Raw genomic sequence first — 72,089 nt, forward strand, 5'->3', positions numbered from 1 at the left:
GGTGGGCTTAACATAATGATTGATGGCAGAGTTGCAACGGTTTGGCTTGAATTCCCTGCTACTTGAAAACAAATAAGATGGATGTTGCTGTTGTGAACAGTGTGACACGAGTTAATAAAAGCTTAAGTTGGCAAACGTTTGAACTAGCCAACTAGCTCCGCTGGTGGAAAACGCATGACTCATAGTGCTGCCGCTGTCCTATTGCGTGCAGAGGGAATTTGAAAGACAACTGATTATCCCGCCCCTCGGACTGAGCACTGCGAACGGTGAGAGCCCAGACCCTGCATTTTAATGTGGATCTGGCTCGTCAGGCTAGCCAAACTGCACATCAGCTGTAAACTCGGACCCGACTTTAAACATTGTGACTTCCAAACAAAGTGTGTTCATGAGATCAGCTCGAAACAAATAGGCTACAAGAAATGCATAAATAAGTTACAAGAACTGCTTAGCCTAGCCTACTATGGTTGAGCAAGAAATGTCTGGAGTGTTTCTATAATTTATGATTGCCTTGTCTATTTGTAATAAGATAAGATGGTATTAGATTTTTTTGTCTTGCATTACAGCTCATCAATCAGCACAGAAAGACATAAAAAACAATAACATGAAACTGAGGCCACCGTGGTTGGCGACGTCAAGTCGGGTAGCTTTAGCCTGGCGGGCCATCCTATATCATTGAAATGTATAGTCTGGAATCGAACGATTTACCTTGCTTAATCCAAGGGGCGGGCAGAGAATTGTCTTTCAAACTGCCTAGGCATGCAATAGGCCAGTGCTACGACCATATCCGTATCCGGTCGGCAAAACGGCAAATAAATCCTTCTTCGAAAGGAATTACTTAAGTGCATTGTGTTGCTCAACTTTCAAAGAAAAGCACAAGTCCAACTCCTCAAGTTGACGCCAACGCCGATTCAAACAACCGCTCTTCGTTAGCCATAGCCACCTTCCTTGTTGTTCACCGTCAGAGGACTGTCGTTATCCTGTTAAGCCCGCCTTAAGACTCTCTAACAAAATAGAGCGCTGTGATTGGATGAAGTCCACGGCGTCAGCCAATAGAAATTCCTATGGTTTGATACTAGACGTACAGTACAGGCTGAGCAAATTAATTTGCCGCTGCTAGGGTGCGTCTAGATTTCTAGGCTAGGGTAGCTTACCTCGAGGCACAAGACTTTCGCGTCACCGAGCAAAAAATCGGAACCGATTTTGTGTTTTTTGTCCTCTATCGGAGGCCCTAATATCCGATGTGGCATGAAGGCGGCAAGGCCTGCATAACATGAGCGCACAGAAAATGCAATATTTTGAAAAATATCTTCTCATATCTTGACATGGAAAAAAAAAACTCATCGCACTACAGGCTAGACCTACACCTAGACCTAGCCTACTGCACTTAAAATGCACTTTATGGTGCTGCAGAAATGCTGTAGGCTTATTCTGGGCACGGCTTCTGCATTGTAGACAAAAAAAAAACTGCAGTTTTGTTTTGATTTTTTTGTCCTATGACGGCAGTTATTTTTGTAAAGGGTATATGCCAGGACAAAAAGCAACGTAGCCTACGAAAGAAAGGGAAAGTGAAAGAAGATCGGTCTATTAGGCTTTTAGCTTAGTTTTCACATCTACTTTTCACATAGATGACTATTCACATCAGACTTTTGACTTTTCACATCTGATATATCTGTCTTTTTTAGGCTATGTGCCATTTATGTGATTATACATGTAGGCCTAAAGAAAAAGAAGGCTAACGTTAAAAGCTGGAGGGAACCTCAAATGCCGACTCACCTTGCTGGGACGATAATAAGGAGTAAAATCACTAAAATCACGTGAGTGAATATAGGCTATTGCTGACAACGGTGCACTTTTCCACTAGATGGCGATGCAGGCCTGTCTATGCTATGGACAGCCTCTATGCACGATTCAATTGGATTCGTTTGTACTAGCATCAACGTCCTCTTTACCTTAAAACATTGGCAAATTAAAATTAATTAATTTTTTTAAGATAGATAGATAGATAGATGGACTTTATTGATCCCCAAGGGGAAATTCAAGGTCTCAGTAGCATAGACATCACAACACAACATGCACTTAGGCCTACAGCAGAAAAAGTAATAAAAGTATATACATATAAAAAAAAACTCCACTGTAAAATAGAGACAGTAGAAGATAAACAAAAAAATACTAAAATAGTAAATACTAAATATACTAATTTCACCTCTCCGTTTCAAAATGTGTTGCTTAGTGTTGTCATGTAACCACCTGGAATTCCTCTTATCTCTCAAACATTGGATAGTGTGTTGATGGTAGAAGCATGTTAGCTTGCAGAACAGCCCATATCTGCTAGCCTGGAAAATCCAGACCCTGGTAACTTAGAAAGATTAAGGGTCTGGCCATGAACAATGTAATGGCCCAACTTGAGGGGCGGCACCAAGCATGCATTTGAAAATCTCACTGCACGCAATTGCATAACACTAGGCCCATGTTTACTCTGAATGATTTCAACGCAATTGGATAACCAACTGACCAATGTTTACTGACCTCCAAAGTTGCAGCGCTGTCGTCACCAGTTTAGCTCGCCTCTGGCACGCATATATCAGATACGCCGATTTGATTGGTTCCCCGGGATAGAGTTCTCAACGGGCCTAAAAATTACAACCCGACCCGGCGCGTGGCTTTTAAAGCCCGGAACCGATGTAACCCGACACATCAACATGAATTATCTGCCCGAACCCGGCCCGCGAAACTTAATTTCGTAAATTTTACCAAAGCAACTGGTTTTGCCTTGCAGGGTCACATATTCCATCAGCACCTTGCATTTTGAGCATTGCACATAACCTGTAGAATTTCCATTAGAATCCAGCACCACTCTCCACATTCAGCACACTTTCCAGACCTCTGATATTCCCACTCCTGTAGTAGCTAGCATAACTCGACAGAACACTGGTTTTGAAATTGCAACACATTTCCACATGGTCTCCAACTTTTGGCCGAAATGATAATCTAGGCCTATTCTAATGTAATGATCATGTAGGTGTAACCTGCGTTGTGTTGAACCTGCGCGATTCAGCCCTGCACACGCCCGGACTCGAACCCATGAACAGCAGCACCTCGGATCGGGAGGCGAGCGTGCTAACAATTGAGCCAATAGCCCAGGTAACTGGCTCGCATGCCAGCAGCACTCTTGAGGCGTCGGGGAGTGAGGTTTACCAACGTTCCACAAGCACAGCTAAGCTAGCTGGCATCCGTTACATAGGCCTATTCTAATATAATGATAATGATCATGTAGGCCTATTCTAATGTAATGATGATGTCGGCCTACATACACCGTTGTAAATTGCTTAGCCCGAGTATCCCACCATCATAGTTCTGATATTGCCAGACTCCAGACAATCCCACTTACACACATCCGTATGAATATTTCCACTGGCATGCTTCGTGACATAAATGCAAAAATATGAAGAAAAAAATGAGACGCAAATTATTTCTCTTGATATAAAGCCTGAGACATGTGAATATATGTTCCATCATACTTGCCCAGATATGGGTATCCCAGACTGTCCTGAAAATGAAATATATAGCATTTATAGCATTATACAGGTGACCACTTCTGCATCATTTCATGGAGTGCTGAAATGTACACTAATTTTTACCATTTCTGAAGAGAAACTGAAGCAGAAAAGCTTTGTGGTTGTGAACTTTTTGCAATATTATGAGCTTGAAGCAGCCTGTGACCTCTGTAACTAACCCACACATTCTTGCAGTCAGTGATTCCCTCTAATGATTAGGAACAGGAGCAGACACAGACACGCATCTGTAATGGTGTGTATGTGTGTGTTGTGTATGTGTGGTGTGTACTGTGTGTGTGTACTGTGTGTGTGTGTGGTGTGTATGTGTGGGAGTGTGTGTGGTGTATATGTGTGTGGGAGTGTGTGTGGTGTGTATGATGTGGGAGTGTGTGTGATTAGGAACAGGAGCATTCAGACATGTCACATTTATTGCCAGTGTCATACACACCAGAATCATAAAGTATGGCACCCACACACACACCCACAGACAGAATGCTGAAGCATGTGATGTGCTGGTGATGGATGAAATCATGAATAGAAACAAACTCTGCTCTGGTAAGCTGACCCTCTCAAACTCAAACACACACACACACACACACACACACACACACACACACACATTACATACATACATACATACATTACACCTGCTGTAATCTGACCAAAACCAAGCTTTCCCACCGCTGGCATTACGCACGATCCCGCCCCAACTCCCACTTTGCTCTGGTAAGCTGACCCTCTCTAACTCAAACATCTATTCGTAGCGTAGCGTAGATGATTGGGCGGATTGAAAGTTGTATCTACTCATACAGCAACACAAACAAGATACACACACACCCATCCACTTGCTCGCTCATGCGCAAACGCACACACACACAATTAATGGTCAAGTTCAGGATTCTGAAGTTTTGAACTCAGCTTGGAGTGAGATTTGTTCATGTGTGTGTGTGTGTGTGTGTGATATCAGTGATGAGTTAGAGTTGTACCCAGAGCCCTCATAGTCTCTGTAGCCCCCTCCCCCCTCCTCTTCCTCCCCCCTCTCCTCTTCCTCGTCCACAAGAGTCAGACACTCTGATTGGCTCAGGGTCGTAGTTCCAACTTCCTCTTCCTCCTTAAACTCCGCCTCCTCAATGCTGCTGATGAGGTCATGTGACTGCAGCTCTGCACTGGGATTGGCCAGCGTCTGGACAAACTCTCCTGAGAAGAACTGCAGAGGACAGAACACAGGAGTGAGGTGTGTGCGTGTGTTACCTCAGTAAAGTGGTCAGATAGTTGACTCTACAGGGTCTCATGTAGTCCTTGATGTGTGTGTGTGTGTTACCTCAGTAAAGTGGTCAGGTAGACTGCAGGGTCTCATGTGGTCCTTGATGTGTGTGTGCGTGTGTGTTACCTCAGTAAAGTGGTCAGGTAGACTGCAGGGTCTCATGTAGTCCTTGATGTGTGGGTGTGTGTGTGTTACCTCAGTAAAGTGGAAAGTGGTCAGGTAGACTGCAGGGTCTCATGTAGTCCTTGAATTTCCCCTTGGGGATCAATAAAGTATCTACTGTATCTATCTATCTGATGTGTGTGTGTGTGTGTTACTTCAAGAAAGTGCTCAGGCAGACTGCAGGGTCTCATGTAGTCCTTGATGTGTGTGTGTGTGTGTGTGTGTGTGTTACCTCAGTAAAGTGGTCAGGCAGACTGCAAGGTCTCATGTAGTCCTTGATGTGTGTGTAGTGGCAGTTGATGAAACAGTAGCAGCCGATGCTCAGGGCCACCAGCACGGAGAAAGCAGCAGCCAGAGACACCGCCAGGTACAGCTCCTTCTCCCGCTCTACACACACACACACACACACACACACACATGTGCACGCACACACGCACGCACAGGAGGGGAGAGTTACTTTTTATGTTTGTTTGTTTGACTTTTCTGTGTGTGTGTGTGTGTGTGTGTGTGTGTGTGTGTGCGCGTGCATTTGGGAGTGTGTGTGTTTGCGTGTGTGTATTTGTGAGTGTGCGTGTACAGTGCTGTTGCCACACCAGTCATTATTATTATTATTATTTATTTGTTATTATTTATTATGTGTTTCCTAACAACCATCAAGACCCTCAACCTGTAAAAACACGATAGACTGCTGAGCTCCGTTAACTCATGATGCACCCAATGACAGGTCATGTGACAGGTCAGTAGGGATGGGCATCGTTAAGAAATTATTGATATCGATGCCATTGTCGAGTCTGCTTATCGATGCGATTCCTTATTGATTCCCATATTGATTCCTGTATCATTTGCTGAACACTTTGTTGTTGGCTTTGAATGTCTAATTTAAAGTGGTTTTAGAGAATGAATACCAAGTGTGCAATATCAATACAGAAGTGGAATGCTTTAAAATTTCTAAAACAAAGCTTTGTATTGGAATCGTTAGTGGAATCGTTAATGTGTGGATGTGTATGATTCCGATGGATCGGAACACTTGGAACCGGTTCCTAACCGATACCTGGAACCAATTCCCAAGCCTACAGGTCAGAACTGCAGACAGGCCATTTTATGGAGTGAGATAGCAGTCAAAATATTCGTGTCCATAGATTTGATACACGTGCGTATTTGTCTGTAGTTGTGCATAAAATAAATATTTGTGAATTCTCGAATGAGTCCAGTCATGCATAAAATATATTGTGTGTATTTTTTTTTTTTTGTATATTTTTCGGCCTTTTATGCCTTTAATTGACAGGACAGTAGAGAATGACAGGAAGTGAGTGGGAGAGAGAGTCGGGGTGGGATCCGGAAAGGACCACGGAGCGGGAATCGAACCCGGGTTGCCGGCGTACGGTGCAGGTGCCCCAGCCAGTCGCGCCATGGCTGGGGCCTATTGTGTGTATTTTATCCATCAGAATAAGGATGAAAAAAAAAATATGAATTCAAAAATTACAAGTACGAAATCAAACTTTACAGTTGGCTTTCTTTGGTATGAGCACGACTTCGCACAAGTGACTCAACTGTCAAAATACGTCATTGCCGCATTCACAGGCATTACTTGTTGAGAAAAGAAACATAGATCGAGATCAAGACTGCGCATGCGCTGAGACGAATCCCGCTCTACACACACACACACACACGCACATAGGGAGAGGTGGGGAGAGAGTTACTTACATGCACACACAGAGAGAGATGGGGAGAGTTACTTTTTACTTTTGTTTGTTTGTTTTACTTTTTCTCTGTGTGTGTGTGTGTGTGTGTGCGCGAACAGTGCATTTTGAGTTTTTTTTTTTTTTTTTTTTTTTTTTTAAACTGTCATCATTGGGAGGTATGTTCAATAAATTCAAAATTATACTCTAACGCAGGGGTCTCCAACCTTTTTGGGAATGAGGGCTACCTGAAGACCCGAAATCATATGGAGGGCTACTCATTTAAAACAAACATACCCTCACCCCTTTTTTGCGAGGGTAGTCCTCCTAAATAATAGGCCTATGTGATTTTTACTTTTAAATTATCAATATTGTGCAGGCCTATAATGCCTTTATATATTAAGCAACTGTATTTTCAAATTTAATATCAATAACCTATGCAACACTACCAACATTTTTGTTCAGTTTGTTCATTTCAAAGTTTGCATGGGGAATCTAACCTATTTTTTTTCTTTTTGTGCAATTAATGATTTGGGTTACAATTTGTACCCAATTTATACCCACCCACCATTATGAATTCAGGGGTTGTTTAAGTTCTGATTTCAGTGGACAATTCGGTTTTAACATCAATAGTAATCGCCCACACCACCCTAACATATGAAAACTCCTTTTAAAGTTATTGCACACCTGAAACGATCCATGATCTGACAAAAAAGGGTAATGCACAGTCCTGCTCAGTCATGCATGCTATAACATTTTCAGCTATTATCACGGCAGTTGCCTCACGGAGGAGAAAAGGCCTGTGAGCTAAAGCAATTGTTTTTCAGTCCTTGAACAATCATGCAAGAACCGTATTTGACGAACATGGAATGGCCACAGAACTTTTGCAAAGATATGCTTCCATTGGCTACACCAGACAAGCAAGTTTTTTCCCCCTTTACTGTCTATGCGTGCGAGCAGCGTGTATGCGCTCGGGCTTCCGTTGTTGTTTAAAGATTGAATGGGAAACGGATTTGGAGCCAAAGGCTAAAATTTAACGCAGCTACAATTTGTAAGGTATCACCAATATCAATTTAATGTTACAGATGTATGGCTACATACATTCTTAAAATGGTTCTGGGCTAGACTTAAATATCTATTGAAAACTTCACAATGGAGCGTGTTTTTAGAGCGTGATCTGCAGGCGCCCTGTTGGCTATTTTTAGAAAGTGCGCTGGGGGCGCCTCATAGCCGTCCCGCGGGCACCGTGTTGGAGACCACTGCTCTAACAGTTGATGACTTGAAAATTATACTGACTGTCATTTGCATCAACAATTTGGAATGCAGCGTATGTGTGTGTGTTTGTATGTGTGTGTGTGGGAGAGAGTGAGTGTCTACAGTATGTTGTGTGGGGTGTGGATTAGGGCTGGGACAACGCTTTGACTTCATCGATGATGTTGACGCAAAAAATACGTCTGACCCAAAACAAACATGGCTGCGTCGGAGAGTAGTAGCAACGCAAGTGCCTCCTCAGACTTTCAGAAGTGCAAGGCAGCATGCACTGGGAATTCTTTATTTGAAAAGGAAACAATTCCGTGATATGTCGTCTTTGCAAAATGGAGATGGCCTTCAATTCTAGCACCACGGCAATGCACCAGCACCTGAAGAGGAGCTGCTGCAGATGACAGATCCTCAGACGACGCCATCTCCATCGCCCTCCACCCTGCCCTCAGCCACCTGGAAAGCCCGAACACATACATCAGGATGCTGTTTGTTTACTTCAGCTCAGCATTCAACTCCATCAGTCCCAGCTGACTGATCAACAAACTGCAGATATTGCATGTCAGGATGAAGACCCTCACATCCTCCCCCATAGTCCTCAACACTGGCATTCCTCAGGGCTGCGTCCTGAGTCCACTCCTGTTCACATTGTACACCCACGACTGTGTCGCCACCCACGGATCCAACACTCTTATCAAATTTGCAGACGACACAACCGTTGTAGGGCTGATCAGCAACAATGATGAGGCACCATACAGAGAGGAGGTCCAGACACTGGCCGCCTGCTGCAGTGATAACCACCTCAACACCAAGAAGACCAAAGAAATCATTATTGATTTCAGGAAATCAAGGACCACACAGCACTTAGGCCTGAGCATCATTGGGGAGGAGGTGGAGAGTGTCACCGATTTCAAGTTCCTTGGCCTGTACATCTCGAAGGACCTGAGCTGGACTGTGAACACCACCCACATTATCAAAAAAGCCCAGCAGTGTCTCTTCTTCCTGAAAACGCTGAGGAGAAGCAAACTCAGGGGCAGCCGTGACCTACTGGTTAGCACTTCGGACTTGTAACCGGAGGGTTGCTGGTTCGAACCCCTGACCAGTAGGCACGGCTGAAGTGCCCTTGAGCAAGGCACCTATCCCCTCACTGCTCCCCGAGCGCCGCTGTTGTTGCAGGCAGCTCACTGTGCAGGGATTAGTGTGTGCTTCACCTCACTGTGTGTTCACTGTGTGCTGAGTGTGTTTCACTAATTCACGGATTGGGATAAATGCAGACCAAATTTCCCTCACGGGATCAAGAATCTTGGAAGAGAGATTTGGGGTGAAATCCCATTGGTGTACTGGGCATACTCTACAACTGGTAGTCAACCATGCAATGGACAACCCTGTGATTAGCAAACATGCAATGAACAACCTTGTGATTAGCAACCATGCAATGGACAACCCTGTGATTAGCAAACATGCAATGGACAACCTTGTGATTAGCAACCATGCAATGGACAACCCTGTGATTAGCAAACATGCAATGGACAACCCTGTGATTAGCAACCATGCAATGAACAACCTTGTGATTAGCAACCATGCAATGGACAACCCTGTGATTAGCAACCATGCAATGGACAACCCTGTGATTAGCAAGGCTCTCAGCTACACGGTGCCTCGTAAAACACATAAAGAAAAGTGAGCCGGCTACCACTAAGCTGAAGCTAAAACAAAAACAGATGGGCACAGTTGAACATAAACTGATACAGGATGTAGCAGTCTGTTGGAACAGTTCATACTATGTGATTGAACGTCTTTTAGAGCAGCGATGGCCAGTGGTTGCAACGCTATCAGATCCAGAAATCCCACAGCGCGGAAAGCACTATCTTGATCTGAAAAACGATCAATGGATTCTTCTGGAGGAATTAAAAGAGGTGTTCAAGCCCTATGAGCAAGCCAAAGTTTTCCTTAGTGGTCAATCGTATGGCACAGCCTCATTCTGCTGCCATGACCTTTTTCCAGACCAAAGCAAAAGAGGAGATATCGTCGAGGTGTTTGTATTTCAAGTGGATGGGAAAAATGCCCGGAAAAATGAAGTTCCTTCCAGCAATTGATGCACTCAAACTACAAGTAAAAATACAGACTGTTGCCCTTGATATCAGAAGGAATTAGAGATTGTTACATGCAGCTGTAGGACAAGAAGCCTCAGCAAGCTCCCCACAAAAGAAGAGGTCCTGCTCTTTGTTGCCCTTGGTAATTACACCTCATCTCCAGCACCCTTGACGTCAGGTGTCCCCCAAGGGTCAATCCTGGGGGCACTTTTTTTTAATCTCTACATGCTTCCACTGGGTCAGATTATAAACACTCAGGTTTCGTATCACAGCCTCGCAGATGGCACACAACTTTATTTAGCCCGGTCACCCACTGATAAGGATCCCCTTGGCTCACTGTGTGACTGCCTTGACCAAATAAATAGGTGGATGTCCCAAAACTATTTGCAATTGAACAAAGAGAAGACTGAAGAGAAGACTGAAGTAATTTTATTTGGGAGGAAGGATGAGAGAGACAACATGGCTACACTTTTTATAGGGCAAAAGGGCTTGAAGTTAAGACTAAAGTCAGAAACCTTGGAGTTATAATTGATAATGACCTCAACTTCGATGATCATATGAGAGCTGTAACAAGGACATCTTTTTATCACCTGAAAAATATTGCCAAGCTGAGAGACCTTATCAGTCTGACCTGGAAAAGCTTGTCCATGCTTTTATTTCAAGCCGGCTAGACTATTGCAACGGGCTCTTCACATGACTTCCAAAAAAAAAAAAAACAATTAGACAACTTCAATTAGTTTAATAAGCTGCAGCACTATTCCTAACAAAGACAAGCAGAAGAGAACATATCACCCCTATACTTAAGTCCCTGCATTGGCTGCCAGTTTCTTTTAGGATTTTAAAGTACTGCTACTGGTTTTTAAAGCACTGCATGTGATGGGGCCAATATATATTTATATGTTACATCCCCCTCAGATCACAGAAAAAGCAGCTATTATGCATACCTTCTACTCACACCAAACAGGGTGAAGCTGCTTTTAGCTACCATGCAGTCCAGATATGGAACAAACTCCCTGAGCACATTAAGACTGCTCCAACCATTGCCATTTTAAAAACCCAATTGAAGACCACCCTCTTCTCTATGGTTTTTTTTCTGTGTTTAATTTATTTGTATTGCTTTTACTTATTCTACTACTTTATTGCTTTTATTGTTTTTACTTATTCTACTACTGTGATATATTTTATACTTGTGATATGTTTTATACCTGTTTACTTTTATCTGAGGTAATGCCTTAGCTATGTAAAGCACATTGTGTCTACCTGGGGTATGAAATGCACTATATAAATAAATGGCCTTGCCTTACTCTTTGTTGGACACTTTGTTGGGCACAGATTCTGAGGGGGAAGACGGCAATGAAGAAAACATGGACCAGGAGAATGGTGATGGGGCCGGGGACAGGAGAATGGTGATGGGGCCGGGGACAGTGAGACAGTCAGGAAAGAGGTGCTTATGTATTTTGGGGAAAACCCTATCCCAAGGGATAACAACCCCCTGACATGAAGGACAACACCATAAGGTTCCCCGCCCCGGCTGCAGCAGTCAACCGATATATGTCTATACCTGCCACATCTGAAAGGCTTTTCTCAGTTGCTGGGAACATTGTTACTAAAAAAAGGGCAAGCCTGACTCCTGAGCATGTTGAAATGCTCACATACCCCCACTCCAATATATGACTGTATTTTGTCTTGAATGACACACACACAGAGTATTCTTAAGGTGAAAGGAAAGTGTCAAGTTGTTATTTGCATGTGAATAAAGATACTTTTTTCAGTAAGCTAGGCCTATGTTCAACATAAATGTTGAATTCTGAATGTTTATTTTCATTATTTATTTTTGTTGGAAAAACACTTTCTGTATTTAGAGTAAAGCCCCCAAGTTTACAATAGTTACTGTATTCTTTCAGTAGCTCTAAGAAAGGGTGGCTGGGTGACCTTTTTATTTATTTGCTAGACATCAGAATGCATTATTTTCCTTTTGTACACTCTTACTTGAATTTTATTTTTTGAATTGTGAGTTTCAGAAAAAGGTGAGTGGCAGAGTGTTACTATACGTTGTTATTTTTATGAAGAATTAAAAGATGCACTTTTTTCAGTAAGCTAGGCCTATGCGTTTTCAACATAAATGTTCAATTCTGTGCCATGACAGGCTGCTGGCTCCCATTGTCGTTGTTACATTTTATTTATTTTTTGCTGGAAAAGCACTCTCTGTATAGCTTAAAGCCCTCAAGTTTACAATAGTTACTGTGTTCTTTCAGTTGCTCTAAACAAGTATTTTGGGTGACCTTTTTATTTTTTTATCGAATGCTAGACATCAAGTTGTTGTTATTTTCATCTGAAAGAAGAATTACAAGATGCACTTTTTTCAGTAAGATAGGCCTATGTGTTTTCAGTAAGATAGGCCTATGTGTTTTCAAGTAAGATAGGCCTACAGTATGTGTTTTCAGTAAGATAGGCCTATGTGTTTTCAGTAAGATACAGTGGGCATCGCTTTCAAATGACCACTTCAGTCGCGCATTACGAGGCGTGAAGCTGCGTGAAGCTTTAGTACCACTTTCAGCCACTGTGAGTCGCTCTGCCACTGTACATCGCTCTGCCTGCCGCCCCTACTGAAAAAGCAGGAGACTTGCCGAGAGTAATCCCAGCCTATGAAGTCAATAACAAAATAAATCATGCATAATTAAACATTACCTTGATTTAGGCTACTTGGGTATGTCTTAAGGCTTGACTACACGGTGGTAACGAAAAAAATCAAAATCGTCTAAATTTGCTGTCTACATTATTGTCAGTGTTGGGTAGCCTTGGGTAGGCTTCTGCAGAAAACAATGTTGTTGCCGATTTATTACTATCTGGCTTACGGCTCATAATCAAAACAGTGGTGTGATAATTGAGCCAGTCATTTTTAGAAATAACTGTTCAGAATTAATCTGTAGCCTTGCAGACGTGCCAGGCTTCTGCAGAAAACAATGTTGTTGCCGATTTAATACTATCTGGCGACGCTTTTAAATAAAACCCTGTTTCGCCATCTCTACACCATTAGGGGTTTTTATTTTAGCAGGCCTAAGTATTGTCATCAGATCTGGACAAATAAAACCCTGCCATATTGGAGATATCAGATCTGGACATCGCCATAGAAAGCATTAGGCACTGAAGTAAAAATCCTAACATCGTCAAGGAAAATGGTTAATTATTGCCGTGTTTTAGGTTGTACCAATAGGTCAGACTGAGAAAAACATCTGGTGTAGGTATCGACTTCCAAAAGTTATTAAAAACCAGGGAGAAGGGACAATAATGCCAGAAGTTATCAGAGGAAGGGGGCTTTGTGGTTGAACTTGGTACTTCGCCTCCCTCACCCAACTCATATGGATCTGGCGCTGCCAATAATCCGTAATTTCTCCGAATATCGCCTTTTTCTTGTGGTCCAAGTCCTGCCCTATATGCCTTTGCATCTTAGACGCATTTTGATGAGCTTTTCTGTTGTTTAGACAAGGCTACAATCACGTAAGATGTCCAAAGTGCATAATACTCCATTCACTGAGTATCGCCAATATGGCCGCGCGTGCTGGGTTACCATAGTTACCGGCCAGAACGTGACGTCGGTGCAAACCCCTAATTGGTTTACGCATGTCAAACTATGGCCTATACGCTTCGTTTCATTCACACAAACATCTCGACTCAACGCTTATTACTTGGCACGAAGCTCTGGAAGAACTGTGCCCAGAGTTTCACCAGCACATTTAAATGACTTGACTAAAACCGTGCATAACTGGAGGTACACCTGTTATCTGAGCAGTCTGTATGTCCTCATTTTGCGAATGCGAGGGACGATATATGAGTCTGTTGCATAGATGTCCGAGTCACGCATAATGTTTGAAAACCACTGGCTCGTAATCACAATAATTTAACACACGACAGTTGGATACTTCATCATGTTCCCATGCCTACATTTTGGTGAGTAGCATCAGAGACTTTCTAATGTGGAGACACAGCACTCAAAAAATACTCCATAGAAATGCATGGGGCTAGTTTTTCACGCCAATATGGCTGTTGTCTACACATATCCCACCCCTTCCTCGGCAAAACGTCGACATGTGAATACATTGAGCCAATCATGTGGTGTGATGTGAATACATTGAGCCAATCATATGGTGTGTTGTGAAGACATCGTGCCAATCATGTGTTGTGATCTCGCCGCTGGAGCAAGATTGGTCAAGTCAATTTCAAAGCAATAGCATTGCACCAAAGTGCTTTACATGAAATAATAATAATAATAATAAAAATAATAATAATAATAAAAATAATAATAACAATAATACATATACATACATATAAAAAAAAAAGGGAGAGGTGAGGGAGTCAGGGAGTGTTAAAAGCTAGGGAGAAGAGGTAGGTCTTTAGGTTGGATTTAAAACTACTAATAGTGGGGCAGGATTTCACAACATCAGGAAGGCTATTCCAAAGCTGGGGAGCATAGACAGAGAAAGCTCTGTCACCTTTGGATTTAAGAGAGGCAGAAGGAACACAAAAGAAGACACTGGGAAGATGATCAAGAGGGTCTAGGAGGACAGTAAGGAATTAAAAGATCACATAAATACTGAGGTGCTAAACCATGTAAAGCTTTGAAAACAAACAGAAGAATAAAAATTAATTCTTTGTTCCACAGGAAGCCAGTGCAGTTTAGCCAACACAGGTGAAATGTGGTCACATTTCTTAGATCCAGTCAGTAATCTGGCTGCAGCATTTTGGACCAGCTGGAGTCTGTTTAGAGTAGATTTAGTTACAGCTACATACAGTGAGTTGCAATAATCAAGCCTAGAGGAAATAAAGGCATGTATAAGGATTTCTAAATCACTGTAGGAGAGAGAAGACTTGAGCTTTGCTATTGTCCTAAGTTGGTAAAAACTTCCCTTGACAACGCTGTTGACTTGCTTATTAAAAGTCAGAGAAGAGTCTAGGAAAACACCTAGGTTCTTGACAGAGGGCCAAGAGACTTGCTTACATTGTTGACAGAATTTGGTGGTCCAAAAATGATTACTTCAGTTTTGCAGTCATTTAGCTGTAAAAAGTTGTTAGCCATCCAATTCTTAATGTCATTAAGACAAAGAAAAAGGTTTGTCAATGAGCAGGAATTTTCAGGGGCCACCGGTATATAAAATTGGGTATCATCTGCGTAGCAGTGATAACGAATATTGAATTGACTGAAAATGGAGCCCAGGGGAAGCATGTATAAAGAAAATAATAGAGGCCCTAAAAAAAGAACCCTGGGGGACACCACACTTAATGGGAGCAGATGACGAAGAAGCATTGCCTAAATGCACTGAAAAAGATCTATCAGTTAAGTAAGATCTGAACCAATTTAATACAGTGCCTTGCAGACCAACTTCAACACCCAGGCGTTTTAAAAGGATCTTGTGGTCAATGGTGTCAAAAGCAGCACTAAGATCTAACAGGACCAATAGGGCACAAGAGCCAGAGTCAACAGAGAGCAATAGATCATTATGGACCTTAAGTAAGGCAGACTCTGTACTATGAAGTGGTCTAAAACCAGATTGAAACTTGTCAAGGATATTAGAGGTGTTTAAATAGGAAGAGACTTGTGACAGAACAACTTTTTCTAAGATCTTAGAGAGAAAGGGCAGTTTAGAAATGGGCCTATAATTTTACAAATCAATGGGATCAAGGGAAGGTTTTTCAGGAGAGGTTGCACAATAAGCGTGTTTAAAGCCAGAGGGTACTACTCCATTAGCCAGGGAGCTATTAATGATGCTCAAGATAAAAGGGCAAATAGCATAAAAGCTTCTTTGAAAAGGTGAGATGGAAGAATATCAGAGTGGCAAGAAGAGGGCTTCATATGAGAGACCAAGTCTGACAACTGTGAGGAAGAGACTGGTTGGAATTGTTGGAGGACAAACTACAGACTGATACAAAGCAGGATCAGAAATTGAGGGTGTGATATGAGACTTTATGTTGTCAATTTTGTCAATAAAGAAAATTGAGAAACAACTTATAACTGTTGTAGCAGGAAGAGAGGACATTGTAGTAAGAGGATTTATGATTTTATTAATTGTGTTAAACAACACTTTTGGTCTGTGAGCATTTTTGTGAATAAGCTCAGCATAGAAAGCTGCCTTTGCTGCTTTGACAGTGATTTGATAAGCCTTAAGAGAATCTCTAAATATATCATAGGAGACCTGTAGTTTATCTTTTTTTTTCCATTTTAAGCTCTGCTTTCCTACAAGCCTTTCTGGAGCCGAACAGGTAGTGGAATTTAGCCAAGGAGTAGTTGACTTATTTGACTGGATTTACACCGCTTTTGTTTTAAAGGAGCTACAGAATCAAGAGTGGCAAGGCAAGATGTATTAAAAAGAGTAAGTAGATCCTCAGAGTCAGTGCAGGTGGAAAGAGAATCTAAGACAGCAGGTGAAAGAGAGAGCATAAAAGTATTAGTGAACTGTGAGGCTGTGGTGGAATTAATAGCTCTGACAAGGGAGTAGGATGAGGGGGGTGGAGGGGGGGCACAAAACAGTGAAGATTCAAATAAAATCATAAAATGGTCAGACACACCAGTATCAACTATTTTAACATTGGAAACTGAGAAACCAGAGGACAACACTAGGTCTAGTGTGTGACCCTTCTGATGTGTTGGGGCCATAACTGACTGCACAAGGTTAAAAGAGTCCACAAGGCCTAAAAACTCATTGACCAAAGGTTTAGATGGGCAGCATATGTGGATGTTAAAGTCCCCAAGATTAATAACTTATCAACCACGAGAGGCCATAAAAGATAGAAGTTCAGCAAATTCTTGAATGAAATTACAATTAATTTTTGGTGGACGGTAGACTAAGGCACAAAGTACAGATGCATTGATCTTAAACAGCTGTAGTTCAAAAGTAGAAAACGGATCAGTTGGTACAATTTTACATTTAAAACTGTTCTTAAACATTGTAATTAGACCACCACCACGACCAGAGACCCTAGGTGAGTTTAAAAAACTACAGTGAGCAGGGCAAAGGTCACCAAGTGCAATGATGTCATCACCAGAGAGCCAAGACTCGGTGATAAACAGAAAGTCTAGATGGTGGGACGTAAAACGGTCATTCAGAATAAATGCTTTGTTGGAAACAGAGTGAACATTTAAGACAGCAAACTTAACCAAAGAAGAAGGGGCCGCAGTTAGAGAGATTTACCCGGCAGAGATTAGCCTCTCCACCAGAGCCCGCACAGGTGGAATCAGTGGCAGCAGTGACGGGAGCAGTAGCAACAGCAGCAGCAGCATCAGTAGCGGTAACAGGCATAGTCCGTATGGTGATGAGGTGTTGATGGAAGACTTTCTTGCGGGGAGCAGAGTTGCCTACAGGAGTGGACCACACAGGAGAGCCACACCGGGACTGCAGAGTCGGGATAGCATCCTCCGTTGCTTGATGATAGATGGTAAAGGAGTGACGCGACCCTCTGTGCATGTAGCGCTTCCTCCGAAGGATCCCCGTAGCAAAGGTGGAGCACAGAAGTGCTGGCATTTGAGGAGGCAAGTTGTTGGAGCTGCTCAGCGGTGTAGAGAAATCCCATGTAGGCTAGTACAAATGTCCAAGAGACAGACAAGTCGTGAAGTGAAGCCTTGCGCACGCGCAGTTCGACCCAAAGACTGTGCCCGATGAGTGCCCATAAAACGTTGGTATATGGCCGCCGAGTGGAGGAACTTGCCTAAAAGGACTTTGGTAGCATAGAGATCGTTAAAACAATAAAGTATGGCTCTCCGTTTGGGACATCGAAAACTTATATTTTTAATAGGGTAGACTACCGTCGGAGATGCTGACTTGCAAAGGCCTCGGGATAACACGTTTTTTCCACCATCATCAGTCAATTCCTCCTTGATCAAAGTGGGGAATGAAAGAAAAAGTTTGAGAACCACTGGCTTAATAAGTTACCTGCAGTCCAGAACACACAGAATATTGCAACAGAAAGTTGCCTTTATAATCAACTACTTGTTCCAACAGCATTCAAACAAAGCCTTTATAAAAGTGAAAAAAAAAATATATTCCATAAGAAGTAAAATAAAATACTGTTACTGTAGTAACTGTATCCTAAGCTTCAGCTCCCCACGTCTGTGACAGGCAGACGTGACACCGCTAAATTCTCAGCTTGTTTATACCCCACACTGAACGCGTAAGACCACTAGGCCCATCACTGTGGAGTGCGGTAGCCTAGCCTACTCTCTGGGATTTAAGTCAAGCAATATAACCATACAAATGTTTCAAATTATGTAATTTCGGCTTTGTCTGAACTGGCCATTGTAGGCTACATAAAAAATAAACAAGTAGGCCTATTCCCTATCCAATGATATCGGCAAATGTTTGTTTTCCAAAGTAAGAATTTCACTTCACCATGCACCTTCGACAATGAATAGCTCATTACACTTATGTTACTGTTGAACGTAGGCCTAACTGGTATCAGCCTTTCAGACCTAGGCTACTCTTAGTAGGCTAGGCTAAGGGAAAATGACAACTCCTGAACAGATTCTGGAGCTGAGCGCTCTAGAATCTTTGACTAACAGTCGAAGAGTGAGTGAGTCTTCGTTGCTATGGATGACGTTATTACTCATGCACGAGCTTGACTGAAGTGACCACCTTGATTGGCTGATGATTGTAACGCAGGAATGATGTGTGCCAGGTGTGCACGTAGACATAAGGCCGAACATGCAAGCGCCAATGAATCGTGCTCTCACGACAATCACGCTGTTAAACTTAAATAGGTTAACATCACTCTAAGTTCGCCTTCAAGCAAGGAAAAACGATGATTTGAAGACATCTGTTTCGTTGGAAGGGGCAAGGGGTAGCAACAGGGCAACACAGAGACAGGCCCGATGGCAGGGCTGTTATGAGAGTATGAAAATATGGGATATTCTACAGGAAAACATTAAAACGGCAAGACAGCGGGAAAGTTAAAATCATGAGAAACACGGAAAAAGTTGGCATGCATTGTTTCGTCCCCGTGCACAGGGATTATTTGTCATATTATTAATCACATATGATTAGTTGTGAAATTGTGCAAACAGGCGCACCACATTTGAAAAGGAAGGACTGGTAGCATGCAAGCTCACGGAAAAGATTGATTTAAGAACGTTATCACAGTGTGTGGCTGTGGCGAAAGAAGCGTGGGGGAAGACAGCGACAATTGGCAGGGGAGGGTCATGTCTTTTTAACAATTCTGTCGGAGGGTCATTGAACAATTTCTAGCAGGCAAGGGAGGGTCATGCAACTTTTGACTGAAGCACTCAAAATTCCTCCGTGGCCCCTTCAATAAATAACGAACAGTCCCTAGATTGCTGCTGGGCTATACGTCTTGGTTCATGTCTGTTAACAACTCATTGCCGTCAAACGCCGTAGCCTATCTCTCATGGTTGCATCCATTACAAAACAAACATGCAAAGTGAACGTCTGGGATTGGGAAGAGCACTAAATGCTCTACTGAATAAGCACGCCAAACCTTTAAATGAAAAACATTCTTTAATAATCAAAAAATAAACCGCTAATGAAGTAAACTTGTGACCATCAAAATCGTTTATCGCCTGTAACTCCATTGATAACAGGATTTAACAGGAAGGCATTTGGCTGAGCAACGGAGGTTAATATGCTCTATATTTTGTCCAAATGATGTCTGTCTATCATCGTTGCACTCGAGAAAACCAGAATGTTTAATTTGTCCCATGCTTTTCTTCTAATGGCTGCAAACGGGATTCACTTTCGCAGTTAACCAAATATTTCTTTATTAGGGCAGAGCAGGCATATTTCTGGCTATTAAATTATTTCTAAACCAGTCTGCTAAAGTCTGTAGTGAAGTCTGTGTAGGGTTTTCCAGGCTCCATTTCTTTTTACGAGACACCCTGCTCACTTGAGCCATCTACCGGTTGTTTGGGTTGTTGCAGCGTCTCACTGGGAAAATACAAATTAAAGTCGCGTGATACCGCGTGATCCCCACACGCGGACCGCGAGTGAAGCTGGCCAAGTCGAAGCACTGCCCACTGTAGGCCTACAGTATGTGTTTTCAGTAAGCTAGGCCTACAGTATGTGTTTTCAAGGCTTCAAGGTTTTATTGAATGCTACCTCTGACTAAGAATGCATTACTTACTTGTATAGCCTTTTATTTAGAAATTTTAAGAACAATAAACATATATTCCAATGTTGAGGAGTTCATGTTTTTTTCATTCAGATATGTAAATCAACATGTATAAATTTCTATTAGGGACCGTTCGTTATTTATAAACGGGGCCACCGGAGGAAAATAGGGGAGGGGCATGTCTTTTTATTCTTTGTTGAGGGGAGGGTCACCTAACTTTTTTTGTCTAGGAGGGGGGGGGTCACCCATCTTTTGTATTAATGAAAACAGCAAAAAAATCAAAGTGGCTTGTTTGATTGTTGATTTCTGTCGCCATATAACGTTCTCTTTCGTTCCATAGCTCTGTCAACATTGAACAATGAAAATAAGAGAGATTTCCCGGGTTTCTCACGCAAAATACGGAAAATGTCAACATCCGTCCCATTTAACGTTGGAAGGGTTGGAGCAACAGTAGCCTACTTTATTCACGCCAACAGCCTATATCCATTTGGTCAACTTTATCCAGCCCTAAAAAAGCTAAATTTAACTTTGGTTTTACTTGTAGTTTACCGTTAGCCTAACTTTAAACAGTGTGCATGCTTATAAAGCATACTTGTGCTTCATTCATCCACACATCCAGCTCCTAACATTTTGACAAGCATTTCTACTAATTGACCTTGTTCCTGCCCATCTCTAGCTTTGCTGTCTCCATCCTTTCTGTTTTTGTTGTTTGCAAAAAAATATATAGTAGGCCCTATTTATTGGTAACCAGCAACAAGTGCAATTTGTTAATCGCTGTCATTCTCTCTCCTGCCAACAAAAATGTGTTACGTTCCAAGTAGTGCGTAATTCTGCTTCATAAAGTTGAACAAATACATTGGTCATATAAATAGCCAGTTTATGGTCTACAGTGTAGAGTTGGTAAGTTATGGTAGGCCAACTTGGAGTGAATATACAGGGGGATTTCTTTGGCTCTTAGCCTGGCAGGTGTGCACGTAGACATAGCCTACGGCCAAACACTGCAAGCGCCAATGAATCGTGCCCTCACGACAACCACGGTGTTAACTTAAATAGGCCTAGGAGGTTAACATCACTCTTGCATTCAAGCAAGCAAAACGATGATTTGAATACATCTGTTTCTCTGGAAGGGCAAGGGGTAACAACAGGACAACACAGAGACAGGCCAGAATGCAGGACTAATGTTATGAGAGTATTACAGTAATATGGGATATTCTACAGGAAAATATTAAAACGGGAAGACAGCGGGGAAAAGTTAAAATGATAGGCCTAAACCCGGAAAAAGTTGGCATGTTAGGTATTTTTCGGTCCCCTGTGATTATTTGTGAAATTGTGCAAACGGCCTTTTCAAGTCATTTGAGAAGGATGGAGTGTAGCAAGCTCCCAAATTGACGCTCGTCTGAGAAATTGAGTTTTGGATAATGTTCAGCTTCGGCAGCTTTACAATGACTGAGGAAGCCTAGAGACGAGTCCATAGCAACAAGTTCATGTGTTGAATTTGTTATTACCCAGTGTGCTTTGTTGAATGGTCTCAATGTTTTATTGTTTTATTTCATGTGAATACTTACTAGAGGAGTAACTTATTTCAAGTAGGCTAATGCAGTTGCAGGAAGTGTGCATTTAGTTTCCATGCTTATTGTGTTTCCACACAAATGTTAGTGAGTAAATCTACTGAAATGGCCACCATCTTGGTGAAGTGTGATGTGTAAGATCAGAAAGCAGAGGGTGAGTTTAGAACGATAGCTTATGTCGATGTGTTTCATAGCGCTTTATAGCGTGGGCGGAAAGTATCGATAATTAGCTGGGGAGGGTCATGTCTTTTTTGAAAAGACTGCTGGAGGGTCGTTGAAAAATTTCTTGCAGGCAGGGGAGGGTCATGCAACTTTTGATTGAAGCACTCAAAATCCCTCCGGTGACCCCGTTTATAAATAACGAACGGTCCCTTAGTCAATTAATATGGAGATAATAAATAATCAAATCGAAATTGAATCAGACTGAAAAAAATGAATCTTTAGAGTAATCGATGCATCGGAAAAATAATCGCTAGATTAATCGTTTAAAAAATAACCGTTTATCCCAGCCCTAGTGTGGCTGTCTCATCAAATATCGCCATTGACTGACTGTGGGATGGCAGGCTCACAGGAGTGGTGTTGTGTGTGTGTGTGTGTGTGCGTGCCTGTGTGTGTGTGTGCGTGCGTGCCTGTGTGTGTGTGTGCGTGCGTGCCTGTGTGTGTGTGTGTGCGTGCGTGCCTGTGTGTGTGTGTGTGTGTGTGTGTGTGTGTGCGGCGTGTGTGTGTGTGTGTGTGTGTGTGCGGGCGTGCCTGTGTGTGTGTGTGCATGTGTGTGGGCATGCCTGTGTGTGTGTGTGCACTAACCTGAGTGTGGGATGAGCCGGCACACAGGGTCGCTGGGTGAGCCGTATGGTTTGCTGTAGAGCAGGTAGCGCACCTGTACACAGTACCGCTCTCCAACAGCTAACGGCTCCACACGCACCGCTGACACACAGCCCTCACAAAACACCTGTTCCACGACACACACACACACACACACACACAAACAATTAGTTACACACACACACACACACACACACACACACACACACACATATACACACACACACACACACATATACACACACACACACACACACACACAATGAGTTACATACACACACGTTGAAAGGGTGGAAGTAGACAACCCACCAGGCCAGCACTAACCTCCGAGCACGGTAAACAAAATCGGATATTTCAGGCTACACACCTATGGCTACTGAAATGTAAGGTTCATTTATCAAATGTTATTTTGAAGTATTAAAAAACATCTTTGTTTTAGAATTTTTGGACGAAATGAGTGATAAATGGAGGTTATAAACATGTAAATATACACACACGTACACTAGGGATGCCCTGATGGTCACACACACACACACACACACACTCTCGGGATGCCCCGACACACACACACACTCGGGATGCCCCGACACACACACACACTCGGGATGCCCCGACGGACACACACACACACACACACACACACAGTCAGGACCACTTGTCAGCTGACATAGGGGAGACCACACTGAACGTAATATTTAAAGAACATGCTGGTTTATTAACGAACGTAATGTTTAAAGAATATGCTGCTTTATTAACGATCGTAATGTTTAAAGAATATGCTGCTTTATTAATGAATATAATGTTTAAAGAATATGCAGGTTTATTAACGATCGTAATGTTTAAAGGAAAATTCCGGTTTTTAGCACTTTAAGGCCCTTTTCTGGTTTGTTTTGGATGAACTAGAGTGGTGGACACCGAAATGTTGACGATTGGTCCCGTCTTGACTTTTTCTGACTTCGCTTTTGAATCGCCTTTTTCACTTCTCAGGGTGGCTGGCAATGGGCATACTGTAGTAGGCTACTCAAACATGTCCTAAAACAACCCTTAACGTTCGTTTTCAAAACTGTGCAACTCAGCGATTGGTTAGTGGAGTTCGTTGACTATTAAAAGCAAATATATCGGCGCAATGTATGATTCGTATTTGAACCTGAAGCATATACGGTGGCGCAGTAATATCAACGTGCACTGACAGAAATCAATTGGATTTTACAAAATGCCAAATAAAAGACGACAGAAACTGTATTTCGATACGCTACTTGTTTTGGAACATCAACGAACACCACTAACCACTCGGTGAGTTGCACAGTTTTGAAAATGAACGTTAAGGGTTGTTTTAGGACATGTTTGAGTAGCCTACTACAGTATGCCCATTGCCAGCCACCCTGAGAAGTGAAAAGGCGATTCAAAACGAGTCAGAAAAGTCGAGACAGGACCAATCGTCAGAATTTCGGTGTCCACCACAACAGTTCATCCAAAACAAACCAGAAAAGGGCCTTAAAGTGCTAAAAACCAGAATTTTCCTTTAAAGAATATGCAGCTTTATTAACGAACGTCATGTTTAAAGAATATGCTGGTTTATTAACAAACGTAATGTTTAAAGAATATGCTGGTTTATTAACGAACGTAATGTTTAAAGAATATGCTGGTTTATTAACGATCGTAATAAGAATATGCTGGTTTATTAACGATCGTAATGTTTAAAGAATATGCTGGTTTATTAACAATCGTAATAAGAATATGCTGGTTTATTAACGATCGTAATAAGAATATGCTGCTTTATTAACGAACGTAATAAGAATATGCTGCTTTATTAACAATCGTAATGTTTAAAGAATATGCTGGTTTATTAAAGATTGTAATGTTTAAAGAATATGCTGGTTTTTAACGAGCGTAATGTTTAAAGAATGTGCTGGTTTATTAACGAGCGTAATGTTTAAAGAATATGCGGTTTATTAAAGGAGAAGTTCGGTGTGATATTGACCTAAAGTGTGTTGAAACATGATACCGAGAATGAACTTTTGTCTCATTGCTCATCTCGGCTTGTCCCCTGCACTCCGAAATCTGGCGCTAGTTAGCCGATGCTACCAACAGGTTTTCAATGGGGGTGCCTCGGGCATCGGGCTAGCCATGCAAATAAATCACTGTTTTACACCATTTACGAGGCTCAAAGTAGCTCCACACTTCATTGGTAGACTTCCGAGGGCCCTGACATTTAAAACGAGACATTGAGAACTTTGAAAAAGCCCTGGTAGTTTATTTACAAGACGATTTATACAGACAGTACCTTCAGGAAGTTTACCGTTTACCGCCATCTTGAATTTAGTCACGATAAGTCGAGCGACGAGTACGAATGAAGAGGTAAGTGTGTGTTACCTTCATATCCTCTCTATCCTCTCTCTCCCTGCCGTAGAGCACTCTGTAGCTCAGGTGTCCCTCGTACTCGTCCTGAAGGCTCTGGTCACTGCGCTCACGATCCATCTGGACACTCAGGTAACCAGGAGACGCCATGGCAACCACCTCAGGAGAACAGGAACCAGCTACGGGAGGTTGGAGAGATGGAGAGAGAGAGAGAGGGAGAGAGAGGGGGAGAGAGAGAGTATAAGGAAATATGAAATACTCTTCCATGCACACACCTGTACTGACCATGTAGTCTTACTGTGAACACAACACACACACACACACACACACACACACACACACACACACACACACACCTGTACTGACCATGTAGTCTTACTGTGAACACAGCACACACACACCTGTACTGACCATGTAGTCTTACTGTGAACACAACACACACACACACACACTGTACTGACCATGTAGTCTTACTGTGAACACAACACACACACACACCTGTACTGACCATGTAGTCTTACTGTGAACACAACACACACACACCTGTACTGACCATGTAGTGTTACTGTGAACACAACACACACACACACACCTGTACTGACCATGTAGTCTTACTGTGAACACAACACACACACACACCTGTACTGACCATGTAGTCTTACTGTGAACACAACACACACACACACACACACACACACACACACAACTCTACTGATCATAGGGACTTACTATGAACACATCCCACTTCCTGCTTGCTCTGTTGCCATGGAGATGAGACGCTGTGTCGTTGGGTGCGCACTTGCAGTGTTGCTCCGTAGAGTTGCGTTGCAATGGCGCTGAAGTCACACTGCTTCTCCGGCGTGTTCACACAGCCCGGCAGGTCAAGCCACACTCCATCCTCTCTGCCGCTGCACACACACACACACACCTCAATATTCACAGTGGCTGTTGAAAGATGCCAGGATAACAGTGACCATGGAGTATGTCCCGTGTATGTGTGTGTGTGTGTGTGTTTATAGTAGGACTGGGCGATATGGCTGAAAACTGTATCACGATATAAGTACTTCATATCAGTAGATATCGATAATTATTGATTTTTTTTTTTTTTTTTTTTTTTTTATCTATTTCAGATAAGGACCAGAACAAAAAAAAAGTAAACACTTTTATTGTAAACTTAACCTTCCTCTGATTTTAAATCACCTCAGTTATCAATCAAAGCAAACAGGGAAAGAAATAACACAATCATGAAAAACACTCAAATAAATAAATGTGCACATAGCCTAAGTCTGAATGAAAAGCAACACTAGTTGAAGTCTGAAAATATTGTAAACATAGTAGCTTAATTTGCTAGTTTATCATAGTCTACTTAGACTGTTCAGTTTCCCCACGTGTGTTTATGATACTTTTTCTCCTTGGAACGGGCCCGTTTGAGTCTTGGAAAATACTTTTCCATTTGCATCGGGATTGAGATGAATTTAGCAGTCAATTTGAATGCAACAGTTTTGAACAAATTTGTGCAGCGTGCTAATGATGCTAACCGGATTTAATAGTAATTTAGCCAGTCGTCTTGCACGATTGTGAATGTTTGGATTAAATGTGCCTGTTGCGGGAGAGAGAGAGAGAGAGAGAGAGAGATGGCACGGGGCAAGGACTCATTGAGAGTCTGTGTTGAGGTGGGCCTACTATCGCCTACTCTGGTAGAGTTGCACATACTAGCTACAATGCAAGATATATGTAGCCTATTTATTTATGGACATCATAAGGCGGGAGGGGTGCGTTGCTTTTAATTATCGAATGTTCTATCGAACGTATTTTTTTATTGTATCGATTACATGTCTATTGCGATACATATCGCTATCGTTTTATCGCCCAGCCCTAGTTTATAGTGTGTATGTATGTCGTGCTGCTGTATATGATGAGTGACCATGGTGTGTTTGTGTGTGTGTGCTAGGGGTGGCATGGTTCATAAACAAAATCCAAACCGTTCAGTACGCTTGTCTCGGTTCGGGGCTTGTGTAAGATTATTGTTCATTTGTTGATAACATTTCAAATAGATGCCAGTTAGCGCAAAAACTTTTTTTGTGTGGCTGTTGGTGTTGTTTCATAGCCTTTGCTTGTGTGTAGTTATTTGCTAGATTTCGACAAGAGCTTGTGATATTGCTTTACAGTTACTTGGCAATAGCATGGGCTCACACAAGCTGTCAAACACAGTCCACTAGCCCTCTGCTTTAAGCTTATATCTGTTAACGTGCAAACTTTATAGAATGTGGTGCTATCAAAGCAAGATGTAACATGCAGTGATGCCTCCTATTTAAAAAAAAAAAAAAAAAAAAAAGATTTAAGGAGTTTTAAGTGGCAACGAAATGAGGCACTGAAATGCATGTTCTTATTCCATGTCGTTACTAACGTCTGCCACGCGCCGGTTATATATTGTAACCGATGTTTCGGTGCCCAACCCTGTGTGTGTGTGTGTGTGTGTGTGTGTGTTGCGTATGTGTGTGTGTACACTCACATCTGGTGCTGTACAGTTTAGGTGGTGGTGGTGTGTGTGTTGCGTATGTGTGTGTGTACACTCACATCTGGTGCTGTACAGTTTAGGTGGTGGTTGTGTGTGTGTGTGTACACTCACATCTGGTACTGTACAGTGTAGGTGGTGTTGTGTGTGTGTGTGTGTGTGTACACTCACATCTGGTACTGCACAGTGTAGGTGGTGTTGTGTGTGTGTGTGTGTACTCACATCTGGTACCGTACAGTGTAGGTGGTGTTGTGTGTGTGTGTGTGTGTGTGTGTGTACACTCACATCTGGTACTGTACAGTGTAGGTGGTGTTGTGTGTGTGTGTGTGTACACTCACATCTGGTACTGCACAGTGTAGGTGGTGTGTGTGTGTTGTGTGTGTGTGTGTGTGTGTACCTCACATCTGGTACTGCACAGTGTAGGTGGTGTTGTGTGTGTGTGTGTGTGTGTGTGTACTCACATCTGGTACTGCACAGTGTAGGTGGTGTTGTGTGTGTGTGTGTGTGTGTGTGTGTGTACTCACATCTGGTACTGCACAGTGTAGGTGGTGTTGTGTTGTGTGTGTGTGTACTCACATCTGGTACTGCACAGTGTAGGTGGCGTTGTGTTGTGTGTGTGTGTACTCACATCTGGTACTGCACAGTGTAGGTGGTGTTGTGTGTGTATTCACATCTGGTACTGCACAGTGTAGGTGGTGTGGTGTTGTGTTGTGTGTGTGTACTCACATCTGGTACTGCACAGTGTAGGTGGTGTTGTGTTGTGTGTGTGTGTACTCACATCTGGTACTGCACAGTGTAGGTGGTGTTGTGTGTGTGTGTGTGTGTGTACTCACATGTGGTACTGCACGGTGTCGGTGGTGTTGTGTGTGTGTGTGTACTCACATGTGGTACTGCACAGTGTAGGTGGTGTTGTGTTGTGTGTGTGTACTCACATCTGGTACTGCACAGTGTAGGTGGTGTTGTGTGTGTGTGTGTGTGTGTGTGTGTGTGTGTGTGTGTACTCACATGTGGTACTGCACAGTGTAGGTGGTGTGTGTGTGTGTGTGTGTGTGTGTGTACTCACATGTGGTACTGCACAGTGTAGGTGGTGTTGTGTGTGTGTGTGTGTGTGTGTGCGTGTGTGTGTACTCACATGTGGTACTGCACAGTGTAGGTGGTGTTGTGTGTGTGTGTGTACTCACATGTGGTACTGCACAGTGTAGGTGGTGTTGTGTGTGTGTGTACTCACATGTGGTACTGCACAGTGTAGGTGGTGTTGTGTGTGTGTGTGTGTACTCACATGTGGTACTGCACGGTGTAGGTGGTGTTGTGTTGTGTGTGTGTGTGTGTGTGTGTACTCACATGTGGTACTGCACAGTGTAGGTGGTGTTGTGTTGTGTGTGTGTGTGTGTGTACTCACATGTGGTACTGCACGGTGTAGGTGGTGTGTGTGTGTGTGTGTGTGTGTGTGTGTACTCACATCTGGTACTGCACAGTGTAGGTGGTGTTGTGTTGTGTGTGTGTGTGTGTGTGTACTCACATCTGGTACTGCACAGTGTAGGTGGTGTTGTGTTGTGTGTGTGTGTGTGTGTAGGTGGTGTTGTGTGTGTGTGTGTGTGTGTGTGTACTCACATCTGGTACTGCACAGTGTAGGTGGTGTTGTGTGTGTGTGTGTGTGTACTCACATCTGGTACTGCACGGTGTAGGTGGTGTTGTGTGTGTGTGTGTACTCACATGTGGTACTGCACGGTGTAGGTGGTGTTGTGTGTGTGTGTGTGTGTGTGTGTGTACTCACATGTGGTACTACTGGTGTAGGTGGTGTTGTGTGTGTGTGTGTGTGAACTCACATGTGGTACTGCACGGTGTAGGTGGTGTTGTGTGTGTGTGTACTCACATGTGGTACTGCACAGTGTAGGTGGTGTTGTGTGTGTGTGTGTGTACTCACATGTGGTACTGCACGGTGTAGGTGGTGTTGTGTGTGTGTGTGTGTGTGTGTGTGTACTCACATGTGGTACTGCACAGTGTAGGTGGTGTGTGGTGTGTGTGTGTGTACTCACATGTGGTACTGCACGGTGTAGGTGGTGTTGTGTGTGTGTGTACTCACATGTGGTACTGCACAGTGTAGGTGGTGTTGTGTGTGTGTGTGTGTGTGTGTGTGTACTCACATGTGGTACTGCACGGTGTAGGTGGTGGTGTGTGTGTGTGTGTGTACTCACATGTGGTACTGTACAGTGTAGGTGGTGGTGTTGTGTGTGTGTGTACTCACATGTGGTACTGCACGGTGTAGGTGGTGTTGTGGGAGTCTGAACTCCTCCACTTCAGAAGTGCTTTATTCCGCTCCAGACCCACATCGTATGGAGGAGGAGATGGCTCCAAGGCTGGGGGTGAGAAACCACATCATCATCAGCATCATCATCATCATCACCATCACCACCACCACCATCATCATCATCATTATCATCATCATCACCATCATCATCATCATCACCATCATCATCATCATCATCCATTATCATCATCATCCATTATCATCATCATCACCATTATCATCATCATCATCATCACCATTATCATCATCATCATCATCATCATCCATCATCATCATCATCATCATCATCATCACCATCATCATCATCATCACCATCATCCATCCATCATCAAATCATCATCATCACCATCATCATCACAGGCCATCATCATCATCAACCATCATCCATTGAAAGCACACTAGCAACACTAGCAATCGAGCAGGCTGCTAGCTCTCCCGCTAACACCACTTGCACAGAGCAGGCTGCTAGCTCTCCCGCTAACACCACTTGCACAGAGCAGGCTGCTAGCTCTCCCACTAACACCACTTGTACAGAGCCATGAGCAGGCTGCTAGCTCTCCCACCAACACCTACAGAGCCATGAGCAGGCTGCTAGCTCTCCCACTAACACCACTTGTACAGAGCCATTAACAGGCTGCTAGCTCTCCCACCAACACCTACAGAGCCATGAGCAGGCTGCTAGCTCTCCCGCTAACACCTACAGAGCAGTGAGCAGGCTGCTAGCTCTCCCACTAACACCTACAGAGCCATGAGCAGGCTGCTAGCTCTCCCACGAACACCACTTGTACAGAGCAGGCTGCTAGCTCTCCCACTAACACCACTTGTAAAGAGCAGACTGCTAGCTCTCCCGCTAACACCTACAGAGCAGGCTGCTAGCTCTCCCAATAAAACCTACAGAGCAGTGAGCAGGCTGGACACCCCTATAAAGCATTGTGCAGATACATGAAGAAGGAACTAGTGATGGCGATTGGAGAGTTCATTAATGGCCAAGTTCATAGCGAGTATAGTAGAGTTTTTGCAAGTAAGTTTATAGCGTAAACTATAGCGTAGCGTAGAGAGTTTATAGCGTAATCCCACGGTTGTCAAACTGGGGTACGCGTACACCCAGGAGTACATGGACTGATTTCAAGGGGTACGCGAAAAAAAGATCCAAGTCATATGCCTTTTCAAACGTTTTCTCTATCCCACGTTGGTAACTTAACTTCCGCATTTGCACTGCACATTAAAAACTTATTTTCTCCGCATTAACAAAATATTCGAGAGTGGAGACAGAGAGGGTAAAACAGCGTTTCTCAAACTGTGGGTCGCGGAGACATGCCAGGTGGGGCGCGAACTGATGTGAAAAACAGGATTTTTTAAAATTTCTTTTTTTATCTGTAGCATAGGCCCAGGTAGCACCCGATGCGCAATGGACGCACTGTGTTATTCATAGGGAAGCGCTCGTATCAAGGCAGCTTAGTTAGTCCCAACCGGAATGAGCTTTTGAACAAGGTTGTGAGAGTGAATTTCATCAAGACCCGGCCCTTAAAAGCGTGTCTATTCTCCGCACTTTGAGAGGAGATGGGAGCTGACCAAAAGGCTGTACTGTTTCACAGCGAGGCAAGGTGGCTATCCCGAGGTAAAGTGCTGTCGCGTGTTTGAGCTCCGAGTCGCCTCTTCTTGGAGGAAGAGCACATGTTTGAATCTGCAAGCACGTTCACTAATGAACATTTCTTGACGAAGCTGGCCTATCTTAGCGATATATTTGGAAAACTCAATGAGTTAAATCTCCAGTTACAAGGCAAAGACAAGCACCTAGCAGATAAGATCACTGCATTCAACAAGACGATTGTGTGTAAGATTAGGTGCAGATCTATTTAAAATCATTATATTCAGCACATTTGTAGGCCTATCATATGTTGACTATTGATGAGATTTGTATCATATGCTTATGACCACTATTCGACAAAATTGATACAAATTAATATTAGTAAAACAATAAAAAAAAAAAAACTTGTTAACAATTGGTGGTGTTGGGGGTACTCCGGAAGATCATAATGTCTGAGGGGGTACATGCCTGTTAAAAGTTTGGGAACCACTAGCGTAAACTATAGCGTAGAGAGTTTATAAAGGAGAGTTTAGTGGCGTATGGCGAGTAGAGTGTTCATAGCAAGTGTAGCGTCCATAAGCACCATCACTGTTTGTTAACCGTCACAAACACTTTCACTGTCCCAAAGTATGTCCTTGTCACTGTCAAGGCACTACCCTAATCAGTTGACTCACACAATTTCTATAACCACCACACTGGCAGTAGACTACATGATAGACTGTTAGATTGCTCATATAGCCTATAGGCCTACTGCACTATATAAGTATATATACTCTTTTGATCCCATGAGGGAAATTTGGTCTCTGCATTTATCCCAATACACAGTGAGGATACTGAAAACAGTGAACACACAGTGAGGTGTGCACTGCTCATATAGCCTATAAGCCTACTGCACTGCACTGCTCATATAGCCTATAGGCCTACTGCACTGCTCATATAGCCTATAGGCCTACTGCACTGCTCATATAGCCTAGTTGTGCAGTGCAGTAGGCCTATAGGCTATATGAGGAGTGCCATATAGCCTATAGGCCTACTGCACTGCTCATATGGCCTATAAAAAAAAAAAAAAATCCCTACCGACCCATGGCCTCAACTGACAACCAACAAAAAAAGGTTTGGTTCCTGTTGGTTGTCAGTTGAGGCCATGGGTCGGTAGGGAATTGTTTTGTTTTTTTTTCCCCAGTGGCAGTAAGGGATGGGTAGAAAATCAGTCCCTCCAGGATTTCACGAGGTTTTTTGAGACTGTTGCGACCTAAAATGCCTGGATGGAAGTTGCGGTGTTTTTAGCTGTTTCTTGTGGAGAAATTACGGGAGGAAGTGAAAATTACAAAAATAGTTTTTTTTTTTAAATTTAGGGCAATTAAGGTTAGTAAGACCAAAATCACACTGATAATCTTGATCCTTATTAAAAAAGGATAATCAAAGGTAAACAGTAAGGATTACAGAAAATCAAAGTAGGCCTACTTTATTTGTGAAAATGCTTTGACTGGGGTAATTCACAAAGCAGTATAACCTTTCGTAGAACTGTCCAAAAAAGACAGTCACCTAAAGAGATGGCATCATGTCATATGTTTCAATACATTCATATATTTTGTCATTCATATTTAGTTCATATATTTTTAATAATTCATAGTCTGTGGCCTGCATAATTACTAATATCCAAGTAAGTATCTAGTAATTTCATAATGATTTAAACTATTTGACTACACTTCTGTTTAATGTCATTACATTGGTGGTGTACGTCTAATTGACTGCCTGCCCCTTTAAGGACGTGATAGTAGCCTAATTACATTTCTGAGTGGATTGGAAGGCTTGCATCTCACTGTGTTCGGCTACGAGTGTAAATCACTTTTTGCATAGTGATTTACGATACGTGGATGCAATTGGGAATGTCTTAATGTCATTAGTTAAAATAAATGTTAAAAAAAACAACTCGAATGAAATCATTCTTGGATCATAGAAGAGGTAAATGTCTTGCAATTTTATTAATTTCTATGATTTGGTAGCACTACTTAAACTAAGCCCACAAGCTAGCAAACATGACATAAGCTAAAAGGACATATCCAGGTAAACGTTTGCCAATGGGTTGCATAGCCTACTCAAATGTCAGTAAACCAGCATTAATTAACTTACCTTCATAGCCTAGGTAGGTTAGCAACACCAGGTTGAGAGATGCAAGTAAGCATATCATTAACGTTAGCCTTCTATTTATTGTCATCAAAACTGCAGAGGAGCGAACACGTTAGGGCAGTCTTTGGTGTCGTATACAGAAGTAAGTGTGCCATCTGGCTCAATATTCTGCGCGAGGGACTGTTTTGGTAGGTGAAATTTCACGGTGAAACTACGGTGATTGGTCAAATTTGCGAAAAAGTCGCAGTGTTTGGACAAAATTGCGAGTGCCTTGGTAAGTGACGAAAACAATCGTCTTCATGAACAGCTAGACCAATCTAGCTATGCCAACATTCCAGAGGGAGTAAGTGAGTGAGATGTGTGTGCGTGTGGTTCCTTGGTATTTTATGCCCCCAACGTTGTCTTCAAGGCAGCGCTGCCTGGAAGGCACTAGGGTTAGGCATGGGTTAAGGTTAAGGTTGGGGTTAGGTTTAGGATTAGATGCCTTTAAGTCAGCGGTGGCAGCGCTGCCTTGAAGACGACGTTGGGGGCATAAAACACCATCGAGCGTGTGGGTGTGTCCTGTGTCAGTCTCTCATTGTCCTGTGAAGTGTGTGTGTGTGTGTGTGTGTGTTTGTGTGGCTCTCTCTCTCTCGTGTAGTGTGTGTGTGTGTGTCTCTCTCCCTCCTGTGTAGTGTGTGTGAACTCACTATCATTTTTTAGGCATGTGTCCAGTGTCCGTCTGTCTCGTTCTCCTGTAACGTGTGAGTGACAGTGTCGCTGAAGGCTACTCAGCTGTGTGAAGGCTACTCCGCTGTGTGCCTGTGGCCCACTCTTGATACAACTCGCCTGACGTTAGCCTTCCTCTCCAGCACGCTCCATCATCACACTCCACAAATGCTTTCCCCACTAACACACACACACTAGTGAAGACTGACACACACCTTAGCCTACCTCCAGCGCCGAGCAAGCCACGCCGTATAACCCCCTCTCCCTACACACAGGCCTTTACGCGAGTCTCAACACGACTCCACTATTAACAGTTCACAATACATTCCAAAGTCACGTGCGGGCAAAATGCTGCAGACGGGTAACTTTGAAGCAAGACAGTCTACACGGTCCATTGTGTGATTCTGAGACCGGTTAAAGACTACCAAGCTCAATATGTTTGAAACATTTTCATCCAAACGCAGCTAGCTCGCTGGCTAACAGGAAGCACTACTCCAACAATGTTAGCCCGATAGGCTTCAGGGAAGGCTGGATGACTAGCCTACTCGGTTAAAATAAGGTAGACATTAAGCCAGAGAGCTAACTTACACAGATTTAAGCAAAAAGTCTTACCTCGACAGAGAACTGTGGAAGTCGCGCAAAAGATAAAAAATCCAGTTATGTTCATCGCGTAAGTGTAGACGACGTCAAACAATTGAACTCCATTTTCAGACTCGCGTAGCCTAAGTTTCGATTTCGTTTCTTTCCCACGCAATTCCTGGTTATGGCCAAGCCTACTCCATACGGGAAGGATGCGGAAACCATCAACAACAACAAAATAGGTGTCGAACACAAAAAACAACAGACACCTTGCTCTCCGCGTGTAGAAACATTGGGAAAAGAGTAAAATGACTCAGTCGAGAATATTTAAATCTCCGTCATACCAGGCAAACCACAGCAAACCTCCCCCGTGTCATTTTGCGGTTAAGGTGTCAAAAGCGACACTGGGCACCCGGGCTCTATGTGGCCGCAAACCAGCGCGTGACATCCGGAACTTGACTTAGCAAGGGAACTTTTCCTGTGTTGTTGCCATAGGTTGTTGCGCACTTCTTGTGAGCTGTGTTGATGTGTCCGCAAGATAGCCGTTTTCAGTTCCTCAGTTCACAGGGCGTCGGTTCCCTGGAGTTTTCTGTGCGCTGTTTTTCTGAAACGCACATAATCAGGCCCACCGCAAAAACAGGAACCCGTGCAGTTTGGTGCTGTTGCATCTGCTGATCTATCTCTCTCTCTCTCTCTCTCACACACACACACACACATTTTGTGTTTTATCAACCTGTTTTGTCTGTCATAAAATGTATCTCCACAAAACGTGTTAATTAGGCCTACATTAAGTCAAGTAGTTTTCTGAAATTGTATGCAGCCTATAAATATGCAGATAGGCTAAATATGTAGCCTAAATGAGTCTCTCTCTCACACACACAGGCTACACACATACAGCCTATAAATATGCAGCCTAAATGAGCCTTTATCTTACCCTGGAGCTGATCACAGTGTACCTGATCGTAATTGCAGCCTATAAATATGCAGCCTAAATGAGCTACTGAAATATGCAGTATTTTTCATACATCTGATGTTTGTGGGAATATAGTACCTATAATCTATATGCATATTGCCTAGCCTACATGCCAGATAGCAAGGGGTCATCGGTTGCTCATCGGTTCTCTGGTGGTCCACTGGTAGGTTGCAGACTAATTGCCCAATATTCTGCCACTATTGGTCTAAAATCTTTTTAATTTGTTCGGTTATACATATATCATTTTAATAACTTTTCTTAATGTAACAGGGTGGTACCTAGGAAGGGCCAAAGGGGCCAATCACAGTAGCCTGACTACGCCACCCTGAGGCCTAGTGCATCAGGGAATCTTTAAGAGATTGTACTGCTTTGAGGTTCGTAACTACACAGTGGACATGAATTACAGGAAAACAATATTTATTAAGACAAAGGTAGGGAAGTGGAGATCTGAGGGTGGCAACTATGGAAATTCAGACCAATACCATGCAAGCATAAAGAAAGGTTCACCTGTTACACAGCAAAGGTACACAGTAAAGCTACAAGGAATACACCAAAAACATCACACGTGCTTAAACTAGACCCCCCTCAGAGCCACCTCCCTACTAAATAAAGATGAAAGTTACAAACAGAAGGACAAGACAGGCAACACAAAAACCAAACAAAATAACCAAAGCAAAACCAAGACAAGACAAGACAGCAGCATCTAACCCATGTTCCCCATCAGCATGACTGCTGCCTAAAAGAACAGAACACAGAAGATTAAACAAAGAACACACCACAATATACATAACATAAAACCACAAATGTCTATGGGGAGACAGCATACCCGACGGTAGCAGGCAGGGGCTACACCAGTGGAGTCTACATTGCTACTGGCTACTGCCCCTCTTAAGTAGCACTCCACTGGCGCCAGATTGCTCAAATGCCTATGCCCCGCCCCCTTCATTAGCACTTCCAGGTGCTATGGGGAAATAGCAGGCAGAGAAGGTCTACCTGCTACATTAATATTAATGACAAATTGGTGGTCTCAATGGCGGACCACAAGTGGCACGCCACCAGCAGCATACCACCAGCGGTCCACTATCTGCCAATATGATTCTGCTTGAGATGGTCTAACACGAGTTTTTGTCATGTTAAGATGTGTTAATTTAATGGGCAGTAAAAGAAATCAGTCTGAAACTATTATATTTTCCACATTTTTAAAAATGGAAAAGGCACTGATTTCGAGGAATGACCGATGGAGACTGACGGCCTGCGGGTCATTAAGGGCCATTAAGGGCCTTTAAGGGTCATTAAGGGTCATTAAGGTCATTAAGGGCCATTAAGGGTCATTAAGGGCCATTAAGGGTCATTAAGGGTCATTAAGGGTCACGAAGCCATTAAGGGCCTTTAAAAGTCATTAAGGGTCATTAAATTAAAAAGGCCATTAAAAAGGGTCATTAAGGGCCATTAAGGGTCATTAAGGGTCATTAAGGGTCACGAAGGGTCATTAAGGGTCCCGAAGGGTCATTAAGGGCCATTAAGGGTCATTAAGGGCACTTATTTGGATGTGTGGTGCCCTTACCCATGTAAAAACAGTGAAATAACTTGTTACACAATAGAAACATGATATCATTAGGAACACCTATTGTTCTAACTATAAAAAATATTGCATGATATTTCCATAACCGCAAGATACATGCTTCCTGAAGACCGCAAGAAGTTGTTAACAGACATTCACCAAGATGTGAAGGGTTCAGATGCAAAAGCCTCTAAATGCCACCTATGTCAAAAATGAGACAAAGATGGTGAGGGGGTGCTCTCCACACATAGTATACGCTAATCAAATAATTTAACTTCTAAACCCACTAAATACCACTCTTCCTGGTCTGAAATATCGATTTATAGGCAAAAACCTATAGGAGCCTGAATTTAAATGCTCATTTAAAAGAAAAGTAGTCAGACGGATTTAGAGGGTTTTGCATCTGAACTCTTCATGTATAGCCCGTCAGCAATCTATCTAAAATAACACCAATTTGCCTACCATTCATGATATGTTGTCAAATATTGAAGTCAATCAATCAGAAGTTGTGGGAAGTACATATAGCTTAAACTGTATGTTCCTTTCATTCCCCATTATGTTTTATTCGTACTGGCCAGGAGGGACGAATGAAACAAAACACACATTCCACTTCTGCTTAAATAACTCATGAACGGTTTTGATCGGAGCTGAAAATGCAACTGTATTTGACAGAGGACAGATGTAGGTTGCTGGTGACAAAATATTAGCTTTCAGTGTGGTACGATGTACCACACGATGATCATTTGTAAATGACATTTTCTTACAAAGTCCTGGTTCTCCCCCTACTTTATGTAATAGACATGCAGGGTGCGAAAGCTTCCAGGCATAGCAACAGTAACTAAGGAGGGCGGGACTTAGTGAAGGGTCAATTAATCGTGATTATGGCGTCCGATGATTATGAAAACAACATAATGGAAATATAATGATTTCTTTTCTACGTTCAGTTTCATAATAATACTCTCAATTTGTCTTGAGTTGCTTTAGTGTGTGCTTTTTGCTTGTATTTTTTTCTGTTGGATTATATTAACAATTAAATTTAAAATGTAAAAAAAAATCAGTTTTGAAAATCATAAACCCCATTTCCTGCTGCACCCACCCACACACATAGAAAAACACAGACACTCACCCACACGGACTACACACACAGACACACAAAGACAAACACACAGAGACACAACCACCCCCACACACAGAAACTCTACCTGTTTGTGTATTGAGACCATTACAGATGATTCATAACTCAGCAGCACGTCAGGTCTTTAATCAGCCAATCAGGACGCGTGGAACTCTAATCTTCACTGGCGTCCTAATCCTGTAGCACCAGAATCCTTATCCTAATCCTGTAGCACCAGAATTCTAATACTAATCCTGTAGCACCAGAATTCTAATCCTAATCCTGTAGCACCAGAATCCTAATCCTGTAGCACCAGAATGACATTCAAACCCCCAAATCACTCTGGCCCATAGACACATTCAAACCCCCAATGCTCACTGAGATCAATGCAAATTTGTATCTATTAGCTGGTTTGAGTAAGGCACCTAACCCCCAACTGCTCCCCTTGAGCAAGGCACATTACCCCCAACTGCTCCCTGGGCGCTGGATTAAGTGCTGCCCACTGCTCCAGTGTGGTATACTACGAATCTCGATTAGTGGGTTAGCGTGGTATGTTGCGCTCAAAGCCAGGGTATGCTGTGACACGAAAGTAGATCTGTTTTAGCGTCACTGTATCACCATGGTGTCTTATGCTGTCAACCAAACCTGGTCGGGAGGAGGTTATGTACTAAATTATGGCTCAAATCATGTAATCTACCGCTCACTGACCAATCAATTGTCTTAAAGGGAACTTGGCAGGATTTCCCCCTCTGCTGGAGAAATTGTGTATTATGCTATTTCAAACTGTGGAAAAAGGTAACGACAAAGCGATTTGTTTACAAGCTAGCAAAACGGTTAGTATAAGTGCGGCAGACAATGTGGATGTTACAAGGTAAGAAACACGATTTAAAACGAGTTTCTTGTTCCTCACTTCTCTTTCCGGGACGGTAGTCTCAATGTTGCAAGGTTGGTTTTCCGCCTGGGGATGCTAGGGGCAGCGGGGAAAGTAACTATTTTCACCGGAACAGGTCATTTAACCATCCAAATGATTTCTAAACGGGTTTATTACGTTGAAATAGTTGCCAATTTCTCCTTTAAAAACGAAGTTATCTCACGTGTAGGATTCTGTCATATATCTTACAGATGGAGCACCACCTCTACTAACATTTTGGATCTCGAATGCGCTTTAATAGTGCTGTGCGTGCAAATATCCCACTATGGACGTGCATACCATACAACAACTGATGACAATTGATTTATTTGATGTTATAGGTTAGACACAAAAAATGACCGCAGTGTAGATTAAGCTATTGCTCATGAATGCGGAAGTAATTGCTTTTAAATAGAGGCGGTCTTGTGCGTCTCCACGTTTCACGATTGGCCAACGTCATCCCAACACCGAGAATGCGCACAGATCTGAGCTGAAAGCCTAGTTTGACAAATATATCACATAACTGCTATCGTAGTATCACTTAACGTATACCCCTGAGTCAAGGCTCTGTGAAGCCTCGATATGTCTACATAGCCTAGATATGTCTAACGTGCTTCGTAGGATACCTCACAGGTGTGTAAGTGTGTGTTGGATTAAGTTATTGCTGCCCACTGCTCTATGTGTGTACTTTACACCCCGTTTAACATAACTTAAAGGGGAATTCTGGCGATTTATCGCACAGATTTCCACTCGTCCAGTGCACCTCTGGCGCTCCTGTGGCAACTCTCTGGGAGGCAGGCGCACATCATCTTCAAGCTCAAGAGACACAGATTGGAGTTTGAGTTAACAGACCATCCACAAGAGACACAGACACAGGTTTGAGTTAACAGACCATCCACAAGAGACACAGACACAGGTTTGAGTTTGTGTTAACAGACCATCCACTTTCAAAGGACCATCTTGTACAATTGTAAGCCTACATTGATCTATTATAAGATACTGAATATCCCAGTTTTTAAAACATGTTGATCTAAAAATCTTTAGGGGAACAAAATTCTGCAAATCATTTCGGAACAGGAGCAGACACAGGCACGCATCTGTAATGGTGTGTGTGTGTGTGATTAGGAACAGGAGCAGACACAAGAGCATTTAGACATGTCACATTTATTGCCAGTGGGGTGTGTCACACACACCAGAATCAAGTATGGCACCTTCTACACACACTCAGTTCAAACATTAAACACACACAAACAGTTCAAACAGAGCAACACACCATTACTTACACACATACACTAGGGCTGGGACAACGCGTCGACGTAATCGATGACGTTGATGCAAAAAATACGTCGACGTAAAATATGCGCGTTGATTCATCAAGCATAACGCGTGCAGCCAAATATTTTAACATTTTACACCTTCAGTGTTTCCCATACGTTGACTAATCTGTGGCGGGGAAAATCAAAACCGAAACAAAACAAAATCAAAACCGGCCTTTTTAATAGATCAGATAAAGTCCTTTCATTGAGCTGCACTTTTTACGCACGCAGCCTTTCCTTACCCCGCCCGCTCTCTCTCGTAACGAGCCCACTGCCCCTCCTCTGCATGTGCATTTAACAAAATATTCACGATTGATAGATAGATAGATACTTTATTGATCCCCAGGGGAAATTCAAGATGTTGGAGGATTGTTGTTGCCACATAGAAGCATTGCATAGAACTAGGCTAAATTGCTATTAAATCCGCTTAGCATCGTGACCATGATGCGCAAATTTGTTCAAAACTGCTGCATTAAAGTTACCTCTGCTAAGGTCTTATCACAACATAGTATATTGAGGAGACTAACCTAAGTTAGGTTATACAATCAAGCAGTATCTCAAAGCTAACGTTAGAATACTGTTTGGATGTCGAGTTTAGCATGCTTACTTACAGCTGCTTGTCAATTTCGTTACTCATGCAGGGCTCATTTTATTGACTCTGACACTGAATGTTTGCAAAATCCCGATGTGAATGGAAAAGTGTTTTTCAAGACTCAGAAGTGCTTGTCCCAAGGAGAAGTACGAACCGTTATTTGAACTAACTACGTTATGAATTGCATCCACACATCAGCAGCCTTTTAACTGTGTTAATGTTAATTGCAAGGATTCCCTCACAAACGTCTTAAAGTGGCAGGCACTCAATTAGACCTATACACTACTGAACTTTATTGAATGAGTCTGTTCTGTGATCTCTCTAACTCAAACACACACTATTCGTAGCATAGCGTAGATGATTGGCAACACAAACAAGATACACACATGCCCACCCACTTGCTCGCTCACACATACACACACACACACACACACTCACTCACACACTCAAACTCACACACAATCACACACACACACACACTGAAACTCACACACACACACACTCACACACACACACAAACTCACACTCATGGTCAAGTTCAGGGTTCTGAAGTTTTGAACTCAGCTTGGAGTGAGATTTGTTCATGTGTGTGTGTGTGTGTGTGTGTGTGTGATATCAGTGATGAGTTAGAGTTGTACCCAGAGCCCTCGTTGTCTCTGTGGCCCCCTCCCCCCTCCTCTTTCTTCCTTTTCCTCGTGTTGGTCATGCTGTCCACAGGAGTCAGACCCTCTGATTGGGTCAATGCTGCTGATGAGGTCATGTGACTGCAGCTCTGCACCGGGATTGGACAGCGTCTGATGGACAAACTTTCCTGACAAGAACTGCAGAGGACAGAACACAGGAGTGAGATGACTGTGTGTGTGTGTGTGTGTGTGTGTGTGTGTTACCTCAAGAAAGTGGTCAGGTACTCTACAGGGTCTCATGTAGTCCTTGATGTGTGTTACGGCCCCCTAAGTTCCTTAATGTTCCCATTATGGTTTTTGGCACCCCCTACTGGCTGTGAGTGGTAATGGTTCTGTATTACCGCCTATCTCCATTGTGTGCTCCCAACCAGGTGATCCAATTAGCCAGGATGTGGTGCACCTGGCCAGCCTCTTCAAAAGGCCCATTCCAGGCCTGGGGCTGTATTCACAAAGAATTTTAAGGCTAAAAGTAGCTCCTAAGTGGCGAATTTAGGAGCAACTCCTAAAACTCCTCAAAATAATGGGCGTGTCACTCCTAACTTTAGGACTCCTAATTTTTTTCACAAAAAGTAATTCACAAAGCATTTTAGACCTAAAAGTAGCACCTAAGTCTGGGACAGCTTAAAAGAAGTCAAGAGGACTCCTAACTCACTAAGACCTATTCACAAACCCTTTTTGTGGCATTTCACGTCGCGATGTTTTGAAATGCGTATGCGGCAACAGGAGCTTCTAATCGCGAGGGAACAATTTTGCATTGTAGGCATAAAAGGAATGCAATAATGCCACCAACAACAACCAAAACGACTCATTGTCAACATGTAAATTAAATGTAACGTTTCATTGTGAATCAAATTAAAATGTTCTCCTCTTTGCAAACATAGGCATATGGTGACAGATTAATTTAATAATGTTGCAAAGATACTGCATCAATCCGTAGGCCTATGTTTCATTAGGCTACTAGGCTATTTGTTTTGCCTTACTCTTTATTCATTTAGGCTAGGCCTTTTTATTCAGTTATTCATCATCTTCCATCCTTCGCACTACTTGTGTAGCCCACGCATTCTCCGACCTGTCACCTGTCACTCATCATCGTAAGGGAGGTGTTTGGAATCATTCCCGCGTTACAATCATCAGCCAATCAAGGTGGTCACTTCAGTCAAGCTCGTGCATGAGTAATGACGTCATCCATAGCAAATAATTAGCATAGCAAGTAAGAATAAAGAGTAAGGCAAAACAAATAGCCTAGTAGCCTAATGAAACATTGGCCTACGGATTGATGCAGTAGCCTATCTTTGCAACATTATTAAATTAATCTGTCACCATGCCTACGTTTGTAAAGAGGAGAACATTTTAAACGTTACATTTAATTTACATGTTGACAATGAGTAGTTTTGGTTGTTGTTGGTGGTGTTATTGCATCCCCTCTATGCCTACAATGCAAAATTGTTCCCTCGCCATTGAAAGCTCCTGTTGTCCGCATAATGATTTCAAAACATCATGACGTGAAATGCCACAAAAAGGGTTTGTGAATAGGTCTTAGTGAGTTAGGAGTCCTCTCACTTCTTTTAAGCTGTCCCAGACTTAGGTGCTACTTTTAGGTCTAAAAATGCTTTGTGAATTACTTTTAGTGAAAAAAATTAGGAGTCCTAAAGTTAGGAGTGACACGCCCATTATTTTTAGGAGTTGCTCCTAAATTCGCCACTTATGAGCTACTTTTAGCCTTAAAATTCTTTGTGAATACGGCCCCTGCAGAGCATTTTCTGGGTTTTTCTGGCTGGTTCTTCGCTGGACTCCAGGTTTTCCATGCTGTTGAGCGTTTTTGGTGGTTTTTTAAAGCCCGCTTTTTGCCTTTTTGTGAACTGTTCAATAAAACCCCTATTCCAGTCTTAACCCTGCTGTGCTCTCCCATTTATGCAGCGGTTTTCCTCTGGGAAACCGTAACTGTGTGTGTGTGACACACAAAGTCAGGTAGACTACAGGGTCTCATGTAATCTTTGATATGTGTGTGTGTGTGTGTTACCTCAGTAAAGTGGTCAGGTAGACTGCAGGGTCTCATGTAGTCCTTGATGTGTGTGTGTGTGTGTGTGTGTGTGTGTGTGTGTGTTTACCTTAATAATGTGGTCAGGTATACTGCAGGGTGGTCTCATGAAGTCCTTGATGTGTGTGTAGTGGCGGTTGATGAAACAGTAGCAGCCGATGCTCAAAGCCACCAGCACGGAGAAAGCAGCAGCCAGAGACACCGCCAGGTACAGCTCCTTCTCCCGCTCTACACACACACACACATGCACACGCATGCGCGCGCGCACACACACACACACACACACACACGTGCACACGCATGCACAGGAAGAGGTGGGGAGAGAGTTACTTTTTACATTTGTTTGTTTGTTTGACTTTTCTGTGTGTGTGTGTGTGCATTTGGGAGTGTGCATTTGTGAGTGTGTGCGTGTGTGTGTGTGTGTGTGCATTTGTGAGTGTGCGTGTGTACAGTGCTGTTGCCACACCAGTCATTATTACAGTACATGAAAATGCACTGTACTGTTCTTCCTAGGCTTCTTCTTCTTCTTCTTCTTCTTCTAACGCAATTAATGCAGCTTCAACCGCTTAACGTAGAAACTTCATTCAAACTTTGTCACGTAGATCTTACTTAGGACTGTAACTCATCTTTGTAACTTTTATACTTTTTAAACTATTAATTAAAAACTACTCAAAATTTCCCCATAGACTTAACATGGGCTGATGACATCACAATAGAGCCGTTAAGCAATTAGAATCCTATGGCAGGTGTTCGGGCCACCTGGATCAACTGCCAGTCTCAGGCTTTAAGCATACAAACTGGCCCTATTAAGACTACACATCCTGTTCAACTGCTTCCTCTGCCAAAAAACTGTTTCAAAATAAAAGTCCTCACTACAATATTTCACTGTTAAACAATTTAACCCTTTAAACTACTGAACTTTTTAACTGTTCAGCCATTGTAACTGTTACTTGTCATCAACTATGACTATGACTATGACTATAACATGGTTAGCATAGTTAACATGGTAGTTAGCATAGTTAACATAACTACTAAAAATGATTAGCTAGGTTAGCTAGGTCACATGGTTAGCATACTTAACATTTTAACATTGTTCACATGCTAGTTAGCATAGTAACTTGGTTAGCATTATTATCTTTGTAAACATATTTGCAAACATTAGAGCCATTCCAACTGTCAGTTATCGTCAACTATCTACCTAAATAATTTAACCATTTAAAGTATCCACCTATTTAACTGTTCAGTCATTCCAACTATATTAAACCTCATCTACTTAGCAACCAATATAGTTTGTTTTTACTCTGTATGATATTTTACATCATATTTTTGCATTTTCATGCACTGTATTTCCTTCAGGAAGTAGTTATTATTATTATTATTATTTATTTGTTATTATTTATTATGCGTTTCCTAACAACCATCAAGACCCTCAACCTATAAAAACACGATAGACTGCTGAGCTCCGTTAACTCATGATGCACCCAATGACAGGTCATGTGACAGGTCAGTAGGGATGGGCATCGTTAAGAAATTATTGATATCGATGCCATTGTCAAGTCTGCTTATTGATGCGATTCCCATATTGATTCCTGTATCATTTGCTGAACACTTATAGGATGGCTTTTAGAGTTGTTGGCTTTGAATGTCTAATTTAAAGTGGTTTTAGAGAATGAATACCAAGTGTGCAATATCAATAAAGAAAAAAAATTCTAAAAAAGTAAACATTTCTAAAACAAAGCTTTGTATTGGAATCGTTAGTGGAATCGTTAACGTGTGGATGTGTATGATTCCGATGGATCGGAACGTTTGGAATCGGTTCCTAACCGATACCTGGAACCGATTCCCAAGCCTACAGGTCAGAACTGCAGACAGGCCATTTTATGGAGTGAGATAGCTGTCAAAATATTTGTGTCCATAGATTTGATACACGTGCGTATTTGTCTGTAGTTGTGCATAAAATAAATATTTGTGAATTCTCGAATGAGTCCAGTCGTGCATAAAATATATTGTGTTTATTTTTTGGCCTTTTATGCCTTTAATTTACAGGACAGTAGAGAATGACAAGAAAGTGAGTGGGAGAGAGAGTCGGGGTGGGATCCAGAAAGGACCACGGGGCAGGAATCGAACCCGGGTCGCCGGCGTCCGGTGCAGGTGCCCCAGCCAGTTGCGCCTTGGCTGGGGCCTATTGTGTGTATTTTATCCATCAGAATAAGGATGAAAAAAAAAATATGAATTCAAAAATTACAAGTACTTTACAGTTGGCTTTCTTTGGTATGAGTACGACTTCGCACAAGTGACTCAACTGTCAAAATACGTCATCGCCGCATTCACAGGCATTACTTGTTGAGAAAAGAAACATAGATTGAGATCAAGACTGCGCATGCGCTGAGACTAATCCGGCGGGGGCAGTGTCATTACTGCGGGTTAGGCACCGCAGCTTGTAGTTGACATGTCGCCGCTAACGTGTGTGATAGCTACAGTGGGAATCGCTTTCAAATGGCCACTTCAGTCGCGCATTACGAGGCGTGAAGCTGCGTGAAGCTTTAATACCACTTTCAGCCACTGTGCGTCGCTCTGCCACTGTACATCGCTCTGCCTGCCGTCCCTTCTGAAAAAGCTCGATTTACCTAGATTTAGGCTACTTGGGTATGGCTTAAGGCTTGACTACACGGTGGTAACGGAAATCGAAATTTGCTGTCTACATTACTGTCAGTGTTGGGTTAACGCAACTACGCAAATCAAAACAGTGGTGTGAAAATTGAGCCAGTAGAGAATTAACTGTAATCTGTAGCCTTGGGTAGGCTTCTGCGACGTTTTTAACAGGCTACGCTATAGAGGCTTAGACAACTATGACCCACGTTTTGGTTTGGTAAATTAATTTGCCCTACTTCTTGACTGCAATGTAATCAATTGACTGCTTGACATGTCATTTTTATTTTTCTGTACAATAAACAAATACATCTGCTTTATGCCGCAGAATTACATTCATATTTGGAACTTGCATAGTCCAATGCATCGTTACACTACGTTAGTGTTTCCCAAAACCATAGTAGCAACAAACGTTCGCAACCACTATCGTAAAGTTGTGTAGTCCACTGACGCCAGTTATTTGTTTGCAAATTAATAATTATAAATATATTTAGGTTTCTAATTGATATTTACACTTCTAACCACCATACATCCATATATATTAAAATGCCCAAGGCAGAAAATACATAAATTAAAAGTCAATTTGCAGCCATGTGCACGTAAGTAAAAGTCACACACCTGCAGATAATAATAAGGTGGTGCACACTTTTTGACGAGGTCAGCTGAGAATATGTAGCCTTTGATTTTTTCTGGAGGGGGGTCCTTGTTAGTTTAAACAAACCAAGCCAAGAAGGCTGATTCTGATTTTGATAATATGATCTGCACAAAAGATAAACTTAGGTAAACAACGATGTCAATATTGTTGTCAAAATCTTAACCCAGATTCGAACTCTTGGACAGGGGACTGATAACTGCTGTGCAACGGCGGCTGTCATCTGCCGGCCTTAACGCAGTGCGCCACAGAAGTATGTGCAGGTGCCCGTTCACGTGCTACTAAACGTCATTAACCACCTTAGTCCAAACTACTGAAGTTTGGAAACTGTCATGGTCCAAACTTACAGTACTATGTAAGTACGACAGTTTTGGTAAACAGTCGTAACTTACATGTTGGTTAGTTAAACGATGCATCCTGTTAGTAAAAAGCTAACCTCCATAGTTGTACGGGAAACGCACCCCAGATCAGCTTGTAGGCCATTAGCAATCTGTTTATTTTATTTTATGAAGCCTACACAGTAGATCACACGCCACATTCTCACTTTCAATAGACAGATGCAATAGCCATTGGTCAAGTATTAAGTATAAAGCAATTAAGATAGTACCCTATACAAAAAAGTACTTCATACTATCATAAAAATTAAATTAAAGCGAATAGCATTTTGCAAACTTCGCTTGCAAAACACTGGATTAAATATCGTGGCACAGGAGAAAACTTGTACATCCATTGGCCCGTGGGGGGAGATCACATGCCAGTTGCCTCCCTTCAGTGCTATGACTTCGTTCGGCTGTGAGCTTGTTTAAGCCAAAAAAAAATGCGTCTTTGTTCATGGGTTTGGCCTCACAGCAGAGGCTTAGACAACTATGACCCACGTTTGGTTTCGAATTTGCCCTACTTATTGACTGCAATGTAGTCAATTGACTGCTTGACAGGTTATTTTTTATTTTCTGTACAATAAACAAATACATCTGCTTTATGCATGAAATTACGCACTTGGCCAGCCTATAGAACGGGCACATTTTGGAGAGAATAGAGAATGCGCCGCAAAGAATCTGTAGGCTATTTGTGGCTGGTTACCAGCAAACAATGTTTAATGCATTAACTCCAGACGTCAAACATTTTCTAAACAATACAAACAGAAAGGATGCAGCAGGCAGCAAATGAAGAAGAGTCATTTCCAGTGGAAGAACAAAATGCTGAATGAAGCCCAAAGATATGAAGAAGATATGAAGGCATATCTGGCAAGTTGTTATTTTTATAAAGCGTGAGCATGCCACACTATCCACAGCTGTGGTAGCGGCGGGGGGGGGGGCTGCCGCTACCACAGCTGAATGCAGGCTTGCCCAAAATTCTGTGCAGGCACACAGAATGCAGGCTTGCCCAAAAAAAGGCCTGTGGTTTGCGCAGCCTACAGTAAGTAGGTCTTAGTGAGTTAGGAGTCCTCTAGACTTCTTTTCAGCTGTCTCAGAGGTGGAAAGTTGCGTTCGTTGGGGGCAGGGCCGGATTAACAATTCATAGACCCTTGGGAACAAATGTCTGATGGCCCCCCCTGCCCCCCAGCCAACGTGAATCGGGCGGTCAGTTAATAGGCCTATCGAGAAGATTTGTATTGCCATTTAAGGCACGAGCGCATCTGTGAGGCCAAGCCTCACCAAGTAGCCCGTTTGTTTACAACTAACATTACATTTAATTAAACTGCTTATAGGCTATGCCGAAATAGTTTCAACATTTTGAATATCAGTGTCAGGTGAATTAGGAAATGCCTTATGGCTGAAAGCTGCTTGGGATCCCCCCTGTCAAGCAATAACCATACAAAAAGTTAAAAACAGATGACATGATGCGCGTCACTGACATAATGCGCAAATAATATAGCCTAGATATTCCAATATATTCGAATACATGTGTTTATTTTAGAGGGGATATTCGAACGTCATTTTTGAGCAATTTTGACAGCCCTAGTCCACTGTAGGCTCAATGCGTCTATTAACACCTTCCACCTAACCCCGGTGAGTGGGGGTCGCTATAATGCGTGTGAAATAGCACCATTGAGTAGCCTATCTTGAAATAGCCTTAAAATTCTTCCGGTGTTGTGTGCCTTCTGGTTTCTCCACCTACTGGTTTCCTTGCACGTGCATGCGCTGCAGCAGTTGTCAGACATTCACAAACAAGTTGTTTTAGGCGGTTTGAAGTCGCTTTTCATACGCCATGAGCGCTCGGCTACATTACAGCCACTCGGACAAAAGACATGTAAAAAAATATATGTTTTGAAAACTAGCAGTAAACTGGATTCGATCCCGCGAAAAGCAACACCGCAGCGTGACTCTCTCCATCCTGATTCCCTACTCTTTGAGCCAACTAATATGTTACGCGAATCAATTAACTATTGTAGGCTACCATTAATTAATAACGTAGGCAACACCCAGGTAACATGTTGTCCAGGCTATCTGAAACAAGGGGTTGCCTCTGATCTACAACAACTGGTTACCTTGGGCTGCTACAGTCGTCAGTGCACTGTGCACAGTAGGCCTATGCTACTCTTTGTGGTTGATCAACTAAAAATAAAAGATGTATTTGGTGATGACGTTATTGTAGGCCTAGTAGACCTAAATTCTGAGAAATTAAATGGTACGAGAAACGATCTACATAGCGCACCAGACCGCGATGTTTTCAAGGGTTGAATGAAGGGAGTTTGCAAAAATTAGTGTATTTTTCAAGTCAATAAACATTTTTAATTTTCAAATGTCTTTGTCAGGGAACATCTGACTTTTTTAAAAACCATAGGCCTGGTAGTCGCTCAAACAAGGAGTTATAAGATAAAGGCAATACCATTTGTGTCACCTAATGCAGTTCAGTGAATTAGCAAGATACCATCAGCGCATGAAGCTGTCTGCGTGTTGTAGGCTAGATTTGCGTGAGTTCTTTCTATCTGCTTTACTTTTGTGAGTTGCGACCACCTAGGCTATGTTATAGACGTTCTATGAGGTACCAGTGTTTAGCTGTGTCACAAAACAATAAGCTTTGTCAGACTACTTTTAAAATGATATTCAGGGCTATATACATTTTAAACATTCGGGCTGAAGACCCGACAAAGCCTTGCGTTAATTCTTCAGGTGGGAAGTGTCAGGAATTTTCATACGAGAGACGCTCTCATTGGTGGTTAGTATATGAAGTAGGGAATTGACAGCAACATATCCAATCACATTATGAGAGATGCTGAATTTAACATAAACTGCGATGTTTGATTTTAAATTAATGTAAATTTAGCCGGGACTGTAAGCTGGCACACGTGGGTGCTCGATGTTTTCAGTGGGTGCCCGAGAGACGGAGCACCCACGGTATCGGCGCCTATGACAAGCGTATCTCGCGGTTGCATCCATTACAAACAAACATGCAATGTGAACGTCTGGGATTGGGGAGAGCACTAAATGCTCTTCTGAATAAGCACGAAGTCAAGCCTTTAAATGAAAAACACTCTTTAATAATCAAAGAAATAAACGCTAATGAAGTAAACTTGTGACCATCAAAAATAGTTTATCGCCTGTAACTCCGTGATAACAGGACGTAACAGGAAGGCATTTGGCTGAGCAACGGAGGTTCATATGCTCTATATTTTGTCCAAATGATGTCTATCATCGTTGCACTCGGAGAAAACCAGAATGTTTAATTTGTCCTGCATTTCTTCTACGGCTGCAAACGGGATTCACTCGCCGTTAACTAAATATTTCTTTATTAGGGCAGGGCAGGCATATTATTAAATTATGTCTAAACCAGTCTGCTAAAGTCTGTAGTGAAGTCTGTGTAGGGTTTTCCAGCTCCATTTCTTTTTACGAGACACCCTGCTCACTTGAGACCTCTGCCGGTTGTTGCAGCGTCGTTGCAGCGTCACTGGAAAAATACAAATTAAAGTCGCGTGATCCCGCGCGGACTGCGAGGGAAGCTGGCCAAGTCGAAGCACTGCCCACTGTACCTGTGGAGTTGAACTAATAGTCTTTTTTTCCCTTCGTTTTTTGGCTTACGATGTCGGGAAGAACCTGTTGTGTGTTCGGCTGTTACAACAGCAGTGGGAAAATACAGATATGGAACAAAAATATATAAGTTCACCCGCCGTTATTACACAGCCTGCCCCTGTGTAACACCATACATAAGCACTACACAGATTCCCAGGGCGAGCCGAAGACCAAGCTGTTCGTCAGAAGTGGATTGTGAACATCAACCGAAAGGATTTTGTTCCGAACAAACATATCACGGTAAGTTTTGTTTAACAGTATTAATCTTAAATCTTGCCAGTTGCCACAATGACTAGCATGTTGTTGTCTAGTCTTGCATGGCGAACCATCAGCTAACTTTAACGCTATCTATGTTGGTGTGTTAAGACATGGCACCAAATATTTGACGTAGAAGCAAAACTGTAAAGTAAGTGTGTGCTAGGAACTTCGGTAGTCGCCAGAATAATTATCTCCATCAACTAAATGGCACTATTGAAAAATTATTCGCTTTAACTAACGTTAGGGCAGCCATGGTGGCCATCAAATCAACATGATTTGGCATTACAAACAGAAAACGTATGATGGAGTTCGGGGGCAAGCGACACTATGCTAGTTACAAGATTGCTTTCCTTCTTTGGTAACGTTAACCATGAAAACATCAGTCATATGGAAAGCGTTTTCCTCCGATTCAGTATTGTAATAAACAGTTTTTGGGTAGCACTCACATTAAAAACTCACTTGGATATTTGATGTAGATGTTGTGCAAAATGTTGCATGATTGTTTTTGGGTTAAATTTGCTGTAGTTATAATCTACATGTAAGTCAATGTCCTTTTCTCTATATTTGTATTTTATCAGGGGTCAATGTCATCTGGAAGAGCACCTCCCAAAAGAAGATGTCTTCAGCCCTTACAAGAGGACACATCATGTGCTTGGAACTTGTGCACAATATGTATTTACATGTGTGTGTGTGTGTGTGTGTGTGTGTAGGTAACTAATTGTGTGTGTGTGTGTGTGTGTGTGTGTGTGTGTGTGTGTGTGTGTGTGTGCGCATGTGCATGTACATGTGTGTGTGTGCGTGCGTGTATGTGCACACTAACCTGAGTGTGGGATAAGCCGGCACACAGGATCGCTGGGTGAGCCGTATGGTTTGCTGTAGAGCAGGTAGTGCACCTGTACACAGTACCGCTCTCCAACAGGTAACGGCTCCACTCGCACCGCTGACCCACAGCCCTCACAGAACACCTGTTAAACACACACACACACACAATTAGTTACATACACACATACACACACACACACACACACACACACACAATTAGTTAAACAAATTGGACTGGTGCTGTACATTAACAATAGATGGTGCAATCCCGGACATGTAACAGTGAAGGAGACTGTATGCTGTAAGGATGTGGAGTTACTAGTGGTTAGTCTCCGTCCGTACTACATGCCGAGGGAGTTCTCGCACGCAATTGCTGTCTGTGTTTACATTCCACCCCGAGCTCTTCCAGATACAGCGTGTGACGTCATCCACTCCACAATCGCAAGGCTTCAAACCCAACACACTGACGCCTTTTTTGTGATCTCTGGCGACTTCAATCACATAACACTGGATTCCACACTCACACATTTTTACCAGTATGTTGACTGCCCTACAAGGAAAAACAGGACAATAGACCTCATGTATGCAAACGTGAGGGATGCATACAGTGCAAACCCCCTCCCCCCACTGGGAAAGTCAGACCACAACCTCATTCATCTCCAGCCAATGTACAAGCCCAAAGTACAGAGGCTACCAGTTCCCACACGCACCTTCAGGAAGTGGACACCCGAAGTGGATGAGGCTCTGAGAGACTGCTTCGAGTGTACTGACTGGAGTGTATTACAGAATGGAGAGGACTTGGAGGAGGTCACACAGTGCACAACTGACTACCTGAACTTCTGCATGGACATTGTTGTTCCCACCAGAACTGTACGCTGCTTTCCCAACAACAAGCCTTGGATAACCAGCAATGTCAAGACCCTTCTTAACAGGAAAAAGATGGCGTTCAGAGAGGGGGTCATGGCAGAGCTGAGGCGCGTGCAAGGGGAACTCAAATTCAAGCTGAAGGAAGCTAAGGAGGATTACAGAAAGAAGGTGGAACAGAAGCTGCAGGAAAACAACTTGAAGGAGACATGGGACTGCATGAAGGTTATCACTGGCCTGAAGAAGAACAGCAGCTCTGTGGAGGGGGACCTGGACAGGGCGAACCAGTTGAACCACTTCTACAACAGGTTTGACTGCCCTGCTCCAGCTCCAATGGCGGTGGTCTGTCCACCATCCCCCAGTCCCCACCCTCACACCCCCTCAATACCAGCAACACTCACCTCCATCATCACAGGCTATCATTGCCCCCACCATCACTGGATTTTGCACCCCTCCCCCACATGGCTTATCACGAACAATGAGGTGACAACGACCGCAGTCAACAGCCATCAGACACACAGATCCCAGATGCACCCCCCCCCCCCCCCCTCCCCTCCCCTTACACCCCTCACCATTACAAAAGATCAAGTGACAGTCCAACTTAAGAAATTGCGCAGCAATAAAGCAGCTGGGCCTGATAGACTGTGCCCAAGGCTACTCAAGGCCTGTGCTGCTGAACTGGGGGAGCCACTGAAGCACATCTTCAATTTGAGCCTACGCCTTGGACAAGTTCCAACACTGTGGAAGACATCATGTCTCACCCCTGTCCCTAAGAAGCCACACCCTAGTGAGCTTAATGACTACAGACCTGTCGCTCTTACATCACATGTGATGAAGACAATGGAGCGACTGGTCTTAGGTATGCTCAGACCCCAGGTACGCCATGCACTAGACCCGTTACAGTTTGCATACCAGGAGAAAGTGGGCGTGGACGATGCCATCACTTATCTTCTACACAGGACACATTCCCACCTGGACAAGGGGAAAAGTGCTGTGAGAATCATGTTCTTTGATTTCTCAAGTGCTTTTAACACCATCCAGCCCCTCAGATTGGGAGACAAGCTCTTGCAGATGGGTGTGGACACTCACCTGGTAACCTGGATTACAGATTACCTGACCGAGCGACCACAGTTCGTCAGACAGAAGAACTGTCTCTCTGACACTGTGATCTGCAGCACCGGAGCGCCACAGAGAACTGTGCTCTCTCCAGTCCTGTTCACCTGTTTTCTGATGATACTGCAATTGTGGGGTGTATCAGGAACGGGCAGGAGGAGGAGTACAGGAGCCTGGTGGAGGACTTTGTGCAATGGTGCAAACTCAATCATCTTCAACTTAACACTTCAAAGACCAAGGAGATGGTGGTGGATTTCCGCAGGTCTAAGCCCACTCTGAAACCAGTCCACATTGATGGGGTCAATGTGGAGGTGGTTAGCACCTACAAGTATCTGGGTCTCCACCTGGACAATAAACTGGACTGGTCAGCCAACACTGACGCACTCTACAAGAAAGGGCAGAGCAGGCTGTACTTCCTGAGGAGGCTGCGGTCCTTCAATGTGTGCAGTAAGCTCCTCAGGATGTTCTACCAGTCTGTTGTTGCCAGCGTCCTCTTCTATGCAGTAGTATGCTGGGGTGGAAGCACAAGGAAGAAGGATGTGGGGCGAATTGACAGGCTGGTTAGGAAAGCTGGCTCTGTAGTGGGAGCTGAACTGGAGTGCTTCACTATCTGACAAAAGGACCCTGAACAAACTGATCAACATCTTGGACAATAAGTGTCACCCACTCCACAGCACTATTGTTAAGCAGAAGAGCCTGATCAGCTGGAGACTTCGTTCACTGCCTTGCACAACAGACAGACTGAGGAGGTCATTTGTCCCCAGGGCCATTGAACTGTTCAATGCCTCACTTAAGGGAAGAGGAGAGATAGACTTCTCTGCATAGTCTGTCTGCCTCTTCACCCCCTCCATGTTTGGTACTGTCTGTCCACTAGCCACTTGTACCACTGTCTTTATGCCTCACTGTTTGCGTGCTATATTAGCACATCAGCACATATGCATAACCCCCCCCCCCTCCTCCATGCCACAGCCGAACTGTGGCCACACTTATACATTTTCTTAAATAGTTAAATATATAGATATATAGACTTTACTTTATTTTATTTCTGCATTGTTGCACTTACTCATTTGCACCATCACCATGACCACTATCACCATTGCACTACCACCATGACACTCATTTACACAGAGCACCTTACCATACCTTACTATGCACAGAGAATCACAGGCTCAGTCCCTGCCTCAGTCATTGCAAGCGCCTCTGATTTATTAATCACCACTATGTGGATACTGTTTTTAGAATTGATTTAGATTAAGTGTTAGTTAGTATAATTTGTATTTTAGTATATTTAGCATATTCTTTATCTTCTACTGTCCTTACTGCTTAGTTGTGTTTTTATATTATATACTTTAATTACTCTTTCTGCTGTTAAAGAATGTGTTTGTGTTGTATGCATGCTGCTGAGACCTTGAATTTCCCCTGGGGATCAATAAAGTATCCATCTATACACACACACTTAGTTACATACACACAAAACACACACAATTACTTACATACACACACACACACACACTGTGATATCATGAGAGGCTACACGGCTCTCAGCGGGACAGTTCAGCAGTGCAACGACACAATGTTATAATACCACGAAGGTTTTTAATAAAGTTCTTAGGAATTAACAAAAAGGTATGCCAAGTTCAAAAGGGTAACTAAGGATAAGGTTGATCTTTCAACCGTCAAAACTTGAACAATGTCTCTTCAAACGTGAAATCATAGTCCCATTCCCTCAGGTAAACATCTTCTTGGAAACCGGTCTTCAGCCTTACTTTAGTCAGTGCCGCAGCCCGTGGCCAATCCGGCGGTAAGTAATCCAGTCTTCAGGTAAGTATTCCGGTCTTCAAGTACTTCACGTGGAAAGTGCCACTTCGACCGTCTGTCACTCCTCTGAGAGCACAACTTGGAGTTTGTCTCCCAAACCCCACTCTGATACCAACTGTGTCTCTGAGCCTTAAAAAGCCCTTCAGCTCATCAGGCCCTGATCGGTCTCAGGTGTGTTGGGATCTCGTGTGTTGAGGGGTGGAGTTTCCAACTCCACCAGCAGATGGAGCCAAAGCTGTCCGTGACTGCAGCCATCTCAGGGGAATGTAGCGCCCCTCCAGGACGCAGCCTCTCGTGACATCACAACACGTAAATATAAATGTACACACACAGTGTCATGACCATTTGGCTAAAAGTAGAGCTCACATAGGGGAGACCACACTGAATGTTTAAAAAATATGCTGGTTTATTAATGAACGTAATGTTTAAAAAATATGCTGGTTTATTATTTTAAAAATATGCTGGTTTATTAAAGATGCCTTATGCAGGTCTGGTTATTCCTTCGCTGTTTCTGGGTTTTCGCCTTATTTGGGCTTGCATTTTTCACGACACAGCTCCCCCTGCAGCTTCGGTAGGAAGTGACTGCTACGCTAAACCCCCACTAGCTAGCGAGCTAGCCATCAAGAAACCAGGCTGAACACATACAGGACTCGCAATAAAACGGTCGAGCAAACACATTGTTCAAGAGACTATGAAATCACATTACAAAAACGAAGTTCACCCAAGGGTAGGCTACTTACGATTTCAACAGCAACAAAGCCAAGTCGGAGTCCGTTTTGCAGTCTTCTTAGAAACTACAATCTGACTACATTTTCGAGGCGCGTTTGGATACTTCTGGATGTGTTCGGTCCGCGACCAGAAAGTTGCATATTCGTTTTTTCCATGGAGAAGCACTAGGGGGAGACGAAGCACCCACCAAACGACCCAAAAAGTGTTGTAGAACCATCAGAACGACTCTCAACCTGCATAATTAAGGTCATTTTTGCTAAAATTGTTGCATAGGGCTTCTTTAACGAACGTAATGTTTAAAGAATATTCTGGTTTATTGACAAACATAATTTTTAAAGAATATCCTGGTTTATTGACGAACGTAATTTTTAAAGAATACTGGTTTATCAACGTTCCTACTGGTCGGGGATCTATCCGGCAACCCTTTGGTTGGCCTACTTGTTCGAGGGGTTCGAGCTTGTACCCGAAGGGTTGCCGGTTCGATCCCTGACCCAGTAGGAAAAATGTGGGGGGGGGGGATGGTTGAGCACTACTCTCCCATGCCCCCATCCACGGCTGAAGTGCCCTTGAGCAAGGCACCTAACGGTCGCTAACGATATGTCTGTGTCTATGACATTATCTTCATATCATTTAACGGTGGCTAATCAGGGGGTCAGGATTTGAAGGGTTAGCTTCAGCCACTTAGCATGGCATTTGGCCGCCGACATTTTTGAAAAGATGGCGTTACATGGTTGCAACTTCCGGCACCAGTTTTTACATGCTGATTGGTAGATGACAGCTCATGCACGAAGTTTAGTGTTGGGCACGAGCCGCCCCTCAGCGTCCATGTTGGTTTGCATTTCTGGAAGACGACAAATGAAACAACTAACTACTTGGATTAAGCTACTGATACTTGACTTAATGCCTACGTGGTTAGGCTGTATTTTACCGGACTTTGCGTTAAATAAAAGAAAAAAGTAAATGTTGTATCAGGCTATTATTTGCCTTATGTGTGGGTTGACAAGGTATCTGGCTATGACCATACTGTAGCGTCGGTGGATGTTCATGTTTAACGTTGAATGAGTGTCTCCCAGAATGCAGTGCGAGTGAATGCTAGAATGTGTAATGTCGGTTATAATAGTTGTAGTTACGTTTACCATGTTGTGTATTTGTTAGCGTGTTAGTCTCTTTGGTTGTACCTCATGTGCTTATCCCCGTGTTGATGTGTGTGGTAAACCCTTATTGTGTGTTGCATGTGCGGCTGAGACTACCCCTGTGTTGCCCTATCCTAGTATGTCTGAGTGTGTCTGAAACTGCCTGTTCCAATAAATGGCTGTCCTGGCCAAAGGTGATTCTGAGTCTGAGGGTGAGATCGCTACAATACATTTTAGCAGATGCATAGCAATGACCTATATCCAATTATTAGCCTACTCATTGTGTTGTGTATGAAAACTATTTTAAAACGCACAGGCTGTAGTTCCTACCTGTAGTCCATGACAACGCAACATCTGGATCATGTAATATGCCTCCCCAAGTGATTTAAAACGAAACAAATGTCAATGACTTATTTAGTTTGCTTTCTTGCAACATTAACATGATTAGGCTATGCATTTGATTTAAATGGCCAGGCTGCCAGTCGAGGCAAAAGCCAAATATCCAACAACAGTTGCAGACTCTTGAAATGCCTGCTCGAACCACAATACCCGAGGGATGTGCGCCTCTATCGGTAAGTTTAACTTGGCTTCATTTCGTCTGCCCGCAAATGTAGCCTAGGTTAAACAAGCTAAAAATTCACACTGGGTGCAGCAAAAATCCCAGCTATCCACAAGTTTCTTACATCCCATGTCTGAGAAATATACAGGCGCGAGTAGACACAATATAATGAAATAAACACCTAAATGTGTAAATCGGACTTTTTTTGTTGTAGTAGTGTGATAGAATACATGCTAAGGTAATTTGCTAGCTCGAAATTGACCAGTGCATGAAAAATCGATGCTTTCACCTGCTGTGTCTCGCCTTAATTATAGTCATTTTCGTTGGATAGCCTATTGCGTAATAGGCCTACAACCTGTCCAAATATAGCATTTAGGAATCATTATTTGTGTAGCCTAAAGTGACTCAATATTGACTCGCATTGTTTATTATCACATATGAACATCACATTAAATAACCCAGGACTTCAGAGACAGGGCAAACTTCTACCACCATTCCCAAAATGTTATCCCAACCAATGAAAAACATTTGCGCTTATAACGAGGTGAAGCGCATTCCCGAACCACTTCTTTTCCTCTGAGGGAATGTCCAATCTTCATCAACGGCATACCGTTGTACCTTACGTTGTCTCCGTCTGTAACGTGGAATCTAATAGGCTAATTCTAGCTGGTGCTGGAAACGAACACCCATGAAACGGCATTTTCGTAAAGATGGCCGCGGTCAATTTCAATCTTTTTTGTGTGTGTGTTACCTTCATATCCTCTCCCTCCCTGCCGTAGAGCACTTTGTAGCTCAGGTGTGTGTGTGTGTGTGTGTTACCTTCATGTCCTCTCCCTCCCTGCCGTAGAGCACTTTGTAGCTCAGGTGTGTGTGTGTGTATGTGTGTGTGTGTGTATGTGTGTTACCTTCATGTCCTCTCCCTCCCTGCTGTAGAGCACTCTGTAGCTCAGATGTCCCTCATGCTCGTACTGAAGGCTCTGGTCACGATCCATCTGGACACTCAGGTAACCAGGAGACGCCATGGCAACCACCTCAGGAGAGCAGGAACCAGCTACGGGAGGTTGGAGAGATGGAGAGAGAGAAAGGGAGAGAGGGAGAGAGAGGGAGAGAGAGATACAAAGGGAAAGAGTTAACCCCACCCTGCAGAAAATTCCAGACTGCGACTGCCTGATGACCTGAATGACTTTTACTGCCAAAAGAAGCTACAGTGAGAAGCTAAAAAATAGCCTCTCAGCCAATGACCCTGCAACAGGTCACATATTACACCCTGCTCACCCTGCAGAAAATTCCAGACTGGTTGAGGGACGACCTGAATAACTTCTACTGCAGGTTTGAAAAGCACCCATTATCACACCTCTCACGCACAAAAGGTTTCCCCTCAACACCCGACCCTGCACTAACAATCAGCGAGAAGGATGTGTGCCGGCTCTTTCAGAAGCAGAAGATCAAGAAAGCTCCAGGACTAGGGCTCCAGCTATCGATTCTTTTTGTAATCGATTAATCTAGCACTTTATCGATCGATTAATTGGATATTTTTTTTTTGCATTTTTAAACAACCAAAACAAATAATGCATAGCGAAAATGATGTGGCTGTAAAATGATCAAACAATTGGCACAGAGGTATTTATTCTAACTCCAACATTTGGCTCCAAAACTAAGCCCATTTACTGCAATTTACCCATTTAGTGTTTATAAGTGCCATTGCCAACAATTAAATAATGTTCAAAATGCTCTCTGTAAAATTGCAGCCTCTTGTGCATGACTGAGCTGGGTGAACAAAGTTGTATGTTGTAAAGTGCTCGGAGGGAGAACAAGAGGGAAAGCAATTTAATTTATTAATATGCACAACAAGTTTCATGCTGTAATCTAGACTTCATCAAAGTAAATATCTGTTTTATGTAGATTTCTACACCTACACCAAAAAAGTTCAATTTAAACACTTTTATTTTAAACTTAACCTTCCTCTGATTTTAATCACCTCAGTTATCAATCAAAGTAAACAGGGAAAATAAATAGCAACACAATCATGAAAAACACATAAATAAATAAATGTGCACATAAGTCTGAATGAAAAGCAGCACTGGTTGAAGCCTGGAAATATTGTAAACAAAGTAGCTTAATTTGCTAGTTTATCATAGTCTACTGGTTAGATTGTTCAGTTTCCCCACGTGTTTAAGTTTCAAATGAATACGTTATCTCCTTGGAACGGGCCCCTTTGAGTCTTGGAAAATACCTTTCCATTTGCATCGGGATTGAGATGATTAGAACTTAGCAGTCAATTTGAATGCAACAGTTTTGAACAAATTCGTGCAGCGTGCTAATGATGCTAACCGGATTTAATAGCAATTTAGCCAGTCGTCTTGCACGATTGTGAATGTTTGGATTACATGTGCATGCTGAGGAGGGATGCGCCTGTTGAGAGGGAGACAGAGAGAGAGAGAGAGAGAGAGAGAGTGCACGGGGCAAGGACTCATTAAGAGTCTGTGTTGAGGTAGGCATACTTCTACCGTGATCGTGGGATTGGTCATGGATATTCACACGGCTGTTGTTGCCTGCGCCACTTGGCCTCCGGCCTCGTGGCTACGGCCGAACAACACCCGTGGGAATATCCATGACCAACCCCACTCTCACTCGTGCTATATTGCTTAATTCTATCGAACGCATTTTTATTGCGTAATCAGTAGGATTACCAAAAACATGTAACGTAATCTGATTACTTTAGGATTACTTTTAGATTACTTCAATAAATATGCCCATCAAGTAAAAGACACCACCACAGAATTGATGAAAGAATTCTTATTCTATTTTTCTCTGCTCTTCTCCAAACATGCACAACTCCGCTTAACCTTTATAAGGGCACACCTGGACAAAGAATTCAGCTTTCGCTGGATTTTTTTTGACCCAGGGACATGGCCTGAGATTGGCATAAAAAAGGGAAGCATTAAAACCCAAATGACACCATGTCCATTTCAATTGTGGGGGTGAGAAATGTATTATTTTGGGATGACCTGGTGACTTTCTCAAAGTAAACGGTAACACTAAAACAAGAGGCTACATTAAGATTAGGAGGAAAAGATCAGGCAGTGTGCCGAGAGACCTGCCCCAATAGTATGTAAATTAGTAAGTAAGTATATCTTTTGATCCCGTGAGGGACATTTGGTCTCAGCATTTATCCCAATCCGTGAATTAGTGAAGTCGAACCGGCATGCCCAAACGCCGAAGCCCTAACCAGTAGGCCATGGCTGCCCCAAAAGGTAGCATTTGAACATTAAATCACACAATGATCCAAAACATACAGCCAAACAAGGCAAGAAATGGTTAACAGAGAACAATATTGTAACGTCGGTGTCGTTTGGACAGAGTGCTAGCCTCTCAGAATGCAATGTGTGTGAATGCTGGTTTGTGTAATGTCGGTTTTAGTGAGTGTATTTGCGTTTACCTTGTCATGTATGTGTTAGCTTGTGTAGTCTTTCTTTAGGTTGCACCTCATGTGTTTTACCCGGTGTATTGTATGTGACTACCCTGTTTGTGTATCGTGCTTGTTTTATTGACTTCCCTTATGTTTCTTATGTAATAGTGTCTCGGTATTTGTCCGAGTCCCTGCTCTCGTTTTCAGCTAATAAACCTTTTGATTGGACAACTGTGTGTGTCGCTATCAAATCGTTACAATATCAACATTTTAGAGCGGACCTCAATCCGTCAAAAAAGTGAGCACAAGGCCAAAGTGATGACAAATAATCGTTCCTGCCTCGAAACCCAGATTGCTGCTAAAAAGGTGCAGTCTACAATCATTGTGGAGACATGAAGAGGCTTAGTGGGTATTATATGAACCATTTTGAGAGCTGTGGTGGTAAACGAAGATGTTTCCAGTGATTGTTTAAAAAGGGTATGAATAATTTTGAACACGCAATTTTTAATAAAAATGTTAAAAAAGATAAAAACACTTTTTTTTATTCCATATTTGTACCACATTGTCTTGCAACCTTTTGGCATGTGCAAGTGTCATTTTAATTACCAAACACATTGGTCAAGAGAAAATCAATATTTGCCAGGGGTATGAATAATTTTGTTCTTAACTATATCTTAAAAAAGTTTAAAAAGTGAACATCTGAATGAACTGCTTGTCAAATTAATAGGCTATCCTAAAAAAGTTGCATTATTTGCATGATAAAATATAATGAGGTAATCCCCAACAATGTAACTGTAATCTGATTACACATTTTTTTTATTGTAATCTGGTCTGATTATAGTTATTTGATTTTTTTAATCTGATTACGTAATCCAGATTACATGTAATCCGTTAATACCCAACCCTGCTACGTAGATAGATAGATTGATAGGATACTTTATTGATCCTTTATTGATTGTTTCAGCGACGCTTGGTGAAACAGCATGGAGTGGATGTTTTTGGTTCAGATGTTTGTTCTCTTCCTTTTTGAGTATGTAATGATCCCAAAACTTTACTTGAAAACTTTAGACATTCTCTGCCATTTATGGACATCTTGACTCCGCCATCGTGCCAACTAAATTCAGAATGTATTACGCGCTAGTGGTGTGCTTTCTGAACAACGGTCCGTGTGGAACAATCAGATCCCTGCGCGTATAGTGCGCGTCATAGGAATTTAACGAGGCTTCGAGGCAGAGTTTTTGCCTCGAGTAATTTGTGAATAAAGTGAAGTGCCCTCCTACTTCAAATGCTCCACTATCATCCTAGTCCCCAAAAAAACCTCCATCACAAGATTAAATGACCACAGGCCCGTCGCCCTGACGTCTGTGGACATGAAATCTTTTGAAAGGCCGGTGTTGAGCCATCTGAAGGACATAACAGGACCCCTGCTGGACCCCCTGCAGTTTGCTCTGCAGTTTGCCTACAGGGCAATCATATTCGAAGTTCGTTTGTTTATTAATATTAAAATTCGAATATATTCGAATATGTATTAATAATATTTTAACCATTAAATGTCTTCAACCGATATTGGTATCAAACTTCAAAGTTCTATTTGTTCTGTCCACCAGAGGGCAGTGTATCAGTCAATGTCAATAGACTACGTGCACAAAAGGCTGAGTATTTATGCGTGTGTCAAAATTGTTATTATTGAGCATAGGGCTGGGCAATAAAACGATAGCGATATGTATCGCACATGTAATCGATATCAATAAAAATATGTTCGATAGAACATTCATAATTAAAAGCAACACACACCCCCTGCCTTATGTTGTCCATAAATAAAATAGGCTAAATATATCTTGCATTGTAGTATGTCAAACTCTACCAGAGTAGGCGGTAGAAGTAGGCCTAACGTTACCTCAACACAGACTCTCCTTGCCCCGTGCAAACTACAGGTTTGAATATTAAGAGATCCCTAAAATTCGTTCGAATATCTTTCATTTTTAAAATAATCGAATTATATTCGAATAACGAAGTTCAGAGTCAAAGCCCTACCCCACAGGGGTGTGTCCTCTCCCCGCTGCTCTTCTCCCTCTACACTAATGACCGCATCTCAAAGAGCCCAACTGTAAAACTCCTGAAGTTTGCAGATGACACATCCGTCATTGGTTTGATCCAGGATGGTGATGAGTCTGCTTACATGCAGGAGGTGGAACAGCTGATCCAATGATGCAGTCAGAACCATAGATATAATAAAGGCTAGATGTCTCGTCCGCACTGCTGGCCAATGGAGGTCGACTTCCGCACCTCACGGCCATCTTGCCACAGTCAGCTCGCTCACTCATAACATTGTGTTTCAATGGTGCATACTTTTTAAATAGCCTTAACTTGCTCAATTTTCTACCGATTTTCAAACGGTTTAGTGTAAACGTCAGATGTAGTTATGACATTGCATACTTATGAACTGATCATGGGGACTTACTGTGAACACATCCCACTTCCTGCTTGCTCTGTTGCCATGGAGATGAGACGTTGTGTCGTTGGGTGCGCACTTGCAGCGTTGCTCCGTAGAGTTGCGTTGCCATGGCGCTGAAGTCACACTGCTTCTCCGGCGTGTTCACACAACCCGGCAGGTCACGCCACACTCCATCCTCTCTGCCGCTGCACACACACACACACAAACACACACACACAATATACTCAGTAGAGTTCGGGTAAATACGTTGCGTTTGTGTAGCAACGGGCATTTTAGCGGAACGCAGTGATTACTAATGAGAATGTAGTTAGCGTCCAGAAGAGATATGAAAACAAATGGACGGTGATATGAGCAAATGTGAGATGTACAACAAGGCAACATAGTGTTACTTCAATTAAATAAAGAGCATTAAATGCTGTAGATTGGCTTCTGTTCTGTGGGATGTAGCATTGAGTAAACATGAGTTTGCCTACTGATGTTACGAAGCTGTAACTTACTACTGCCCGTGCAAACAGTCGTATTAAGTTGTTTTCCACCCACTGGGTAAAACAGACATAGTTTAGACATAGGAGATCTTTTCTATGTTGGCCAGCATTTGTGATTATATGTTGAACCTGTCAGTATAAGTATACTCTTTTGATCCCATGAGCGAACCCCAACCCTCCGGTTACAAGTCTGAAGCGCTAACCAGTAGGCCACGGCTGCCCCACAAGTAGTGAAAAAACGAGGTCTATTTGATCTATTTGAGGCCATGCCTACACCATTGGCTTCATAGAGGTCTATTTAACGTAAGTCATGTCTACCCCATTGGATTTCTATAGAGGTCTATTTAACGTAAGTTCTGTCTACCCCATTGGCTTTCTATGGAGGTCTATTTAACGTTAGTCATGTCTACCCCATTGGCTTTCTATAGAGGTCTATCTAAGTTTCTATATGTACAGTAGCCGCTGATACCACTATTCCCGCAACTCTTTGCAGTTTTACGACACAATCCCGGACTCAGTGGCTTTTGAGAGATGTATATGTCATATACATCTGATGTAGATGTCATATGCTGCTGTATATGACGAGTGACCATGGAGTGTGTGTGAGTGTGAGTGCGAGTGTATGTGTGTGTGTACATCTGGTGCTGTACAGTGTAAGTGGTGTGTGTGTGTGTGTGTGTGTGTGTACTCACATCTGGTACTGTACAGTGTAGGTGGTGGTGTGTGTGTGTGTGTGTACTCACATCTGGTACTGTACAGTGTAGGTGGTGGTGTGTGTGTGTGTGTGTGTGTACGCTCACATCTGGTACTGTACAGTGTAGGTGGTGTTGTGTGTGTGTGTGTGTGTGTGTGTCCTCACATCTGGTACTGTACAGTGTAGGTGGTGTTGTGTGTGTATGTGTGTGTGTGTACTCACATCTGGTACTGTACAGTGTAGGTGGTGTTGTGTGTGTACTCACATCTGGTACTGCACAGTGTAGGTGGTGTTGTGTGTGTACTCACATCTGGTACTGTACAGTGTAGGTGGTGTTGTATGTGTGTGTGTGTACTCACATCTGGTACTGCACAGTGTAGGTGGTGTTGTGTGTGTGTGTGTGTGTACTCACATCTGGTACTGCACAGTGTAGGTGGTGTTGTGTGTGTATTCACATCTGGTACTGCACAGTGTAGGTGGTGTTGTGTGTGTGTGTGTACTCACATCTGGTACTGCACAGTGTAGGTGGTGTTGTGTGTGTGTGTGTGTGTGTGTGTGTGTGTGTGTGTGTGTGTACTCACATCTGGTACTGCACAGTGTAGGTGGTGTGTGTGTGTGTACTCACATCTGGTACTACACAGTGTAGGTGGTGTTGTGTGTGTGTGTGTGTGTGTACTCACATCTGGTACTGTACAGTGTAGGTGGTGTTGTGTGTGTACTCACATCTGGTACTGCACAGTGTAGGTGGTGTTGTGTGTGTACTAACATCTGGTACTGTACAGTGTAGGTGGTGTTGTGTGTGTGTGTGTACTCACATCTGGTACTGCACAGTGTAGGTGGTGTTGTGTGTGTGTGTGTGTGTGTGTACTCACATCTGGTACTGCACAGTGTAGGTGGTGTTGTGTGTGTACTTACATCTGGTACTGCATAGTGTAGGTGGTGTTGTGTGTGTGTGTACTCACATGTGGTACTGCACAGTGTAGGTGGTGTTGTGTGTGTGTGTGTGTGTGTGTACTCACATGTGGTACTACAGTGTTGGTGTGTGTGTGTGTGTGTGTGTGTGTGTGTGTGTGTACTCACATGTGGTACTGCACGGTGTAGGTGGTGTTGTGTGTGTGTGTGTACTCACATCTGGTACTGCACAGTGTAGGTGGTGTTGTGTGTGTGTGTGTACTCACATCTGGTACTGCACAGTGTAGGTGGTGTGTGTGTGTGTGTGTGTGTACTCACATCTGGTACTGCACAGTGTAGGTGGTGTTGTGTGTGTGTGTGTGTGTGTGTATGTGTGTACTCACATCTGGTACTGCACAGTGTAGGTGGTGTTGTGTGTGTACTCACATCTGGTACTGTAAAGTGTAGGTGGTGTTGTGTGTGTGTGTGTACTCACATCTGGTACTGCACAGTGTAGGTGGTGTTGTGTGTGTGTGTGTACTCACATCTGGTACTGCACAGTGTAGGTGGTGTTGTGTGTGTACTCACATCTGGTACTGCACAGTGTAGGTGGTGTTAGTGTGTGTGTACTCACATATGGTACTGCACAGTGTAGGTGGTGTTGTGTGTGTGTGTGTGTGTGTGTACTCACATATGGTACTGCACGGTGTAGGTGGTGTTGTGTGTGTGTGTGTGTGTACTCACATGTGGTACTGCACGGTGTAGGTGGTGTTGTGTGTGTGTACTCACATCTGGTACTGCACAGTGTAGGTGGTGTTATTATTATTATTATTATTGTGTGTGTGTACACAGTGGTACTAGGGTGGTGTTGTGTGTATGTGTGTGTGTGTACTCACATCTGGTACTGCACAGTGTAGGTGGTGTTGTGTGTGTGTGTGTGTGTGTGTTCACATCTGGTGCACTGCACAGTGTAGGTGGTGTTGTGTGTGTGTGTGTGTGTGTGTGTCACATGTGTACTCACAGTGTAGGTGGTACTCACATCTGGTAGGTGGTGTTGTGTCGTGTGTGTGTGTGTGTGTGTGTGTGTGTGTACTCACATCTGGTATTGGTGTTGTGTGTGTGTGTGTGTGTGTGTGTGTGTGTAGGGTGGTGTTGTGTGTGTGTGTGTGTGTGTGTACTCACATCTGGTACTGCACAGTGTAGGTGGTGTTGTGTGTGTGTGTGTGTGTGTGTGTACTCACATCTGGTACTGCACGGTGTAGGTGGTGTTGTGTGTGTGTGTGTGTGGTGTTGTGTGTGTGTGTGTACTCACATCTGGTACTGCAGAGTGTAGGTGGTGTTGGTGTGTGTGTGTGTGTGTGTGTGTGTGTACTCACATCTGGTACTGCACAGTGTAGGTGGTGTTGTGTGTGTACATAGTGTAGGTGTTGTGTGTGTGTGTGTGGTGTAGGTGGTGTTGTGTGTGTGTGTGTGTGTGTGTGTACTCCCTTTTACTGCACAGTGTAGGGTGGTGTTGTGTGTGTGTGTGTGTGTGTGTGTGTGTGTGTGTGTGTGTGCTCACATCTGGTACTACCCGGTGTAGGTGTGTGGTGTTGTGTGTGTGTGTGTACTCACATCTGGTACTGCAGAGTGTAGGTGGTGTTGTGTGTGTGTGTGTGTGTGTGTGTGTGTGTGTGTACTCACATCTGGTACTGCACAGTGTAGGTGGTGTTGTGTGTGTGTGTGTGTGTGTACTCACATCTGGTACTGCACAGTGTAGGTGGTGTTGTGTGTGTGTGTGTGTGTATGTGTGTACTCACATGTGGTACTATTACAGTGTGGGTGGTGTTGTGTGTGTGTGGTGTGTATGTACGGTGTTGTGTGTGTGTGTGTACTCATCTGGTGGTACACAGTGTAGGTGGTGTTGTGTGTGTGTGTGTACTCATCTGTGTGCACAGTGTGTGTGGTGTTGTGTGTGTACTGCTTATGTGTGGTACCTGCGGTGTAGGTGGTGTTGTGTGTGTGTGTGTGTGTGTACTCACATCTGGTGCTGTAGGTGGTGTTGTGGTGTGTGTGTGTGTGTGTGGTACTACCGTGTGGGGTGTGTGTGTGTGTGTACTCATCTGAGTACTACACAGTGTAGGTGGTGTTGTTGTGTGTGTGTGTGTGTGTGTGTACACATCTGGTACTGCACAGTGTAGGTGGTGTTGTGTGTGTGTGTGTGTGTGTGTGTACTCACATCTGGTACTGCACGGTGTAGGTGGTGTTGTGTGTGTGTGTGTGTGTGTACTCACATCTGGTACTGTACAGTGTAGGTGGTGTTGTGTGTGTGTTGTGTGTGTGTGTGTGTACTCTCATCTGGTACTGCACAGTGTAGGTGGTGTTGTTGTGTGTGTACTGTGTACTCACATGTGGGTAGTGTTGTGTGTGTGTGTGTACTCACAGTGTAAGGTGGTGTGTGTGTGTGTGTGTGTGTACTCACATATGGTGCTATACAGTGTAGGTGGTGTTGTGTGTGTGTGTGTGTGTGTACTCATGGTGGTGCTGCATGTAATTTTCTCACCGGCGGTCTTGTAGGTGGTGTTGTGTGTGTGTGTGTGTGTGTGTGTGTGTGTGGTGTGTGTGTAGGTGGTGTGTGTGTGTGTGTGTGTACTCACATCTGGTACTACACAGTGTAAGGTGGTGTTATGTGTGTGTGTGTGTGTGTGTACTCACATGGTGGTACACAGTATAGGTGGTGTTGTGTGTGTGTGTGTGTGTGTACTCCTCATCTGGTACTACACAGTGTAGGTGGTGTTGTGTGTTGTGTGTGTGTGTTATTGCTCACATCTGGTGCACTACACAGTGTAGGTGGTGTTGTGTGTTGTGTGTGTGTGTGTACTCACATCACGTGTGTGTGTTGTGTGTGTGTGTACTCACATCTGGTACTGCACAGTGTAGGTGGTGTTGTGTTGTGTGTGTGTGTGTGTGTGTGTGTGTACTCACATCTGGTGCTACACAGTGTAGGTGGTGTTGTGTGTGTGTGTGTGTGTGTGCTCACATCTGGTACTGCACAGTGTAGGTGGTGTGTGTGTGTGTGTGTGTGTGTGTACTCACATCTGGTACTGTACAGTGTATGTGGTGTTGTGTGTGTGTGTGTGTGTGTGTGTGTACTCATGTGGTACTTTCACAGTGTGGGTGGTGTTGTGTTGTGTGTGTGTGTGTGTGTGTGTGTACTCACATCTGGTACTGCACGAGTGTAGGTGGTGTTGTGTGTGTGTGTGTGTGTGTGTGTACTCACATGTGGTACTGCACGGTGTAGGTGGTGTTGTGTGTGTGTGTGTGTGTGTGTGTGTGTGTGTGTGTGTGTGTGTGTGTGTGTGTGTGTGTGTGTGTGTGTGTGTACTCACAGTGTAGGTGGTGTTGTGTGTGTGTGTGTGTGTGTGTGTGTGTACTGTGTGTGGTGTGTAGTGTGTGTGTGTGTGTGTGTGTGTGTACTCACATCTGGTACTGCACAGTGTAGGTGGTGTTGTGTTGTTGTGTGTGTGTGTGTGCTCACATCTGGTACTGCACAGTGTAGGTGGTGTTGTGTGTGTGTGTGTGTGTGTGGTACTCATCTGGTACTACCGTGGTGTATGTGGTGTGTGTGTGTGTGTGTGTGTGTGTGTACTCATGTGGTGCACTGTAGTGTAGGTGGTGTTGTGTTGTGTGTGTGTGTGTGTGTACTCACATGTGGTACTGCACAGTGTGGGTGGTGTTGTGTGTGTGTGTGTGTGTGTGCTCACATGTGGTACTGCACGGTGTAGGTGGTGTTGTTGTGTGTGTGTGTGTGTGTGTGTAGGTGGTGTTGTGTGTGTGTGTGTGTGTGTGTACTCACATGTGGTACTACCTGCGGTGTAGGTGGTGTTATGTTGTGTGTGTGTGTGTGTGTACTCACATGTGGTACTGCACAGTGTGGGTGGTGTTGTGTGTGTGTGTGTTGTTGTGTGTGTGTGTGTGTGTGTGTGTGTGTACTCACATGTGGTACTGCACAGTGTAGGTGGGGTTGTGTGTGTGTGTGTGTGTGTGTGTGTGTACTCACATGTGGTACTACTGGTGTGGGGGTGGTGTTGTGTGTGTGTGTGTGTGTGTCTCATGTTTTCTGCGGTGTAGGTGGTGTTGTGTGTGTGTGTGTACTCACATCTGGTACTGCACAGTGTAGGTGGTGTTGTGTGTGTGTTGTGTGTGTGTGTGTACTCACATGTGGTACTGCCAATGTGGGTGGTGTTGTGTGTGTGTGTGTGTACTCACATGTGGTACTACTGCAGGGGAGGTGTAGGTGGTGTTGTGTGTGTGTGTGTGTGTGTGTACTCACATGTGGTACTGCACGGTGTAGGTGGTGTTGTGTTGTGTGTGTGTGTGTACTCACATGTGGTACTGCACGGTGTAGGTGGTGTTGTGTGCGTGTTGTGTGTGTGTGTGTGTGTGTGTACTCACATGTGGTACTGCACGGTGTAGGTGGTGTTGTGGGAGTCTGAACTCCTCCACTTCAGAAGTGCTTTATTCCGCTCCAGACCCACATCGTATGGAGGAGGAGGAGGCTCCAAGGCTGGGGGTGAGAAACCACATCATCATCAGCATCATCATCATCAGAATCATCATCACCACCACCATCATCAGCATCACCATCACCATTATCATCACCATCATCAGCATCACCATCACCATTATCATCACCATCATCATCACCTTCATCATCATCATCATCATCACCATCATCATCAGCATCACCATCACCATTATCATCACCATCATCAGCATCACCATCACCATTATCACCAACACCACCACCATCATCAGCATCACCATCACCATTATCATCACCATCACCTTCATCATCATCACCATCATCACCATCATCATCACCATCATCACCAACACCAGCCCTAGTGTGTGTGTGTGTATGTGTGTGTGTATGTGTGTGTGTGTGTGTGTGTGTGTGTGTGTGTGTCAGCATTCGCCTGTGTAGTGTACAGGGCTGTGGTGGAGGCTAAACGCACCTCCTGAATTTCAGAAATTGTATTTATACGCCTCTAATTACCCGCCTCTAAATAGCATTTATCCACCTTGAAATAGCCTACCGTTAAGTAATTTTAAATGAAGCTTAGTGTAACAGGTTAGACCTTACACTTATGTATTCACAACATAATTGCACAAGAGATCTAACCTGGAAAATCCAGACCCTGATAATCTAGAAAGATTAAGGGTCTGGCAAAGAGCAATGTAATGGCCCAACTCGAGGGGCGGCAACAAGCATGCATTTAAAAATCATACTGCCCTACAGTTGTGTATAGTAGACTAGCTTAGCTATGTAGCTGGAATAGCATATTAGCAGCTGCAACAGTTGGCTTGTGTGAACTTTTTCAGGAGCTATTGGCGAACTTACCCTGTATGTTTTGCTGTGCATGCATGTGTGCAGGTGTGTCCTGCTTTTTTATTCTTCACTTTGAATGCATTTTTGCTTTTGTCTGTCTAATATCTTTATAGGGAGAGGTGTGTCCTGTTTTATTCTTCAATTGACATGCATTTGGTTTTCTTTTGGCCTGTCTAATATCTTTATAGAGAGTGGAGCTATTGGCGAACTCAACCTGTATGGTTTGCTGTGTGTGTGTGCAGAATAAAACTTCAGTAGTATCTTGTAGCCGTTTTGGGTCATCTTTATTGAT

At 43.2% G+C, this 72,089-nt stretch overlaps 2 protein-coding genes across 2 annotated transcripts in view; both read right to left on the reverse strand.

Annotated features, from left to right (window-relative positions):
* Positions 1-3,964: 3,964 nt before the first annotated feature.
* LOC125292015 lies at positions 3,965-35,311 on the reverse strand. The gene is made up of 7 exons (XM_048239084.1): positions 34,732-35,311; positions 29,631-29,742; positions 25,600-25,778; positions 24,886-25,049; positions 22,495-22,639; positions 5,213-5,367; positions 3,965-4,761 (listed from the first exon to the last, which is right to left on the reverse strand). Exons 1-7 carry the CDS (start codon positions 34,784-34,786, stop codon positions 4,447-4,449), a joined length of 1,125 nt encoding a protein of 374 aa, XP_048095041.1. The 5' UTR covers positions 34,787-35,311; the 3' UTR covers positions 3,965-4,446.
* A 6,032-nt stretch (positions 35,312-41,343) lies between these two features.
* The window catches only part of LOC125292016, a 33,133-nt gene continuing 2,387 nt past the window's right edge, over positions 41,344-72,089 (reverse strand). The window contains exons 2-7 of the mRNA XM_048239085.1: positions 70,861-70,972; positions 64,363-64,541; positions 59,398-59,543; positions 52,275-52,419; positions 43,956-44,113; positions 41,344-41,985 (exon numbers count right to left, since the gene is read on the reverse strand). Coding sequence (XP_048095042.1) covers positions 41,791-41,985; positions 43,956-44,113; positions 52,275-52,419; positions 59,398-59,543; positions 64,363-64,541; positions 70,861-70,972 — 935 coding nt within the window. The 3' untranslated portion in view covers positions 41,344-41,790. The remainder of the gene's footprint in view (positions 41,986-43,955; positions 44,114-52,274; positions 52,420-59,397; positions 59,544-64,362; positions 64,542-70,860; positions 70,973-72,089) is intronic.

This window comes from Alosa alosa, chromosome 3 (genome assembly GCF_017589495.1).
Source record: "Alosa alosa isolate M-15738 ecotype Scorff River chromosome 3, AALO_Geno_1.1, whole genome shotgun sequence".
NCBI lineage: Eukaryota > Metazoa > Chordata > Actinopteri > Clupeiformes > Clupeidae > Alosa > Alosa alosa.

Excerpts from the sequence above, each read along its gene's own strand:
- LOC125292015 (XM_048239084.1), bottom strand. The coding sequence starts at position 34,786 with ATGAACATAACTGGATTTTTTATCTTTTGCGCGACTTCCACAGTTCTC. Across the intron at positions 22,640-24,885 it reads AGGATAGAGAGGATATGAAG|GTGTTTTGTGAGGGCTGTGT; the intron begins GTAACACACACT and ends GTCGTGGAACAG. Across the intron at positions 5,368-22,494 it reads CCGGCTCATCCCACACTCAG|AGCGGGAGAAGGAGCTGTAC; the intron begins GTTAGTGCACAC and ends GTGTGTGTGTAG.